General features: G+C 38.9%; 1 protein-coding gene and 1 non-coding gene across 7 annotated transcripts; both read left to right on the top strand.

Annotated features, from left to right (window-relative positions):
* The first annotated feature begins 3,692 nt into the window (after positions 1–3,692).
* Positions 3,693–53,651, top strand: sr (zinc finger domain-containing protein striped). Of its 6 annotated transcripts, XM_086839287.1 has the most exons (6): positions 3,693–4,397; positions 9,746–10,655; positions 10,716–10,850; positions 45,196–45,879; positions 48,647–48,781; positions 49,331–53,651. In XM_086839287.1, the coding sequence occupies exons 2-6, from the start codon at positions 10,007–10,009 to the stop codon at positions 50,722–50,724; spliced, it is 2,997 nt and encodes a 998-aa protein (XP_086695413.1). In that variant the 5' UTR covers positions 3,693–4,397; positions 9,746–10,006; the 3' UTR covers positions 50,725–53,651. The 6 variants fall into 6 exon arrangements, with proteins under 6 accessions (XP_086695413.1, XP_086695412.1, XP_020815443.2 ...); XM_086839286.1 differs by having other exon boundaries at positions 9,746–10,850; XM_020959784.2 differs by having other exon boundaries at positions 48,647–53,651.
* Positions 24,881–24,952, top strand: TRNAG-UCC (transfer RNA glycine (anticodon UCC)). Its single transcript has one exon. It is a non-coding gene; the product is annotated as a tRNA-Gly (tRNA).
* Positions 53,652–58,820: the final 5,169 nt, after the last annotated feature.

Below are 58,820 nucleotides of genomic sequence, written 5' to 3' on the forward strand. Positions count from 1 at the left end.
ACAGTCGCCTTTTTTTTGAGGTGGTAACTCAATTTATTTATTTAAATTTCGCATTTTCTTGGTGGTGCCACAGGAAGTGACTTGAACAACAAGTTGACGCCACTCCGGAGAGACACTGACAGAGACAGAGATCGGTGGTGTTGGCTATGATTTATGTGACATAGTTCCAAGATTTTTTAGGGCGTTGCACTAATTGAAATTGCAAATTTTTGGCTGCTCTGAAAAAATTGATAGAAGTTTTATGCAGCTATCTTTCGGTGTGAAACCAAACCAACAGATTTATGACGCAGGCAAAGCTGTGTCACTTTTATTAATTGAAGAATTATAAGCCTTAAATCAAAGATCCCTGGGTTATGATTGTCATGAGAGATGCTCAGCGATCGAAGGTATATACATCATATATGGTAAGCCAAAGGGTAACCCTAGACACTCAACCTGTGTGGCTCGCTCAATAAAACAATATAAATTTGAGAAAATGCCCAATAAATACGACCAGAAAACGAAAAACTATTTCTAATAAATTTTCAACCAATGAAATTTGCATAAAATGAATGGAACACGTTATCGTAAATCAACCTGAAAGCAAGCAAATCCGCCCAAAATAAAAGTGTCAACTTATATATATATCCACTTATTAGATGCATAAGTATCTGGACCCCAGATGTTGACGATATTGATGATGATGAAAACAAATGCCGCAGTGCCACACACAGACCCCAGTCCAATTGAAATGTTTTTTGGGAAATTTACGACTCGTAAAGGGAAATTTTCTAGGCTATTAAATTATCAAATCGAATCAGCAGACCACCAGCATGAATTGGTAAATGGATACCACAAATGAAAGAGTATTTCCCCATCAAAGAACATAAGGTAAAAAGTAGCAAGAAACTAGTTGGGAAATTTAGACTTCAGAGATTTTTTGTATGATCTTTTAATAATAGTAACATAAATATTAAGTTGTAATTTTTCTTTTAATCCAGAATTTACAGAAAATAAAGAAAGTAAGCTATGTAACTCAACTAAGCAAAATAATTTGGTGCTAGCATTTATCTTCCAAAAAAAGAATCTTCCTTCTTTGCCAGACTGTGGGAGCATTTACGACCAATTTTCAACGCAATTCAATTAAAAACTAAACACTTTGTAAACAGCGCCTGGTCACAGCCAACTAAATATAGCCAAAAGACATAGATAGTCAAAGGAGTTGTCCAGAGTAACCATCATCGGGTGGGCAACAGCAACTACAACAACACCGTTAAACAACATCAGTTTTTGCAGTCAATGCTAATGAATGGAACGCGTTTTGTAAATTGTCTGCCAAACGAAAGAATGAATGAATGAATGAATAAGTGACTGACTGAATGAGTGACTGACAGCCAAATGGCAGAGGAGTTGCCTTTTAATGAGCAACCCTCAGTCAACCAGTCGACAACAGAATCATTCGTGGCCAAGAGGGATTATACAATTTGCGGGGGAAATCGGGGGGAAAACGTAAGAAAGAGTCTCTCATTAATTCATTAAATGGTGTTAAAAACGGAAGCCAGCGTCAGTTTGCTGTGAAGGACTTAACATGGTCAATCAGGCGCGAATGGTGTTGAAGGCCTAAAGAAAAGAGCCATCATCATTCGATGTTGATGATGATGATGTGATTGAAATTCAAGGGATTTGAAAAGACTTTAGTGTTTAAAACTTATGATGTTGAAAGTTGACGACAGCTTAAGTCAAAATGTCACTAAATTTTAACTCAAATATATTAATAATAAGGCTAACGGGAAGCCTTGGTAAATAGTTTCTATTGTTATCAGTTAAAACTCATCTTCATACAGATCTATATTGTAGTTGGTAAATGTCCCTAAGAATATAATATAATACCATTGATGTTTTCCCCTTAAATTTAAGCCTTCATTGTTCTAATTTCTCAAATATTTTTTGCCAGAATAGCCAAGGTGTGTGTGTTTGTTAAGAGTATAAGCTAATGTTGCTATTACTTTTGTGGCTGCTTTTGCTTGTATGTCATTCTGAATGAGCAATTACAGTTAATAAGAGCACAAATGTCAAATCGTTGTGTGGGCGTTACAGCTAAGTATAATTAATTTGACTTGGGGGCTTACGTTTTGCTCAGTGTAAGGCACTTGAACTAATTGACAAGTTTCCATATTTAAACATTTTTGTGAATGAAGTCAAGCAGCTGTGGGGGAAAGGGGAGAGGTGGCTGAAATATGAATATGATTAGAAACCAATTTGTGTGTGTGTGAGTGTGTGTAAGCTTAGTGGGCGTCTTTAGCTCTCGCTCTCTGTCTCTTTCGCGGCAAGCTTGGCCGTCTCTTTCTCGAGTTTTCATTCACAATCTAACGCTGAGCTTGATCCACACCCACATTGTTTAAAGTGGAGCAAAAAGAGGGGCTGTCCCTGGGGCGCGTTCTCTCTCCGTCTCTCTTCGTCTCTGTCCCTTTTTTTTGCAGCCCACCTGCCTGCATACCTTTTACCCACCACCCCCCAGCATCGTTCCATCTCTTTCGCCCGGCACAGCTGCAGCTAAATTCTGCAATTCAATTTGCAGTCTGATGAGAGAGGGCGAGACGGAGATACGAATTTATCAATGAAGCCACCCACGTGGCAAGCTAAGACTTCGTATCTGTATGTGTGTGTGTGTGTAGGGTGGGTGTTTGTGTGGGTGCCTAATGCCAAAAGCTCTTTGGAGCCCCCAAGCTTTCCTTTCGGGCATCTAGCTTTTGTTGATTTTATTTTTAGCCTTCCGGACGACAGCTTTTCCAGCAAAGAGCTTCCAGGATTGATGGCTAAACTTTTATGGCACCCGATTCCAGGAAAACCCTCGCAGCTCTAGCTGCATTTGTAAACTTTCCTCAGGTGCATCCTAATGACGTAAATCCAATTAAAATTTCCCTGCAGGAGCTAAATTAAGAGGCATTTTAAGGATTGCTGGAAACTCCTTGAGAATTGCCACCAAGGCTAAGATCAGCTGTGGCCAGCTGAAAAACAAATGTGTGGGCTTTGGGGCACACTTCAGATCATTTACTTGGACATGCTCATTTACACCTAAAGAAAATAGTTTTAAGTTACTTTAAAATATATATTTATCATGCTATAGAATAAGTAATATATATTTTTATAGGATTAGGAGTGGACTAGCTTTAAGCTTAATTAAATCCTTATAACAAAGAGCAATTTAAAGGATATTTTCTATATATATTCATATCAAAGATAGTAACAGCTGATCCTGAATATAAATCTAGAACGTCTTCCAAAATACTTTACAATTTTTGCAGTGTAATGAAACGACTTGAAAGTAATCCAAAGGTGTTACTGCCTTATGCTGGCCATAGAAGCTCAGCGAGAGAGAAAAGCACTTTGGGGCGTTGCGGGGGTTGTGTGTGTGCTTTGGTGTGCCGAGGTGTGTGTGTGTGTGTGTGTGCGACAGGGACGGCTGTCTTATCTCGACTGCATGTACAGTTGTGCCCACACAGAGCCAACACCAACACCGTGAGCCAAGACCGAGAGATCGGGACCGGGACGAGGCATCTCAACTGGGCGACAGATCTCTAAGTAAGGCGATGATCGGCCCACGATTTTGGCTCGCACACACACTTTAAAAATTTCACAGATACAGATACAGATGCAGAGATACGGATACAGTGAGGCCAAAAGCAAGCGCAGCCGTGGCAGTAAAGCGAAGCAAACAGTTTTTTATACCGCCGACAGTCGGACGACGAGTCGAATCGCAAAAAAACGCAACCGGAAGGAAATTATCGTCTAATAAGTTACACAGAACCGAATCCCAAAAACCCGCGTCCCCAGGGCAGATATAGCCACCGATTTACGCGCCCTGTGCATGAGATCGTTAAGCGAATTAAGCCGAAAGATCTTGGCCTGGCCCAATATCTTGGCCAGCCCATCAAATAGCGTGTTTCAAATCAAAATTGCATAATCTGCAGGCCGGTAACTGGTTTTTGTGCTCGCCAAGATCGCCGATTACCCGGTGGATATCGTTCGCGTAATCGCAGTAGCCCGGTCGCTTCCTTTGACTTGGCCACGTTCTTATCGCTCCTTGGCCATCTCAGGCTGCAGTCGCAGTTGCAGTTGCAGTTGGCAGTAGTCAGCCGTTGCCAAGTCGCGCGTGCTTTCGCCTTTTGGCCCGCCTCGTAATTAATTACAAACGCAGTCGCAGTCGCAGTCGGAGTTGCGGTCTCTCCTCTTCATTTTCGCCGGCAAACTCCTGAGGAAAATTCTAGCTCCAGCTCCAACTTTATTTCTGCTCCTGCCTATTTACGCGCCAAATCTTGATTCTTTGGTCTAACTCTATGGACTAGAGCGCTTGCGTGCTCCGTTGTCGCCGACTCTTTTCTCTAATTCGACGACATCTGATTGCCTTTTTATGGCTGGTAAGTAGCTTGGCCCAGGCCTAGGCATCGCAATCGGAACAAGTATATTAATGGCTTCAGCTTGGCAGCAGGAGCTAGACTCTTGGTTCTTGGTTATGGCACCTAATGGCCTTTAATTGAGGTTAAATTTCTGCCTTTCTCATATATTTATATGGCGGGGAAATTGGACCAGGCTTTGTGGCTTTATTTATACCGGCAATGTTTGCTTTTAATAAATACCACAAATATCCATAAAGTTTAATTATTTTATACTTAAATTCATATACCAAATTATTATAGTATTACTTATGTCTATAAAATTAATGAAAATAAAATAATTTGTTAGTTTGTTTAAGTGTTACTCTATTTTGAATGTTCTGAATCCAGCTTATGGTTATTGTTGGCTGAGTTAATAATGATTTTCAAGCTCAAACTTATATAAATTGCTAAATATATTATAAAATTCAGTAAATATAAAGCTTTTTTAACTTTAAAATGTAACATCAAAGTAAAGGTAAATAATTTATGTGATTAAATTTCAACCGCAATCAATTTTTGAACTTTTTAAAAGTCAAAATTGGGTAACCTTTAAAGAAAGAAATTCATTGAAAACTCCCAAAACTCCAGGAATTCTTTACCAAGAATAAACTTCAAGGATGTTGGTAGTTCGCTTCCATCTCAAGATTAATCAATTACCAATGAAAGGCCCACACATAGGTGAAAATCCACACCCCCTCGTGGTGTGCATACAACAGATCAATTAGCGCTGCCACATTAAAAGGTTAAAAGTCGTGCACACATTTTTCTGCGAATGCGAATTAATGCTGCCATGAACACACACACACAGACACACATGGTGTGTTGTGGGTCGTGTGTCGTATGGTGTGCGAGGTGTGAGAACTCCTGCTGCTAAAGGTCAACCGGCAATCGGAAACCGCAAATTACCTGCAACAAGTTGAGCTGAAACCGGCTAATTAAACACTGCGACAGTAGTTTTGCAAACTTAACGGTTCCAGTTAAAGCTCCGAGAGGAATTGAGCGCTTGGAATGGAGTCTGTGGCAGCTGACATTTGAGCGAACCCGAAAAAAAGTCTAAACGGGAGCAGAAGCAAATGCCAAAGTTCAATCGGACAATAGCACCAGCAACAGCTTAATTTCTTTCCCATTGTCAAAAGTCCAAGAAGTCGTCCTGTTCACTCATGAATGAAATTCGAGAAGCATGACGTCACGGGAAGCTTTTTTCATTGATAAGCTCTATTCACTTTCCACTCATTCATTTAATTTTCGAATATGCCGCCATTTTTACGCTGCCTTCGTTGACTCTTAACATCATCGGCGACAGCGACAGGGGCATCGTGAAGCAACAGGAGCAAAAGCAACAGGACATCCCACACATACATATACGCACACGTGCCACCGGAGTCGGGGAAAAGGGCAAAGTACCAGAGTCATGCCACCCCCCCCCCCCAAGATAAATGGAAAGTTCGAGTAGCTACCAGCTATCCTTAGAACAGTGTGTTTAATAATTGGAAAATGGGAATATATGCTGTACATTTTAAGGCAGTTACTTCTTGAATAAATGAATTTACATTAATTTATCACAAAAAATTCATTTAAAAGGGTTTTATGAATTGAAAATACAAATATTGCTGCTTCTTTATTCACATTTTATAGCTTAAACTCATTCAGTACGCGATTTTATAGAATTGAGTCTGTAAAAAGCCTTCAATCTGTTTAAAGGGAAATCAACATGGCGTATACGTAATATATATTAATCATATAATTTATATTTTTCATGACTTAAATATTAAAATATTTAAATAAAATAATATTAAAACTGTAAGATAATATAAAAGTACTTTTTATCTAATAAAAATAATTTGAAAATTAAGAAATATAGCAACACGGCGTATACGTAATATATTTTTATAATGTTATTTAAATTTTTCATGACTTAAATATTAAAATATTTAAATAAAATAATATTAAATCTGAAAGATAATATTGAGTACTTTTTATCTAATAATAATAATTTCAAAATTAAGAAATATAGCAACACGGCGTATACGTAATATATTTTGATGATGTTATTTACATTTTTCATGACTTAAATATTGAAATATTTAAATTAAATAATATTAAATATGAAGGATAATTAAGGGTACTTTTTATCTAATAATAATAATTTCAAAATCAATAAATATTGCAACACGGCGTATACGTAATATATTTTTATGATGGTATTTACATTTATCATGACTTAAATATTGATATATTTAAATAAAATCATATTAAATCTGAACGATAATTAAGGATACTTTTTTATAAATAATAATTTCAAAATTAAGAAATATAGCAACACGGCAAATACGTAATATATTTTTATGATGGTATTTACATTTATCATGACTTAAATATTGAAATATTTAAATAAAATCATATTAAATCTGAAGGATAATTAAGGATACTTTTTGATAAATAATAATTTCGAAATTAAGAAATATAGCTTAAACTCTATAAACTAAATATAAGTGAACTGTGGTAATTTTTGAAGGAAATATGTGGAAATTTAAAGGTAGTGATGCCTTTTTTATTGTTTACTTGATTTGATTTAATATTTCGAACCCACTGTGCTAAGTTTGCTTTTTGACTATGTTGCTCCCCCACCAATCTCCCCTCTCTCCACCGCCTTTTCCCAGTCAATGGTATCTGACAATGTGGGCGTTTAATCGCATCTTTTAGCAGCATCCTAGTCCCGCATTTCTTACACGCCCCCGCTGGTAAATTGTTTCCACTAGAAAATTGAAGTACAAGTGGAGAACATTTTCTAGATAGAGGCAGGGCAATCAACAGGTCCAGCTTGAATAACCTTAATGTGTTGCTCCTTGATGCCTTGTGGCAGCATCTCCCCAGCCACCGAAATTGAGCACCTGTTTTTCCACCTGCCACTAGCTGTCCCTTCATTATTGTTATTATTGTGCCCTTTTGTTTTATTTGTCAAAAGGGAGGGCGAGATGGGGCGGAATAGGGCATTCGTAACATTTAGCTTCCATTTTCGTAGCTACCTTTTTGATTGATGCTCGCGACCTCTAACCTTTAAATGTCATCGCAGGGACGAAGCTTCCTGTGTGCAACTCTAATTGCCATTTTCCCCAAAATGCTGTTGCCATTGTGGAGCTAGTGTAGGCGTTTTAGCATTTTGCATGTTTTGTGTTTTGTTGCCTTTTTGAAGTTCAGTGTTTTTGGCCCTTGGAGTGTTTGGATTTCGTGGAATTCCATAACTTTTTGGGTAAATGTCAGTTGTGATAAGTGATAGGTTGCTAACGAAATATTTAATTTTTTTTTTTTTTTTTTGAATAAACAGGTGAACTTCCATAAAGAGAAAAGCTATTTCATCTGATGAATTGTCTGGTAAACACTTAACACAAAGGGGACATAAGGACTTTAAGATATGAAACCTTTAGTAATTTCTTGTAGCTTGAACATATTTTATATTCCTTAATTTTAATACATTACTCAGTGTTCTATTTGAAGAAATAATTTCATTTAATAACAATAATAATCCTGTTCACAATAGTTAAATAATAACTTGATAAAATCCATAACAATATATAATTCACTTTAAGGATGTTCGACTGCCTTACGTACCACTCGGCGTATGAGTAATTAGCATTGTTGTTTAAAGCATCCCACTCAGATAGGAAAATAAATAAATTTAATATTTACAGTGGATCACTTTTATTGGTATTTTAATCGAAGTTAATTGAAGTACAAGGTCTGGTACAACTAGGCGTATGATTAATTAGTCATAAATTACTCATACGCCCCGTGATGACGCCAATGGTGGCGAAAAGTGAAAGCGAAAGGCTTATCAAAGCTGATAAGGAAAAATTGTTCAAACACTTGCAATAATGCACAACAATTACGTAGATTTTTGGCAAGTTCAGTGGCAATTTTCCGCTTCTCTTGGTAGTCGCGTTTTCCTTATTTTCCCCGCGCTCTGTGATGCTCAGGCCCTCTCACACTCGCTCTCTCATGCCACCCACAATTGTTGACATTTGCTCTGTTTTAACATTTGCTCGGAATCGGAAATGCGGGCTCCAGCTCTCGGAAAAGTCCACCCACACGATGAGAATAAGAAGGAAAGCTTTAAGTCAAGGGAAACGACTACGAGGTACCCGGTATTCAGTGAACTGGGATTTGTTTTGTATTCAAATTAGTTACACAATTTTCTTGAAATTTGATCAGCTAAAAATCATTTAAAATAGACAAATGTATTTGTAGCAGAACTTACAATTTATAAAATACATCTATATAAAATAATAAATTGACATATTATATGTTATTACTGACCTTTTCAAACACTTTTCCTTCTCAAAAGCCCCATTTTCCCTGCAATTACAGGGTACAAAAAATTAGGAGAAAATATGAGAGAGAGAGAAAAAGAGAGTGTGTGTGTGCGAGAAAATGTGTGTGGGCCAGGGCCGAGAGACAGATGCTTTAGTACAAATAGGAATCAAAGTTACACGCAGACAGAGACACAGCGTTCGGGCGGCAAATAGATGATGGCCAAAAGCTAAATACAATTTTCAGGCATTTTCCGATGTTTCCGACGCCGCTGCCATCGACGCCGACGCACAAGTTAACAGCGCAGCCGATTTGCCGCTGTTTTCATGAGTGTTTCTTTTTTTTTACCGATGGCCCGAGTTTTCCCATTTTCATTTTCAATTTTCACCGTTTGCGCCAGTAGCGCTCTGACGGCTCAGCAGCTCGTCTCGCAAAACTTTTGGCAAAATATTATTGAAAAACATTGCCCAAAAAAACCAAATCGCGCGCGTCCAACAGAAATTAATCAAATTCAAAATCATTTTTAAAAATCAAATATATTTATTCAAATAAATTATAAACCTAAAATAAAAAATTGTGAATAATGATCGAGGGATATTTTCGCCAGTGTTAGGTGCCAAAAAATATCAATAACCAAAAAATCATATATATAAAAAGTGCCGACGGCAAATTTTATTATTTCAATATATTGAAGTCAATATAAATGTGTATTTTTGATGGTCAATTTAAGGAAATTAAGAAATGATTAAAGCTCTGAGTGTCTTAATGTGATTTTATTGTCTGAGTGTTTATCTACTGTTGTGTTTTTCGAACTCTAAATATTTTATATAAATGTTTTTGGTGTCCTATATACACAAATATATATTTAAAAAAAAAATAAGGTGAATATTAAGGTGAAAGTTAAATACTAACATCAAACTTGAAAAAAATAAATCTATTAAAAAGAAGGTAAAGCCTACTTTAAGGTTAAATTAACTAAATGTTTCCTATATTAATAAAATTATTTTCTATTTTCATTTCAGCTTTCAATCAAATACAAATACAATCAAAGTGAATTCGGCAAGACTGATTTGATCCTTTAGGAAATACAAATTGAAAATAGTGAAAAACCAATCAAACCGCAAACAGAGTACAAAAATGTCTCAATTCCATTCAAGATTAAACGAAAAGTGATCGCGCAGCAAAACCAATGGAGTCTCGGTCAATTCGTGTGTGTTTTAATTTTTTGTTTTCAAATAGTTTTGTTTCATTTCCAAACAATCGATCGACGATCAACCACAAAAATGTTGCTGACAATGCGTCGTCAAAATGAACTGATTGTAGGCAGCCAGCAGCATCCATCAACTAATTCCACACCGCCAGCAGGAGCAGCATCTGTTACAGGAGCCACTGCATCGGTGACTCCACCACAGGCAACTCTAGGATTACCAGGACAAAGTCTCAGCTTAGTACCCACCTCGTCGGCGGCAGGAACACCGCAGGATTCGCTCAACACTCCAACCACTCCCCTCCTAAGCCTCAGTCGCAATCCGTTGCAATTCGCACCACCGCCGGCACCACCCATTGCCGTGCCCAGCGCAGCCACTTCAGGACCAGCTTTTGGCTTTTACCAGAGCTCCAGTGTTGCACCACTTCATCATTCCGTGGCGGCCACCACAGCTGAGAGCGGCGGAGCAGCCACCTCGACAGAGTTGGATGAGTACGTGGACATTCTTCAGGTGCAGCAGCTTCTCTTAGACTCATCCGCAGCTGCAGCAGCGGCGGCAAATAATCCTGCAACAACCGAGCAGCAGCAACAGCAGCAACAGCACCAGCAGCAGCAACAGCATCAAACATTGCAGCAGCAGCAACAATCACAGCAAATCGTTGCCAAGCCGCGACCGCGAATTAACCTGCAAAAGGCCACGGAATATGCCGCTCAATTAGCTCAGGGTAAGGATTTGAGAGTCCCTTTTAAGTCACCACCGATCAGCCAGTATTTAAACCCCTCAGCCGAGTCCTCATCGCCTGGCTCGCGTCGTGTCCTCCTCGATTATCCAAATCCGTATTTGTACGGCAATCACTATCATCATCATACGCCGCCCAGCGAGGACCTTGTTGCCCTTTGGTTTGGCAGCAATGGGACAGGTGAGTTAGATTATTATTTATAACTGATTTTTAAGAGTTTTTGATTTGACAAACTTTAGTCCCAAGTTAAGTTATTTTCTTGCAAACTCAAGTGTTTTAAATGGCATAAAATTAGCCAATCAATAACCGAAAAGCAGCTCATTTTCCCAGGGTATCGTGACATTTTGGTTAGACTGTCGCCAGTTTTGGTGCCCCATGTGTGTGTCCCCCTCCCCCCACATTACATAACTCACAGTCTATGTTGCAAATATGTCCATAATGCAGTTACTCAAAAACTATCTTGCCAGCTATAAATTGCCAAAATTAATCTGTGAATGAGCTGACAGCGAAACTCCGTCGCCCCTCTCACTCTCTAATGGCTCAATAAATAAAATGGAAATAAAATGAGATTTTTCGTGCACTTTAATGCCGCTCGATGGCAAATTTTCGCTGGCGCCTTGGCGCCCGTCGTCTACTTGAGTTTCTTGCTCGGTGATCGGGCCAGGCCAGGCCAGGCCAGTCGCTCTTTTGAAATGCTGCCAAAAGCCTGAAATTGAAATTTCAACTGCAAATGATGCAGTTCGTCGTCCGGCACTCGATGTTGCCACTGCTGCTGCTGCTCTGGCTGCCCTGGCCCTTTCAACAGGTGGCACTCCAAGATGCCGCCATCGCACGTCTCATCGATTACTCGCCTCGGATTGGACGTGAGTGTGTGTCTTGGTGTTTTGGCTTTCGATTTTGACGTTTTTGGGATTTCGCTCTTGGGCTCTTGGGCCAAAATAAAGTCAGCACGCCAAGACCACCCAAAGTGTGTCAATGTTGGCGCTGCAACGCTGGGAAGCGCGCCACGATGCGTACAAATTAAATTATATGTCTTGTGGCTTCGATCGAGGCCTAACGGCGCTATTTCCGCTTCGGATTCAATTAAAATTTTTCGGGCTGGGAGGTGGTGAAATGTCATCAATGAAGGGAAAGGGAAAGCAATTTTTACTAAGGATATGTAAAAGTTTTAAGGGAACTTTGATCATATATTTGTAACTCATTAAAATGTATTTCCGACTCTAGAATAATCAGGGAAGATGATATATCAGTCTGCTTTTATGTGATTCACTTGCTAAATGCAAAAAATATTGAAACATTTTTATTTGTGCTTAAATATTTATACAAAGATCGCATAAGAAAATATTGTAGATCAGTTAACTATATCTTTTAACTGCCTTAAAAATTCTAACTACTCCTTTTATATGTTTCTAATTCAAAGAAATTTGGTCTGCAAGTTAAAAAACTATATTTATTTTCCAAGAATTAAATAAAAATGGTACAAGTGATCATTATATTATAATATTATAATTATATTATACATTTATTATAATTATTATTATTCATTTTTCATTATTCTTTATCATTATAATTATCATTTTGTATCCCATATTTAACCCACAAAAAAGTTCTTCAAAGCAAACTCTGTCACAATTCCGGCCTCATGGGTTTCCAATGTCAATTTATGGAAAATTAAAGACAAGCCCATTGCAGTGCTCGTATTTCCCAGATAGAGACACGCCACACAAATTGTCTTAATTAATTAATATCATAAATATGCGACGGCGCTTAATTGCTGAAAGGCAAAAAAGCAAAAGGCACAGAAGCAACACAACAACAGAAAAAAGCGAAAGAAAAACAAATCTCTCATGGCAACTAATTAGCCAGGAAATGACCCCGGCTGACCGAGAGGCAGTCAGTCAACGATCAGTGCTCAATGTTCAGCTTCCAAAGGCACTCAGTTGCACACAGCTGACTGACCCTAATCGACAGGAAGCTGACTCAATCTGGGAGTGAATCGCAGCAGCCCAGGGCCAAATGCAGCAGCTGCTGCTGCTGCTGCTGTTGCACTTCACTCGCAATCAATATTCATAAATCTTTTGGCAAGGGTTAACCAATTAATAACGTGACCCGTTTACTTTATTTCACTTCGGTTTTTCGCCTCCTTTTGTCAAATCAACCTGGGTGATCGTTCCACGTTTCGTTTTCCAATGAAAATCGCAGCCAGAGAGACTCGCACACAAAGCCTTTCAGCATTTGTCAACAAGAGGCGACGTTGACACCGCCGACAACAAACACGATCGAATGAAAGCCAAAAAGCCAAGAAAACTGCAAGAAAATTAAGGCAACCATCCGGGCTCAGTGCACACATAGGAGACAGTGGGATAAATTCAGGTTTTATTATCAAAATATTATGATCTTTTAAGAAATACTAGAAGCCTTAAACTATGTGGAAACTTTGCACAAAATCGGGTAAAATAAAATGATTGTATTTATACCGTATCTAATTTAGATCCTATGCTTTATAATCGAATGATCCATCAATTTATGAAGTATTGCATATAAAAACATAAATTTAACATGGCGAAGTTGATGGTCAAAAGGGCTTAAGGACATATTGAGAAACATTTCCAAGTGATTGTTAAGAGACCATCGCTAAATCCCCTAATGTGAGTTTCCTAAAATAAATGGGTATGCTTTATGGATTAGAAATTTCTGTTTGGTGCCTGTTATTGCCTCTAAATGAGGCATCCCACTCGTATCTCTTTAGGTACCAGGTATTATAGTCTTTACCAATGAATTTTGGATCGATAAACCCCACTATAGTACCCACTGTGCTGCGGCTGGGCAACCTTTGTTACCCTGCGCCGGAACGGAAATCGCTGACATGGACCACACCACAGCAGTCAAAGTCGGGGCGAAGCCAAGCAAACCGAGAAATGGCAAAGAACCGAACCGAAGCGAGGCAAGAAAACCAAGCCGGGCAACACATACAATCTCCAGAAGCTTTGGCACTCAGCGAGGCTTGCCTAATGTTTAATTAAGGTGATTGCTGTGCGGTCACCTGGCGATGTTTGCTGCTGTTTGCTTGGCGAACGACAACAACACCTCACGATCACCAAATTGGTTTGTAAGGATAAGCGTTACCAGAGGAGAGCTAGGGGATCTTGAGTCGAAGAGGGTTTAGTGAGTGAAAGAGACCTGTGTCAAATGCTTGGGCCAAAGGACATCTCCAAAAGAAACGGGCAGCACCAGCAGCAATGGCCTTAATGAAGATTAATTGCAATCAGTGAGCCACTTGAGCCGCGATTAATTGCAGGAACCAGTGGACATGGAAATGGAACCGAACTTCCTCCTAGACTGCTGCTGCTGATGATGATGATGATGATGATGCCTTTCGGAGTGGTTCACAAGTTCACGACTGCAACGACGGCAACTTAATTGCCATTTACATGGAAGGAGGAAGGAAGGCCTGGGAGATTGTGTGTGATTGCTCCCGGCCATTCTCTGTTGGTGGCACAATGCAACTGATGGATGGATTGCATTCGTCCCTCTGAAGTTACCCAGCCATTTGCATATTAGGCTGCTAACTTTGGCCAAACACAATCAACTTGAACGGTTCCAAATCGAATCGTTGCGTTAAGTCCACCATTAGCATAATTTGTGTGGGCCGGAAAAGTGTGCCACAAATGGCTTTGTCGTATAGGTCAACTTGATTACTATTATTATTATTATTTGTTTTTGCATTGTCACCTGACGGTCTGCGGTCTGCGATCGCCGATCTGGATGTTGGCGCCAAGTCTGCGCCGTTGGCCAAATCAAATCAAATCGATTTGGAACTCTAAAACGTATAAATATCAAAGCCACAGCATGTGGGCTGATTTTTGGTCAGCTTTTGGTTTCTGCGGTTTGCATTCGACTTGAGTTATAATTTGTGTAAGCTTTTTGACACAACTTTCAAGTAGGAATATATACATATATTGCCATCATGGGTCTAAAAATAAAAACTTAACTCAGAAGCCGATGGTCCGAAACATAACGTGGGATTAATTGGTTTTTAAATAAGGCCTAAACAGCTTAAGGAGACAGTTCTGTAAATCAAATGCAACATTTCAATTAGGGAACTTTTTTTATTTAAATTGCTTACCTTTACTTGTTAGACATATGCAATATTTCGATTGGTTAGCCCCATAAAAACTAGCATAGAAAAGCTTTCAGAATTTAAATTAATGCATTTTTGGATTAGCTATGATATTTAAAAAACTTTGATTTACCCAAAATCCTAAACATATAAAAATATAGTTTAATATACCTAGAATACAGATAGTAAGGGTTTCGTTAGACGTATACGATGGCTGAAAAGATAAAAATTATATATATTCCAATTTGCAATTGTTCTTTTTTTTATATATAATCCAGCTTTGCTCATTAAGGATGCTCATCAACATCGACCAAATTTAGCCTCATTGAAGGCAGACCCATGATAAATGGATCGAAAGCCTGAAACATCTAGATAAATTTAAATTATTTGAAATGGGAATACTATAAGCAATATAATTCTGTTTAATTTTCTTTAAGAATGACAAAATCAGGTGCACAGAATAACTCATTTATTTACCAAAATCATACTTATTTCCGCTTTTAATGGAAAATCCCCCTTGAAAGATCTTAATCTCAGATCTTAATCCATCTCTATCGACAAAGTGGTCTTCGTGATCTTGATAGAATATCCGCCCACGCCTTTGGGGGTCAACCTGTTGGCGCCATTTGGTGGAACTCACTATGACTGCCCACGCACTTGATACAGAAATATATTAAAGAAAAAACCCCTCTCTTAGTCAAAAACCACAATCTTTTAAATAAAACAAAATCAAAAGAGTGCTAGTTAAAAGACAACCAAGCGCTGAACAGAGTTCAGTTGAATTTCGTTGGATTTTCGTAGAAAAACAGCAAAACGCGTTTTTCATTTGCATAAAAAATTGCCTGTGCCCGGCAATCGAACATACGGCAGTGAGACGGATAGAATATATATAGTTTGGTAACCGAGACCGGGACCAAGCCCCAGAGTTGATTTCATTCATTCATGAGGCACAAGCTCCATTCATAAGCCGAGCATTTCTAGTTTAAGGTAAGCCACACTGGACACCTACGATCCAATCCAGCAAGCAGAAAAATGAAAACAACAAAACTGCAAAATGCAAACTGCAAAACTGCAACTGCACATTATTTATAACATTTTGCCGTTTTGGGGTCACATGTTGGCGTGTGTTGCAAATTAAATTTGCAAATTATAGGCTGTCGCTGGGGGTTTCCGGTTAACGACCAAACTCAGTCCTCTCTCTCTCTCTCTATCCCGCTCATCTCGTGATCTTGCCTCTGCGATGGGATGCTTCAAATGTGTTGCAGCACAAATAAACTCCAGCTTCAAGCTCCCAGTTCCCAGTTCCCAGTTCCCAACTCCAACTCCAACTGGGGGCCACCGAAAAAGATCTTGAGCTCAGCTGCACTCCATCACGCTCTTTTATTCGGCGCGGGGGTCCTCATGACAACCTCAATGGATATTCACACACAGCTGGGACCCCAAATATGGCGCATTCAGTACACAAAATGGTCTCGTCCCGTACCGTCTCTCACCTGAGCCGTGCTTTTTGGCCACACTTTTTGAACTGTCATGCCCCGGACCAGCGGTCTGGCTAGCAAGTTTCCAGGCCATCTGACATTTTGAAGCGAAATGTCAGTCACAGCTCAACATCCCGCCATCCGTCTGGCCTTTTTTCCAGCGGCTTCAGTCTAGAGCGCTTGAGCCGCTGATGGTGGTGATGATGGTGCTGGTGGTGGTGATTTCAGTTAGCGGTTAGCGGCCATTACCACCGTGGGCTTGCCCAAGATGGCTTAAACCAAAATACACACACGAGGAAAGTGTCAGTGTTGGGAAAACGGGCGAAGTTTAGATGCCCTTGAACTTTGGTATTTGGTAAAAAGGATCAAGGATCTTCAAGATAGCAATAAATAAAGATAAAAAACTTTATCAATTGACAATACCTTAAGGCTTTCCTATTTTAATAAATTGTTTGGAAAATAAAGTAGAATATTTACTATAAGACCTTACTAATTTATTAGCAAGTTTGAATAGTGATTGATTCAGTGTTCTTTGAAAAAAGGAAAACGTAAGTCACTCTCAGTTCAGAGGAATTCTTCCCTTTCATTTTATTTTATGTATTTTTATTATATAATTATTATAAACTAGTATAAGAAATATATCAATATTCTTCATATAATTTGCGAGTAACATTTACTTAAATCAATATTAATTAAATGTATATTATTATTTTATTAAATCATTATTGTTAAATTAAATCTTTATTATTAAATCTTTAAAAGCACTCAAACAATTTGAATCTAAAAGTTGTCTTGGCATTAATTCTTAATGGAATTTTATAAATAGCTTTCTATGGTCAAGGTGACAATAAATTTCAATATTATTGAAGCTTCTTAAAAGTGATCTCATTCAATAAATTAATGCTGAGCGGTCATTAGGCTTTCAAAAGCGATTCTTCTTATTAATGTTATTAAATTTGTATACAGGTAAGGCTCAAAATTCTGTATATAATTCTGTATATAATTCTTATTGATTTTCATTTAATTTATTAAATATAACTTTGTTATTCCCTTAAAATCTGTTAAGTATGTCATCACATAATTTTCTTTGTGTCCTTGTTGGTACCAAAATAATATAATTTATAAATCGTTAAAAGGTTACCCCCCCTTTGAATATTTAATTATAATTCCATGGACTGTTCCATGGTCTCTCCACGTACATAACACAATAAAAAATAAAATATCCCCGCTTGAAGCATCCAACATAGATAATTATCTTTGTATATAAATCAATTGTAAGCAAAAGCTTTCAAAAATTCCACTCTCCTTCATTGAGATCTTGGCTGGCCTGTCCGTCATACCCTTACCGCAGATCAAGGGTACTCCACTCATAAACAGGGGCAGCCATAATCATCATCATCCATCATCAGCATCATCATCATCATCAGCAAACAGCATCACAGAGATCACAGATCACACAAGATTTCCAACTAAATATGGTAGCCAAATAATTTACATCAACTCTTGTGCTCTTTATTGTTCTGTTTGCTGTTGTCGCTATATCTTTTATAGTTTGTGGCAGCTGATGTTTTTTTCTGTTTTCGTTTTTGTTTTTGTTGCAGTTTGCGTGATTTGAAGTTTTATGTTATTGCTCTTCTAGTTGTTTCTTGGATTTTGGTGGGCGTAGCGCGCGCCTTTCTGCCCACTCGGAGATTGCCTTTTTTAGTGCCGCTTTTTGTTTGGTGGTTATTTTGGATTTTGTTTTTGTTTTTCTGTATTTTATACACACAGTATTTTATTTGTTGTTTCGAATTCAAGAAATTCGATTGGTGGTGGTCAATGTAGCCAAGTTTCAAGTGCGTCCTCCCCCCCGAATAATCAAGGGGCTTCTGTTTGCTCTCGCCACTTGACACATTTCCAATGGAGGGGAAGCCAGCAGACAAATCAAAAAATAGCTTTTCCCCCGGTCCATTTTCAGAGCCCCACGAAAACTCACAAATTACGCGCATATTTTCTAATGAGCTCAACCATGCCACAGATCGCCACGGTTCGAAAGTATTTGGCTCGCACTCGGAACGCCCAAAAATATTCAGAAAAGAAAATTGGTAAAGGAAAATCAAGAAAATAGAACCTCTGCAAGATTTATGCGTCTCCATCCTCTGACCAGCACCTCCTCCTCCTCATCCTTACTTCCATCCCGAGATCCCGAGCAATTGGTGCCAACTGATGGCTTGGACATACACATATCGTTAGCACAAAAGACCGAAAACTGTCCGCTGGCACTTTCGTTCGTGGTTCCATGTCAAAATGCTGAAAGATGCGACAATTTGTGGCATGGGGCGTAAAGTGGACAGGAGGGCTAATTAGTGGGAGGGTGGGACAAAATGGGACATCACTCAGTCGTTTTTCTGTCAATGGGTTAAACGGGTTGGTTTAGTTGTGCGGAAATTCGATGAAAACTTTTGTGCGAAGCTATCAAAAAACATTTATCAAGCAATCAGTAAAAGAGTTTTTTAAGAGGTCTTAAATATTGCATATGGATGTTAAAGTCCAGGGATTAAATAAGTACTTTTATAGTCTTTACTTGTGAATAACTTATAGTATTTAAGTTAGGGGAAAAATATAGTTTTAACCTGTAGCTACATGAACAATCGAAATCATTGAAATTTGAATATTATTAATGCGTGTTCCATATAAACTTTTGAACTTACATTCATTCAAGCTTAAACCATTTTGGTAACATTAAGTATATAATTCATATACTTTAATCTATGGGTAAATAGATATTTTCTAAATATTTTTATAAGGTATGCCCTTCTCATCTATTTACATACATATCCATAAATCTTTTTTCATTTTTGTTATATCTCTTTAGTATATTTCAAATTTACAATATATAATTTTAATGGTGGATACTGAAGAGTGAACTTAATTTTACCATAATTCACTTACAATTTGACGTAAAGAAAATAGAAAATGGTTTCGTCAGCTTTAAAGTTCATTTTAGGTGATGTTTATTATGTTATTTAGCGTGAAAAATACATAAAATTCAAACAGTTAGCATTCTAAAAATCTTAATACAAAGTAACAAATTAAATTTAAGACACTCCCAAATAGAAAACCCACTTTTTCCCATGATAAATGTTCAAACAAATTCAATCCTAAGTTCATATCTTTCTCCTGTATGCTACCTACTTTAGTAAAGCCAACCAAAACGATTACAAAACGTACTAACTCAGCCAACGGGCCCCCGCAAAGCAGATATACTAATATAAAATAAATAAAAATAAAACAAGTCAAAGCCCAAAAGACAAAAAATAAGTAACTTCGCTGGCAGCAAGTTTTTCCGAAAGCGACACGCGTTGACTTTGGGCCACTGCAGCGACTTTGAGTTCGAGTTCGACTTTGGGTTTGGAAGTCGGATCTCCGTAAGTCTGTCTCTCTGTCTCTCCGTCTGTCTGTCGCTGGTGGAAGCTGTTGCTACTTCCTCGGAACTCTCGCTCGCACACCCTGACAGAACAACAACAATAATAACAACAACAACAACAACAGCAGGCAACGAAGGCGACATTGCATTTGAACAGTGGAACAAATTTGCAGCTGATTTATGTAAATCGCCGACGAGTTTTATTTAACTTTGTTGTTGTTTGTTGTTGTTTTCGCTGGTTCCCAATCAGCGTATTGAATGCTCCCGCTGTCCCGCTCCCTCTCCCGCTTCCGCTCTTGCCACTAAACCGCCCACCACTCCCTAATCCTCTGCTGCACTACTTGCACATGTGGCTTTCTTCTCCTTTTTGGATTTGACTGCTTTCGATGCCGTTATTTGGCCCGCGAGTTCGCTGGTGGCGTGTGTGTGTGTATCCAAAAGATACAAAACTGCAATTCATTCAGCGAAAATTTTTGGTCGTTATGAATGGAGCAACCCACGCGTCGATACTAAAGTGGCTCTTGTTGTAGTTGCCGCTGCTGTTGTGGCTTTTGTTGTTATTTCTGCTGCAGTTGCTGCAACTGCTGCTGCTGCTGCTGCGACTGCGCCTTTATTAATGAGATATAGACTTAACATAATAAAGGATTATTCCAAATGAAATAGTTACTTATTTACTTGGATTTACTGTAACGGAAATCAAAGGGATTTGACATTAAACCGGAAGTGAAGTGAATGTCAGGAAATCGAAATCGATCATGAAGTCGAATTTGTTATCGATTATTCTTATTCCAAAAGTGCATTCATTATTTTCTGTACTAAACACTAATTTAACATTCGCTTTTATAATGTTAAAATTAACCGCTTTTAGTTTAATATATATATATATATTGTATTCTGTATTTAATTTCATCAGAATCCCACACTCTAAGTTTTAAATCGAATTTATGAGTATTTAGATACATAATCAGTTCCCTTTACAGTTCAGTAAAGACACTTGCAACATCTTACTTAAACATTTTAACTATTATTATCAATTTGAAATTGTTTATAATTTATATAATTAACCAAATAACCATATACTTGGCCCACCTCCCTCATAAACCCCCTTAAGTAGGAGGCCAGAATCGATCAATGTGGCCCAAAGCTGTCAGGCATCGTGACAAGCGGTAAAAACCAAAGCACAGGCTTAGCTCTGGGGTTAGAGCCAGGCCGCGTTATGGTTTGTTTTTCCTTTATTTTTCTGTTAGCTCTTGGCCAATATTCAAATGCAATTTATGTCATCGCCGTTTGCATTTATGCATTTATGACGTCAGCCTGGCCATGGGATGTGGTTAGTACTGGTTGTTTTTACAACCAAAGTCGCTGTTACTGTTATTGCAGCTGTGGCAAGTCGTAAAATTGTAATGGCCGCAGAGAAAAAGTCAAATCCGCATGGCGGAGGAGTGGGAGTGGGAAATAAGCCATTTGTGGATAAGATTTTGCGAACCATAATGAATAGTGCAAAAGTGCAAATTAATTACGGAAAAACCATAAGCCGAGATTTTACTGGTTTTTGAGATACTTTAACGAACGGGATGCACCTCAAGTTATATGGGAATTTTCTCACATATTTAAGAAACCAAAGTCACACTGCTTTTTCTTTTTAAAGTCATAAAGAAATGGTTCTTAGCCAACATAAAATAAAAGAACTTGGACAATAGTAGCCGTTGACAAACGCCTGAAATATGATAGTTCCGATCGAAACGGTGCTCTTAGCGATTAGACCATCTCCTACCCACTGAGCTTTTGAACAAACATTTCATTGATGGCAGCATGGGAGATTTTCTTTCCAAAATGTGTTCATTGAATGCATCTCGAATGCATGTTGAAGCATTTGACAGTTAATTTGTTTGCATTGACAAAAGCTCTGGGAGGGGGAGAGAAAGGCAGTAAAGTTTTCGGCATTTTCCGGTTCCCCGGAACTCGGATCTTCGATCTTGCATCTTCGGACTGAGATGCTAATGCGGTTCCGGTGTGCGTGGCTAATGGCCAAGAGGCAGCAGCGTCTTGCCATCAACATCTTAGCCATGGCCATCAATTTGCATTTGCTGCCCACATTTACGACTCGCGTGCCCTTTTGGCACCTGGGGTTTGGCCCCAAAGTTTTTCTGTCGTTTCATTCATGATTTCATCATCGAACAACACGACGTGGGCGCAGTTTACTACGATGCGTTCATTCATAAAAAAAAGCAAGCTCTTCATTATCAACGCGTGCCCAGCCCTGTGTATCTCTTTCACTTCTTGGCCAGTTGGTAACCCAATACATGCTTTTATTTGGTTAGGCTTGAATATTTTTTTCGGGGAAGGCAGGATGGGGTTTTGTTTTCCACACACCATGGCTTGCCTCTGGCTGCCATGCTTGCCTCGCTTAATTTTAGCAACATTTAACCCAGATTTTCTGTTGCCCCGCCGCTGATTCCTCGTTCGCTTAATTTTTTGTTTGCTAATGAAGTGTCAACAACAAATTGAATGTTTAACATTTGTTGCATGTCGCCAAAGGGGGAACACAAACAACAACAGCGGTCACAATTATAGTTGAACATGTGTCTGTGTCTTTGTTTAATGTTTTAAATAAATAATATGTGCGTGTGCAATTCGGAAAATGCCAAAATGGGGAGTTTTATCAATACAATACATGACTTTTAAATACTCTTTTTAATCTGATTTTTTTATAATTTCTATTTTTAATGGGTAACAAATTAATTTCACCAGATATGACTAAATTCATGTTGATCAAGAATAAAAGAATGCAGAGATACATCTGATTATAGACCACGGCATGATCAATGTTAAGACTTACCCCAGTAGAAGATACACGGTCGCCGTTTCTCCTCATTACTTCCTTCCATTAAGCTTTTCATGGTATCATCGAACTATTCTTCTTCGTGGTCATCCAGATGTATTCCATTAATTTTTGGGGCCGGACGGCTATCACTATCACTGTCACTATAGATCTAAACACTAGGAAAGCCGCGAACAGAATGAGGTCAGCAGGACTGCAGCGGCTGTATTTATAGTCTCCGAGTAAAGAGAACAGAGAAAGCGTGAGAGAGAGAGAGAGCGAGAGCGAGAGACAAAGAGGTACAGAGATACTCCAGCAGTAAACAGATATCTCTAGAGATACACAGAGAGAGGTAGGGATACCGAAAAAGGTAGAGATCGAGAGGGAGAAAGAGAGCGAGAGGGAGAGAGACACATAGAGGGAACTCCTTTATTCTCTGAGATCAAGGTATTTTTAAAGACAAACTTAAAATGCTAAATTTATTCTCCTGGAAATGCAGATATAATTACCGGGTATAATCTGAACTTGCTTTAATCAATTGGTAAACAACTTTTTAGAGTTAATTTTGGTTTAATATATTTATATATATATATATCCCCATTCCGATAGCCTATAAACATTTACCAGAATGCCTGTTTATTCTATATCTACACGAAAATCTTCCTTATCTTGTGCAAATTTATTTATTATGCAATTCCAAGGAGTTTCAGCTTAAACGAATAAGCATTCAAATCCACCAATCGAAGAGCATTAATATATAATTTATGCCAACACGTAGCCGCACGTAGGCACAAGCGAAGTGGCAAACATGCCCTGGCCCAAGGCGCAAAGCCAATTCATTCATTTGGTGTGCGGCAATGTTTGTTGTTTCTGCAACTCTTGTTGTTGTTGTTGTTGTTGGTGTTGTTGTTGGTGTTGCTGTTGGTGTTGTTTTTGGTGTTGCTGTTGCAATCATCGAACATCGCTTGCCAAGTGTGTCGGCGCTGGCTGAGCAGCTACTGCAAAGAAAAATCAACAACAACAACCAAAACTAAAGTTAACATCAACAACAAACACCGAGAGGAACGATCAATTTGCATACAACGGCGGCCGTTTTGTGAATGAAAATAATTTTGTTGTTGCTGTATGTATTTTTTCTGGTTTCGTTTTGGCCAAGTAACAACAACAAATTAAAGCAACAAATGCAATAAATTGTTAAATTTTATTATTCTGCGCCGCAGATACAGGGTGCCACGGACTCCGACCTACGCACACACAGTGGACACAGTGGCAACCCACACGACACAAAACACAGCAAAAGCTACAGCGACAAGTATCTGCTAGATACGCAAGACAAACTATGAGCGACGATCAGCACAGGGAGAAAATGAGCATGAGCTTCACAAAGAAATCTCTTCAAAGTCTTATGTTATATTTTAAACGACTTTAAAGTTTGCGAATTTAAATCAATTTTAACTCTTGGTTTAAAGTCTGAAAATGTTTGAATTAAAAGAAATGAAGTAAGCAAACAAATAAATAATAAAACAAGTTTGTTTTTATATAAATTAATCTTCATAGAATAAAATCAAACTATTTATAGATTTAATTTTTAGATTGTCGATGAGTATATCTATCAATAAAATCATAAAACCTTCTTGATTTCAAAACACATCTCAAAATTCTCTCTGTGTTCTTGTTGTGGCTAATTTGATTTCTGCATTGGCAAACGCTTTACTGAATCAAAAGCTGCCGATTGTTATTCCTGCGGTTTTGGACGCCAACACACTAAGATACAACCTCAGATACAGATACAGATACAGATAGATATTGGTGAGGAGATACAACTTCGGTTTGGGTTGGCTTGTTGTTCATTGATGACTTTTTTTGGTCGACGCTCGCACGTTGATTCATTCATTTAATTTTCTATTTTCTGTTTCTGTTTCTGTTTCTGTTTCGCTCTTTCCACCATTTACTTTTCATATTAATTGCTGGCGATGCCAAGACGTAAATGTGATAATAAATTATTACAGCAAAAGACATTTACTGGGTGGGCGTCCATTACAAACAACAGTCGGAGACAGACAATCGAGTCAAGTCGAAGTCTCGATGTTGCTTGTAGCCGCTTGTTTGGCTTTTATCCACTTTCAATGCGTTTTAATTATATATTCATAAGAAATATAGTTATACAATCTGTGTTTCCTGTTGTGAAAAGAACCAATTAAAAAAATGTTGAAAAAGAAATTAATCAGCATATTGGCAAGGTTAGCAACCCTATGAATAGGATACACATAAATCATATTTCTTGATATTTATTAGATTAATAATGTGCTTATTTCAGAGTTGCTGCAATAGTTTTTTAGTCAGTGCTTAACTTATGGAAAGAGATTAAGTGTCGTAGATTATGTGGCGTCGGTGGTGTAATGGTTAGCATAGTTGCCTTCCAAGCAGTTGACCCGGGTTCGATTCCCGGCCGACGCACAACTATATTTTTTTTTTAAATATTTTTCTATTTTTACAAAAGCAAATTCATTTAAAAATTCTTCACAGAGTACCCTAAACATATTCCTTTGTTGTCTAATTTCTCACGATTGTCTTTAAACAAAAGGTAAGGAAATGTTGTGACTAAATCACCCATTAATATGCTCAATATAAGTGTCAAATAGAATTGCCCAAACTGACCACTAGCAAACCTCCCCCAAAAAAAACTGATCAGCCGAGAATGCACATAATTTCCTCAAAACGCTCATCAAGTTGGAACCAAATCCCATGCACTTAACGCATCAGTTGCCCTCGCCAAGAAGAGAAACAAAATGATGACAAGCAAAATGAGAATTTATATGGGAAGCCATAAAGAAGGCGACGCATAAATAACAAGGCGTTCCAACTGAAGCATGGAACCTGGCAATGGCAACCGGCAACCGGCAGCCAGAAGATCCCATAAGATCCGGTAGAGAGGCTGGGCTGTCGCACGCGCAACTAATTAAATTAAAGGCGATCGGTTCGGCCCAGGCCAGGTCCGGATCGGTTCTGGTGTCTTTTTGGGTCCGTTATGTTCATGGTGGTGCAAAGTACTTTGTGTGTGAAATTTATGTGCAATAATTTAAAGAAAAACAGCGGGCGGCGGCGGCCAAAATGTTCCCACACCCCCACCTAGACGCAAAAATTGATCGCGCCTAAGCAAAGTGTGCATATTAAGTGCACCCACTTTCCAAGCCAAATTGGCGAACGCCTCCGTTCTGTATCGGTTACGTTTTTAGCTGCCTTCTTTTTTTTTAATGGAGCAAGTTCAGTTGAGTGACCCAATGCTGTGGGCACTCCATACAGTTTATTTTTTTATATTTTGTGTAGGACCATGTGGCACGCGACTCGACCAGATCGCAGATCACGTGGGGATACGATACTCCTCCTCCACCACCTCCACTTCCACACGAAAGCGAAAATTCTGCGTGCGAACTTGGCATCGAAATGTGTGCACAGAAAGAAAATCATTGTTTTTGAGTGGGTTATTTAGTTTAAAGAATTACAAGTTTAAGTAGAGTATTTTGTTATAATAGAGTTAGCTTTTCAAAGAAAAAGAACTCATTGAAAGAACGAAAATGGTTAAGTTGGAAGTATTCTAAATTCAGTAGAAACATCATTTTAAAAATCTAATCACATTAAAAATACAATCTTTGTGATATCTAACATTCATTTTATCTTCATTTTGTATATATTAAATAGATGATAACTAAACCCTTCTTAAATATATAATCACTAGTTTTTAAGTCTCAAAACCTGAACGCTTTCCTAAACGAAGATGAACTCTTTTGTTGAAAGAGTGCAAAAAACCTCTTAAAAAATCCAAGAAATTTTAAATTAAGAGGTATAACTACCACTACATCAATACCCAATATTTTCATAGTTAAATAAGTTTTTTTCCCTGTGTATATAACGTATGGATGACGTCGTAATGTCTGGGTCGCAAAAATGTTTGTGGCCGGTTTTCGCATATTTGTTTTCTTTTTTTTGTGTTGTGCGGGGGTTGCTTTGTGTGGTGGTGGTGGTCGTGTTGGTGGCGTCTGTGTGCTTTTCTCACATCCACCCACCTGAAGTGAACACCACCGATCTGCCAAATGTCGGTCAGTCATGAGAATCCATATATCCGAATGCGATGAGTTCAAGGGCAAAAAGTGAACCTTTTGGCACACGCCGCCACACGACTGATGCGAAAACCAACGGAGGCGTCTCTCTGGCACGCTTCGATCTGGAACGCCTCTTCGCCATTTTGGCCCACGTTCTGCTCCGGCAAACTTGCACTTTTTGTCCACTCCAGATGCGTATGTCATTGTCGTCTGGTCGTGTGCCGACTCGAATAAATCAACATGTTGCTGCCTATCTTAGGCATCCGGTTCGCCCAGGCTCAATGCATATTTCTACACAATATTTCGTATTATTTTGTTTTTGTTGATTTGTTTTTGCTTCATTTTTGTCGCGCATTATGCAAACGGCGACTCAATCAAGGCATTTTATTAAGCATTTTCAGGGGTTTTAATTTGCACTGGTTGAGCCGCAGAGTTGGCTCGCATTGTTGGCTTGAGTTTTTTTTTTTCTTCTTTCGGCCATGTCAGTGTGAGGCTGCAGCCACAAACATGGCAGTCAACAAATTTACGACATAATAATTTACATTTATCTGCTGCAACGAGGCAGTCACACTGCCACAGTCAGCAATAACAACAACAACTGGATCGTAATATAAGTGCGTGTGTGTATTAATAACAAGAAAGGAAAAGTTGGCCCAGACATGGTCGAAGCGATAATGTCCTTGTTCAGAAAGGAAAGTATAAAAATTATACAAAAAACTGTATTATTTTGATTAGAAATGCTACCTTTAGCAGGACATTTAATCCAGCAACCAAGTGCTAATAAAACTAATCAAGAATTTCATTTTAAATCATTTAAAAACATTAAGAAAAGTCACTCTTAAACAGTAATTTAAACCTTCTTTTACCCATTAAATTTGACAGTATATATTCATATGAAATAGTTTTGGAATCATAAAATTCCTTGGTTTATTAAGTTTCCAATTATTCCAAAGAACCCTGTCACTCGTTCACTGGTGTGCCTAAAGTTAGGGTATCAAAAAAGCCAGCGCCATGTTGTTTAATAAGTTACCTTCTTGCGATATGTCGTCGTGAGACGCAGACGTCGCCTCTTTATCAGTTTATTACTTGGCAAACTTTTCATTTTAATATCATTCGCATTTGCGCAATGCATTTTGTTTCTTTTTTTTCTCTCTTCCTTTTTTTATTTATTTTTTTTTAGTATCTCAGTTGAGCGACTTTTAATTTCGTACGCCTTCTTGGCCCAGGGAATCGGGTTGGTTGAGCGACTGCAACTGCGAAAAGATGATAAATGTTGACCGGTTTTGGGGACATCAACCGGTCATCAAAAGGAATAAAGCTTCAAGGAGGCCCTAGATATCGGCTGGTGCACTTTGAACCTAGCGCCACGTGTGTGTGCAAATAGTTTTCTCGGTTCAAAGTCAAGGAGCAAGTCACGAGCTCTTTTTTTACTCTCTTTCTCTCTGGGGAAAGTTCGAAAATCGATAGAGCTAAAAATTGCCGGTATTGTTTCCCCTGCGAAAGACACACAACTCTCTTTTTCTCAACTTTTGCTTGCGTAAAGTATTTTGTGGGCCCGGTTGGATTTTTATGAATGAATGCGACAATTTATAGCATACTTAACAGGGCGCCTGCGTTGCCTTTTTTAATGGATGCCTGTGTGTGTGTGTGCGTGTGCGCCTGTCGGTGTGTTTGCGGAAGTTCGCTATGACGAAAGCAAATGCCCAACGTTGTCCTTGACTGTGGAAAGTTTTCCAACAACAGGTGGAATTTTAAAGATGTGTCCGTGTTAGTGTTTGTGTGTGTGTTTTGTTTTTCGCCCTTTCCCCGTGGCTTCATTTTCACTTTCACACAATTCCGTTTGACGTAGTTGAAAAGCGCGAATAAAGTTACGAGACTCGTAAATTTTCATTAGAGCTTCGTACAGTTGACACAGAGCGTTAAAAATAGTTACAGTAATTAAGGAGCAGCCAGGAAGGAGAGTTCTTTTGAGGGATTATATGGATTTTGGTTTAAAACTGTACAAAGTTGAAGAAATCCTTTAATTTTGGTTGATTTTTTTGAAGAGGATATCTGTAAAAAGCTTGAATTATCTAATATAGTTTGTTAGCAGATTTCTTATTCTTTAATCAACACTTAACTTTGCCATTCACAAACTTTAGTTTTAACAACAGAAAACCGCAAATCCAGAGACAAAATGCAAAAGAAGCAAATTTGCAACCCGTTTCCAGGGTGAAATGTTTTGGTTAAAAATAGTCAGTCTCAGAAGTCTGACGTGGCTAACGATGATTAAGCCAGCCATGAAATTATTAACTTGTTTTTTTGCGACTCTCGACACAAATGTTACCATAAAAGGTGCGCATCGAGAGGGAGAGAGAGAAGCGAAAACCGCAATTAAGCACAAATCACAAAGTTTGCCCAAAATTGGTTAAGACCAGTCAAAGGGAACCAAACAAAATAACCCAAAACAGTCGAAAACAACAAAATAAAAAGCAACAGCAAAATGATGGCTTAAAAGAAAAAGAAACAGACACAAAATTTGTGGTGCCTACTTTTGACCAAATTTGGCAGAGCCTCTTTTTATGAATTGTATAATATGCTCATACATTGTCTGAGCATTAAAATCATTTTGTTACTTGACCTGTTTTTCGACTGTGGCTTAAAGAGTGCCAAAATAAAATTACATTTTTAAGTGTCTGACATTTCATTAAAGAGTTTTTTTTCGGCTTTTTTCTGTAGTCTTGAGTCTGTTGTTTTCGTTTTGTTGAAAACTCTTGAATGGAACGACCGGCATGAAGTGAGATCTTGAGACGCATTTATAAAGTCTGTCCGCGGTGTGCTATGTTAGGTGCATCCAACAATTCGCTGTTAATTAAGAACAACACTCGCAATGATTCATTCTGATGCGTGTTAAGTCTTTTCCACTTCGTGTTCAGCATTAATTTGCCGTGAGATTATCAACATTGGACCAGAAGCAAAACAGATTAGTGTCCAAAATCATATCTAAATCTCAAGGAGACCACTTTGAAGTTAAAATGTGTTGGAAATGTGAATGCTCTCCCAGGTTTCTTTAGTTTTAAATGAAACTTATGAAAATGAACTTCATTTAACAACTATAATTAACTATAAATCTTCTTATTTATTATAATTAAACATACATTTTCTATTTTATTATAAGTAATGTCTTATATTTGTTATCCTATGATGTGTATGTATTATTTCAAAAACAACGTAACATTTTATCTAAAAATATGTTATAATTGTGAGTATATTTCTTTAATATACCATCGAGTGTGGAAATTATATTATTATTCCATCAAGAAGTGAAGTGAAGTACTTGTATTTGTAAGCAATAAACAATGTTTTATTACATAAAGAGTTCATCGAAAAATATTTAAAATATAATATGAGAGTAAGAACTACAAGATTTTGTGATAAATTAAGGCTTTTAAATTGTATTTAAATTATATATATATTATAACAAAACATTAATAGAGAAAAAAGGAAGACTGAAAATAGATCTTAAATGTGTTAAAATAATGAAGAAATTACTGGATTGATTATAGGCAATAAAAACCCATTATATCCCTTAGATCTATTTTTGCAATAATTAAAATACCCTCCCATAAGAGTATGATAAAACCAATTTGAAAATGCAAGTTGTCAGTCACCAAAAAGAAATTTCATGTACTCTTCAGAGGAAGGAGAAAATATAATGCAGGGGAGAATGGAACTATTTGAAGTTATTTTCGCACAACTTGGCCTGACACTCGTCTGTGTCATTGTTGTGTGTGTGTTTTTGTTGTGCCAAAGCGTGCCTGTAAAGTGTTTGCATGCCACAGAAAAATAAAATCCAAAAAAACCACAAAAAAATCAAGCAAGAGAGAGAGAGAGTGTGTATAAAGCAACTAGGCGTATTTTGATTATGATAAACTGGCGAATTATGTTGTCACTTTGCATTTTTCTTATAGAATGAAATTATATTTTATAAGCGCTGCACAAGTCAAGAGAGTTGTTCGCTGCCATAAGACTTGGAAAATATTTACATGTCATGGCATTTGAAGGGATTTATGTGGCCCCAATGGAGGAGACCTGCCTGACTTGTAGACGACGACAACACGTCCACATCCACATCCAGTCGGGACTTTCCGGCATGAAAAATGATGAAAAGCGAACAGAAAAAGCCAAAAACAGAAAATACTTAAGAATTGTATTGGCCAGAAGAGCAGGAGGAGCATCACCTATCCAAAAGAATATATTATATCTTTGCACATTTCCATTCCGATTTTCCGCCCAATTTGTTTGGCTTTGCCGAGTGTGGGGAAGATCTATAGATCTATAGAACTATATAGTACCTATTCCCGGCTAAATATATACCCACGCCAACTATTTATATCGCTCCACGTAACGAATATTAGCTGCTGATTATTATTGAACAACAAGCAGAAATGCTTTCAGCTAATTATTTGCCGACGTCAAGTTCACGAGAATTTTGAATACAAACTATGACGTCGTCAGAGTCTAAACAAAATCCAAAATTGTGGGGGATGCGAAGTAAACATGGCCTATCTATATGTCGGATTTTTCTTGGGGGGCTAAATATAGGCTTGCAATTTCTGGTTCGTCATGGAGGAAAGTAGCTCTATAAATACAAAAATGTTTCGGAGAAGAAAGGAGGAAAGAAGGAAATGGGACACTAAATCAATAAAACCCAGCGAAGTGACACACTTCAGTTTGAATCAAAAATTCCACTCGACAACACTGCGAACATTAAAAATTACAAGATATATCAGAGGAATGTGAGAGAGAGATATATCTATATAAATACAAAATTAATGGCAATCTGGCAGCGCAAACACGACAAAATTTGTTCTTGCCTCTAGACCATCCGTGTGCCTTGGCCCATTGTCACAGAGCCAGATAGTTTTGTGTCATTAGCCCAAGATGCGAGGAACCTCCCTCCCATTCCATATGGCCGCGATGGTGGAGCCGAAATGAGAACTGAAAATTAATGATGCAACTGCGAAGTGTGTCACGGATGCCGACGAAAAACCCAAAAGATATTTCCTCACAGATATGTATTTCCTTCTAGCTAAGAATCTGCTCATTAGCAGAGCTGACAATATTGGAAATTGGTTCACATTTGGCTCGAACGGTTGCCCGGTTGCCAGGCCCCCTTTGTGCTTTTAATCAAAACGGATATATATTTTCCGATATCGCTAGCTCTATAATGTACGCTGCCTTGACTATATTTAGCCGTGTGACATCTATATATACATGTATATTATGCTGATTGACGCACAATGCTCTTCGAGAGCGGGTTCCTGTGACGCTGCCCGACTTATCTCTATATAGTTACAAATACGCAATCGTATCTCCTATCTGTAATCTATTATCGGTTATCTGTTATCCATAGTCTATGACGTTCAATGGGTATTGATAAGGCACCAAAAAAATATATTCGAAAATTGGGCGGAAAATGCTTTTTGGGGTCATCAGAGGCATGCGAAAGGAGAGTGCTTTCAGACAATGATAATGCAGAAACTAAGGAAAATATATATTAAACATAATATATATAATATATATAATATATATAATATATATAATATATATAATATAAAAGAAGTATAGTGATGAGAACTTCAAGTTTGAATGGTAAATGCTGGTAATTTGCAGTACGAGTTTGCTGAGAAACAATCCGTGAATGATATTTCATATTTCCTACAACAGTTCAAGTGAAAATAATGATGTAAATATATAAACTATAAATAAATATGTACCTAAGACTTAAATAATACTAAGGCTTAGTCTAAGAGTGATTTAAAAAGGATAATACACAATTGTTTTCAATATTCTCCTTAAACATCTTCCATCTAAAATCATCAAGACCTAAAAAGAAAAGCATCTAGACAGCATCCCAAAACCAAATCACTCTTACCAAGAAAAAATATCTACACTATAAAGTCACTAGGCTAAATGGAAAACAATGAAAATCAATCATAAAAAAGCCCAAAAACTGTGGATCACTCCGGCATATGGAGCCGTAAAAAGTTGCGCATTTGTCACAATTCTAAAATTAAATCACCCGAATGAATATCTTTCCCTCTTCGCAGAACAACAAATCGTAATATAAACTATCAACGGCATTTAGTGGGATTAACTTTTTGTGGCCGCGACACAGTGTCATAAATATCCAAAGGCGAAAAAAAAAATACAGAGCATTGCCCATGCACGCCCCATAAATAAAGTCATTAAAATGGAATTTAACGAATTTTCAACAAGAACCAACAAAATGCAGGCACACAATCCATCACAGATAGGGGAAAAGTCCGAAAATTGCAATAGAATCTATTTTTCGCCAATCATTGTTGGCTATTTTTGGTACTCACCCAGCGCCCAGCATCCATTAGAACCATTTGAACGTCATTAGGAGGAAAGTACTGTGTGTGTTTGTGCCTAAAATTACCTTGACCGAGCGAAGAAAATAACAAGATCTATAAATAAATAGAAGATCTACGTGAGCATCTAAAGCGGGCAAAGCTGATTAAGCGCCACAGAATTTATGAACTTGACGTGGAAAATTTATATTGTAATTATTTTGCTATTTGCACGGCGAGCTTTTCGCGTCATCGCGTCTCCTCTCAGATCATCGATTGGGGATTTTGCCATTTTAATCTTTTCTCAGTTAATTGTTTACTGACGTATCCAGCGGATCCGCCAAATGAGAGATAGAGTCCCGGCTGGACCCCCTGCTGACTTTGGCCAATTTAGGTCTTGTTTTCTGGCCACGGCACACGAATATCTCTCTCATTTTCTCTCTAAAGATATATTTTCCGCCAGCTGATTGGGCTTTTCAGCCAATTTTCCCCCCCACTAGCTGCTGTCAATCTCTTCTGCGTCTTTGCCATGGCAAAAATAATAATAATAAAAAAGAAAAGATGAACGAACGAATTTTGATTTGTTTTGGTTTCGGTTTTTGGCTTGTTTCTTCTGTATTTTTATTTTGTTTGATTCGTCTAAATATGTGCATGGGGCAAGCGCTGTTAAAATTAGTTTCGAGTGAGGCACGCGTTTTATATTTAGATGATTGCCATGTTTTTTTTGGTGTGCGGTGAAAGATCCAAACGGAAGATCGGCACAAATAGAGCATGAGTACTTATCAAACACATTCGTGCAATCTATTTCTGATGCCATATTATTTGACCCACTTTCACCACCCGAAACTCGATGGAGCACCAGCTTATTCCTAATTGGGACTGCTCTGACTTATTATTTATGAATATTTATATATATGTGTATTCGTGCTCGTGCCAAAACTCATAGAGTTTTGCAATTAGACAAAGGCATTTGGACAGTGGGCCGAGCAATTGTCAGACTTTAGGATTTTCGCTTTCCAAAAATTGAAACTGACAATCGGACATATACCAGAGAAAGTCTTAACAATATCATTCATAAATATATGCTTTAAAATTCGGAAAATTAATGTTAAGATTTCAGTCTTGAAAATGCACTTTGGACTCTTTAAAAATCTTATATCATTGGGTTAATAAAATTATCAAATCTAAGAAAGTTTAGGTACCGATTTCTGCTCTTACTTTTTAAAGTTTTATCAGTAAACGGTATAACAAATATATATTTATTTTTCATTTAATTATAATCGAATTTATACGGAGTAGAAAAGACTGCTGATTATCATATAAATGATGTTCAAATCGCAGACTTTAAAGTCAGAACTATTTCGATTCCAAAAACACTAAGCAGTTGCTTTTGTTAAATGCTTTCTCAATATTCAACCTGTTAAACTTTAAATCTTAGACTAGATAAAATATTTATGAGCTTTTAATAATTTTACTCAATATAATTTACAGTTTTCTTCCTTTCTTTTTCAGTAAAATGATATATTACAAATTTATATAAAAAATTGCAAAGTTATGGTAGTTTGATTTATACTTTTTTGGATACAAAAAGTATTTATTGACCTTTAATCAAAATTTTGATATAAAATCTTCTCCTAAACTTTTATTCACCATTTGCTAAATTTGTGGATCATAAATTCTCACTCTCTAATCAAGTTAAGATATTCAAAAGTAACAATCCCCGCCATATATTTAATTCCACTAATTATCTTACTAATTTACCAAGTTTTATGCACTTGTTTTGAAATACTGACAACTAATAAAAAAAATATATAATAAAAATAAACAGAAATCCAATTTAATTCTCACCTCATTTTTCGCCGACCTTTCTCAGCGCAGAGAGAAGTTGAGGGGGAAAATGAAGAAAAATGGCGCTAAATCCGTATTTTTCTGTGTGATTCCGCTCAGGTCTGTCGTGTCCCCCAGTTCTCCGCCCACTCCATGTCTCTTGCTCTATTTCAGCCAATGGAATATTTTTTTTCGGCTTTTCCAAATGTTTAAATTTCCAATTTGTGTCTCTGAACAACAATATTTCCCCCCTTTTTCGCTGTTGACTGCAGCAATTTACGGCAACATGCCAAGATCATAAAGCATATTATGATGCTCATAAATTAAATGAAATAAAATATAAAAGAAATCAAAAAAATTGTATTTATGAATTTTACAGAGAATATAACACAACGACGGTGGGACAGTAAATAAAATTGCTTTGGATTTTTTGTTTTATGTCCTGACAATTTTCAAGCGGTGAAACTTAAGAGCTATCAAAACGATCGCTCCGGAGATAAATCCCCAACCAAAAAAAAATATATATATTATAGTCTATGTAAAATGTATATAAATTTATTCACACCTCAACTCCAAAATGCTGATGGCGACGCCCACTTGGCCAAACGCTTTATGGCTCTCACCTGTGGCCAAAAGCCAAAATGAAGTTGGCTTGCGTAATGCGCAGCGGCAAACGACTTTTTGACGACAATCAAGTGCGTTTGCTTTTCAAATTGAAATGAAAACGCTTACAAAGCGCCCATTGGCAGCTGAACAATTTCTGTTCCGAGGGTAAGCCAAACCACCAATAACAAGTGAATAGAAAGACGGAAAACAGCGGTCGAAGCTCAAGTGTATCTCACAGATACATACGTGAGGCATCGAGTGCAAGCGGGATGGACGGAGCGAACGAGTTGCATTTGCCAGTCAATACGCTTTTAATTACAACCTACGCGCGGCTGTAACTCAAAAGTTGCCCTAACAAAACTTTTCACCATTTACGGCAAATCGCGGACCTTGGCTAAAAGGCAGACAGACAAGCCTGGCTTGGTTGGCATTGATGCCAATGTCTGTTTGTTTGCCTGTCGTGTATCTGTATCTGTATCTGTATCTCTACTACAGATCCACGCCAAGTGAATGTATCTGTGCTGGGCGCGTGCCATGTGTCATCTGGCTTGCGACTCGCGACTTTGCGACTATCTAACGCCTCTGCCTCATCAAGAGGCAGCGTCTCCCCAGTTGACCCACGCACTCTCAGCCACGTTCTCAATGAGATAACACGGCTGAGGAAACCCACACGATACACAGAACTCGCACACACATCCAAAGAATTGGCATATAGACAGATATAGATATCAATACAATGTCGGGTATTTGGATAGGTAAGGCATAATGGTGAAGGCAGTGCAAAAGATTGTCAAAGTTTATTGGTTATTTTAATGTCTATAAGTTGATGTTCAATTTAGATTTTTTTGGAGTTTTCAGTAAATGAGAAAAAACGATGTTTTTTTATTTATAAAATGTAATCAAACAAATGCCTTGTGTTTTAAAGTTGAAGTACAATTTGTTTCAAGTTAATTAATCAATCGATTGTGAAACTTTTCATTGTCAAAAAGGACATTAAAAAGGATGAGGCAACAGAGGTAATCTCTAAGAATACAAAAATATTGTAAGAAGTACCAGAGAGTAGGAACAGATCACATGCCTCTTTTAAATATTATTAAATATTTTCCTGAAACATTTCAAAATATATATATATCAAACATTTAAAACTAAAAGCAACTTCACACACAGCTACTTTTGCTATAGGATATAAATTAAGATTGGTAACAACCCCACCAATTTATTTTATTTTCGATTTAACTCACGTTATATTGGGCCTTTATCTTGTATTCTCAACTTTAAGCGCCAAAATATAACGTTAATTAGTTTGTTAGAGCCACAAAAAAAGCCTCAACCATTTATTTCTTTTATTTTTTTGTGATTTGCATGTTTATTAGAGAACTAAACTGTGTGTTGGGTGCGCTGTCAGTGCTACCAAATTGAGGAAAAGGTGCAGCAGCAGCAGCAATTCAAGTGATTGAGCCCAGCTTCCAGTCATCACCTGACATCTTAGCCATCCGAAGGGGGGGACACGCCCCCTCTGTGAAAATCACAGCCATGTCCATCTTTGGATGAGCGGCAATCAAACAGGCAGTCAGCAGCAGCAGCAGCAGCAGCAAATAATTTACAATGGCCACAAATGTGTATTTTTAGATTTGTGCAAACTATTTTCGTGGGTGTTTTGTCAGGGGCTGGGCCAAAGCACCTCTCGCCTTTACTTTCCGCTCATTTTCCCTCTGGGGAAACAACACGTCACTAGAAATTGATGGTGAAAAATTTTAGAAACTGTGTGAATAGATTTCGCTATATTTAGCGTAATGAGTTTTCATTTTTCCCCCGCTACTGCTACTACATGAAAATCTCTCTCTGTGGCGTACGTTGGCCCACTACAGGTGGCTGGCTCGTGCACCTGTCCCTTTCCATCGTCATGGTTCGCGGTTTATCCCTCCCCCTTGACCCTCGGATCGGTCAGCATCATGTGAAGGTTAAAAATAATCGGGAGCATTTGCGATTTGTATTTATTTTGTTTGGCAAAAAACTTTCACAAATGAGGCAAAGTTCTATTTTTGGGATGGGGTGGCCATATATATATCTGTATCTGTATCTGAATCTGTATCTGTATCTGTATCTGAATCTGTATCTGAATCTGTATCCGTATCCGTATCCCTTGTGTATCTGACGATTATCTGACGTACTCTGTTGTTGTCTGTTGCGTTGAACTTTTTGCCGGCAAAAAAGAAAAACTGAAAACGAAGAGAGGAAAACACCTTCCCCAGGTGTTTATTTTTAGGTCATGGCGTGTGCTCCAAATCAACCCAAAAGGGGCGTCTGCGCCAGGACGTGACTCTGACTAATATCACCTGATTATCAAGACCTTAGAGGTTGACCGCACACTTACCACATTTTTTTTTTTTTTGTTTTTCTCATCCCACAAAATGCAGTCGAAACTTGCGCACTTTTCTGGCAACGTTTCAATACGATTTTCGCACTATTTCTAGCTGCAATTTTGTTTATGTTTCGCAGTAAAAACAATGCGGAATGAATGCCTCTGCCAGTTGCACAGCAGACAACAGACGTTGCAACCTTGTCCTTAGCACATGAAAAAAAACACGCTTGTTTCGTTTACAATGTGAACGAATGATAAACATATGAGCCGAAAATTCCATTCCAGGCTGTCAATGCAAAATTCGGCGAATGGACAGATAGAAAACCGAACCGGAGAGAAACTCGGAACCAAGGAAATATATAAACTTTTATGCGAATTTTACAGCAATTTATTTAAGCGAAATGAAACATTAAATAATTATGGTAGTGGTAATTAAATAATAATGCGTTTAAGTAACAGATATAAAAATGGGAATGCATGCAGGCGTTATATTTTTAACATTTTAAGATGCTTTTAAAGTATATAGATTGAACAACGTATAAAAAGTAAGAAATGCATATATAAATAATCTAACTTAAGGAAAATTGAAAAGGTTTTGTAATAGTTATGTATATCAGGAAAGTCAATAAGCAGAACTTAAGCTTATGGTTTTATAATTAAATGAAACCGGAAATGCAGACAGTTTATCAAAAAAGAAACTAACTTTGAGAAGCCAAATTTTATATACGGTTTAAGTTTGCAAATGAATTATTGTATCGAATCGAAAATCGATTAAAACTAAGCTTAAAATTTTATCATTTTTTGAATCAATATTTGTCAGTATTTTTATGTGACAAAATGTTCGACAAATAAATCATACAAAAAATCATGTTAGGTATTATTATCTTAATAAATCTCCATACTCGATTAAGAAATGTAAAAAATTAAAAATTTTATAGATTTTTGTTAAATTTAACAATGTAACCCCTTATTAAATTTTGAACAAAAATTCAAAAAAAAAATTTTAGTGTTGCCGGAAAATGGCTAGATCGATTCCCCTGATGATGCTGGTCAAGAATATATATGATTTATAGGGTCGGAAACGACTTCTTCACGCTACAGTCTTGCGACTACAAATATAAAACCCTGAAAATGTATAAAAAACATTCTAGATGAAGTCAAATATTTTCCAAAATAAGTTTAGGTAATAAAAATTCCAACTTTTCCTTATTAGGCCTCCACACTGACCTTCGCCATAGACCTTAAATTCTGCCAGGCCCAACTCTTCTTCAACAAAAACTCAATAAAAGTGTCTCAAATGCCGGCATCAGAAACACTCTGAAGTATCTCGGAACCGACACACTTGCCAAAACATTTTGCCCACCAACGAAATATTTCCCAAACAATTTCCACCCTGACCTTTGCCGCATATACATATACCGGAAAATGGGGCATTCAGGGGGAGATGGCACAGACTTGGCCCCGAAAAACTGTCCATAAATGGTCAAGTGAATCATTTGTTTAGAAATCGGTAACGTCTTCGGTACATTTCTGGCGGCTGCCTCATGCAAAACAATTGGTATCTCGGTGTGTTTACGTCGATGCGAAAAATTGCCACGGCTCTGCCCCGGCTAATGGGCCGCAATTTTCGCGCAAACCAATGACGTATTTCGGGAAATCATAACATTTGCCAGCCGCTAAAACTCTCACACAGGCACACGAATCGATATAGTATAGTTGTAGACGAAAGGGGGGGACACAGGGGGCACCGGGTACCTGTTGTATTATTTTTACCTCCACTAGCGAGCGAGCGAGCGAGAGAGCAGTCAAAGTCGAAATCGAAAAGCGGAGAGTGGATAGTCAAGAGCGGATATCAAAGAGAGCGAGCGACTCGAAATTCACCACAGCTGAAAGGCCTGGCAAACTGTTGATTGGCTGGAGTGCGCGTGCGCAATGAAAATGGCTGCAGTGTAGGGAGGCAACCAGACCTACGATTGGATCGACACCGGGCGCAAACCGGCCGGCTACGTGATATGTAACACTGTGTGTGTGTGCCAGACGGTGACGTCGGCAAGTTAGCGATTTCCCCACCAAGAGACAGAGAGAGAGAGCGCCACTCTTTCGATATCGACGGTGGGGCGCGTGCCGTTCTTTACTGTATATGTGTGTGTGTGTGTGTGAGCGAGTCGAACGGGGAGCCCAGCGATGTTGAGTTTCATTCATAAAAACCGAAAGAGGGCGCATCTCGTGCCTCAGTTGTGTTCGAACAAGCAAACGCGACGGTTGGAAAATTTGGAAATTAAAAAGAAGCCCCCCCAGCAGCAGCAGTAGTAGCTAAGCCAGCATAATCAGATATCAGAAGTCAAAAGAGACACACACAATATTGTATAGATATTTGACGCGGAATATACTCGTATATATTTGGAAAATCCCCAAGCAAAAAAAAAAAAGAAAATAACAACAAATCGTTTGTGCAGTGACCATCAGTGCCAATGAAATAAAAGTTTTCAAACAGAAAATAAAACAAGCGCCCGGTTGGTGAAAATTCTTGAAAATCCAAAACTAAAACTAAAGTAAAAGTGAAAGGATATTGCCACACAAAGGGGCATGAATGAAAGCCCCCTGCAGCCGCCGTATAAGATGATTACACGAGCAGTGCTTTATTGATTTTCTAGCTCGCAGTGAGAACCAAAAACTTTCGCGAAAATTGACAGTGAAAATTCCATAGCATAACTGAGCTGAGCTAAGGGAAAAGCCGACAAGGCGGAGAGAAAGGCCAAAGGAAAATCCCTTTGAATTCTTCTGCAAGTGCCATTGCGATCCAGGTGGGTGTTTCCTCTCGGAAGAAAATATATAAAGGAATCTATTTTTTGGTGACAGATGTTCCATCTACTCAATCATTTTATTTAAAAGAATTAAATAAAATGATAAATGTTTAGTGTGATTTCTTGTTGAATTATTGGGCAACAAATTTGAATTTATATGAATGCTAGAAGAGCATAAATATTATTATTGATTTATGTGTGTGCTGAATTTAAAGGAAAATATAGTGTGATATACTTCTTATTTGAATGTTTGTGATTTAGATTGGTTGTTTTTAAGCAAGTTTACTTTCTTAAAGTGTTAGTTAGACTTCTTTGAGTAAATTGTACAATGTTTATGTTAAAATTTTATAGTAGATGATTTTTTATTTTAAATTAATTTCTTTGAAATATATTAGAAACAATTCGAAATCTTAAGACTAGAGGCCCAATATAAATATTTGAAATTATATTTAGAAAGAAAACATTGTGCTATATTTGATTATTATTTTTATAAAGATTTTATGCTCTTTGTTATTTAATTTATTAGCAGGAAACATTTGTTGTTTCTTAAACTCATCTAGCTATATATTTAGTTCCCCCTTTCCCTGTTCCGTGATTTTTCCCTACTCTTAGCCAGGCGCCTGCCTTAGTTTATATTCCTCGATTTAGTTGAGAGATATAAAAATTCATTTAACGCATAATAAAAATTTCTGCACGTTATTTAGATAGCACCTGGGAGCAGACAGCCAAGCGGCGGAAATTTACGACTGCAACTATGTATTCGCGAATTAATGCATCTCTGAGTACAAGTTTATCCACTGCTTCTGGCAATTTTTGCAAAATTTTGTAATTAAATTATTGTCATACACTTGGCGCTCAATTGAAATAGCAATCTAATGTTTACAATTTGATGGCAAATTTTTGGTCCGTCTGCATTCCCCAAACTAACATATCCACGGCATTTCCCCACCCGCCTTTTCCACGCCTCCCGCCCCCCCGTCACCCAGCACTAATGCATTTCCCACTGGCAGCATGCATTTTGGATGCAAACACCGCGGAATGGAAATGGAAAAGCAATTAGCAAAGTGATTTACATGCAACCTCCCATGACCAAGTTAAAGGAAAATCCAAATGTTAAATCATTTTTCAATTTTTGTAAAGCATTTTCGTCAAATTTTCGTTGCTTTTCGTGGGGTATTTAGAAAATTAATTAAGAGAGATCGAAACCAAAGGTGCCGACGGCGGTGAAGCTGCTGATGGGTCACAGAGTTCACTTAACACTTTCCGCACTTGCCAAATGGCACTTTGACATCGTCCCCCTCCCATCAGCCTCTATTTTACACAGAGAAAAATATGTAAATCCTTTTAATTTGTTTCTTTGTGAAAGATTAATAAACTTAATTTAGTTTAAGGAAATTATTAGGTAGAAAGTTAGCTTTACTTAATCTGTATAAATTCATAACTTACAGAATTCCTTTGCAGCTTGTCAGACGGTATAAAATATTTATCTTACACTCAAATTAATTGTCAAATTAAAAGTATAAATATTGTATTGATTTATTGTTACCTCAAATATCTTAATATTCTAGTAAATTTTAGTCCAAAATGTTTAACGTGTAACACTTTAAGTGGCCAAAAAGCTTGAAGCTGCCGTCGGGAGTTGTGCCTTTTTTTGCTGCCAAGTCAAACAAGAAAATTTTCATTTAAGTGCCCACTAAAATGATTTCGAACAAAAAAGTCTTTATAAAAATATACATATTCGGTGACTGAGTGTGTGTGTGTGTTTGTGTGTAAATGTTGTTGTTGTCTGGCCCGCGGCTGTTTATTTTCATTAATTGTTCTCATGAGGGGAAAACAACCAGAGCTGTTGGCATGAAAAGTGTGACAAAGTGTTACGCATGCAAAAGACGGCGGCAAAAGATACATTTTCATGCTGATGCCAGTGTTGTTGTTGTTGTTGTTGGTGTTGTTGGTGTTTGTTGGTGTTGTCCATGTTAACTTGTTGGACACCGCATGATGGCCCAGTGAGGCGCGGGATGAGGATGGCTCTGCTCCCGCTGTGTGAATGATGGACTTCGTTGCCGCCCGGCCATTCCATCATCGTTTCGTTTTTTGGCTCCGTGTCGCATGCAACTTGCATGTCTTCTATCTATGTATCTGCAAGATACTTTTACTCCTCAAAGATACACACACACCTCTGACTAATGATCGCTTACCCTTCTCCTTTAAACGTTTCTCCAATTTCTTTTCATATTAAATAGCAAAAAAGCAAAGAGGTATTATTGGTATTATAAGTGACTTGCTGGGATTTTATTTATATATATTTGTTTTCTATTTGCCGCCCGTGAAGGTTGGGAATGCAAATCTGTTGGATATATGAGAGTACCCCGGATAGCATTGCACAAGCCAAAGATCCCAAGACAACAAACTTGTAGTTTATTTTTGGAGCCGTTAAGTAGCCAAAGGTCGCTTCACGCGTCTCAACATTTAATCCTCAATGAGGTCTTCAGTGCCGCTGCTGCTGCCGCTGCTGCTGATGCCAATGAAAACATTTATGGCTAAAACTCTGGGGTCTGGGTCAAGACGGAGACCCCGCCAACCCGCTCTTCATTTGCCAAAGCAAACAAATTGGCGCCCATCTATCGAATTGTTAACACTCTCTGACTGGAAATAAGAAGGAGTAGAACCCATAGAGTCGCTATGGAAATGGCAACGGCAACCGGTTCGCGCAAAACTTAATTAAAATAATATCAACATAACAATTTTTTCATGCTTGGCGTTCCTCTACCTTGCCTCTTCCTCATCGAGCCGTTAAATGTATCTCTCGGATATCCATCTCCCTCTGGCTCGCACCACCACTGCCAATATTCATTCATGGCAGCACGGAGATCTTGACGTGTGTGTGCTGTCTGTCCTACTAGTACACTAAAAACAAAATCAAGAAAAATGCTATGCAAAAATATGCAGAGTGAAAGAAGTCAGGGGATCCGGGCCGTAGACAAGATTTACAATATACATAAACGCAGGCAGACAGACAGAAAGACAGCGAGTTGGTGGGACAGTGGCCATGGCCTAAGGTGAACGCCGGGAAATTCCCAGCTTGATTTTCTTGGTAGCTTAAAGCCGCCATCAAGTTTTTGGCTGTAATCGTCTTAGCCAGTTGCCACTGTAGATAACACACAGCCACAGCATCTATAGCTCGTTGTTGTTGTTGGTTTTTCTTTTTTTTTTATTTAAGGGAGTGTCAATTGTTAGCCAAGTTATTAAGAACCAGGGGGGAAGACAAAGACCGGGCCAAGACCAAGAAGTCCAAAGAGATGGAAGTGGAAGTGGAGATTCGATGCGATGCTCTCCAACCAGTTTTATGAGACTTTTGAGAGGTCCGGACTCTGATCGAAAAGTATTGGATTTGTATTTCGGCCGCCCGCGGATGATTCATGTGGCAAGTCGCGCATTCAGGGGGAAACAACAGCGAAAGAGATACAAATCTTTGATCGACTGTAAAAATTATTGACTCGAGCGCATAATTTTATGAATGAACAAAAACACAAAAGGCACACACAAGCCCAGCACGCGCTGCCTCAACACACAGTGTATCTGTATCTGTAGCTGTAGCTGTAGCTGTAGCTGTAGCTGTAACTGTATCTGTATCTGTATCCGTATCTACGAGCCATGTATCTGAATCTGTGGCCTACAGCTTTGAATGTAATTTCACTCGCTGCCCATCTCGAGTGCACTTCGCCATGGAAATTATGCGTGAAATCAAATGTAAATAAAAAAGCAAAAGTGCCAAAAGCGGGATGCTTTTTGTGCCCTGTCCCGGGTCTTCTCATCGCTGGCTGTATCTGTCGGATACGCCGTGGCACGGTAGTTATTTTGGCGCATAGCTGCCTGTCAACACAAGTGCACTTGTAATGCAAATCAACGCGGTCAAGTCTTCGCCAACCGAAAAAAAAAATACAAAAAAAATAAGAAAATAAAACAACATACTCGAGAGGTTGGATGACGCCACACCGGGCAACGGATTTAAGAGAGTGACGGGGGAGACGGAGGACCCAAACCCAGTGCCGCAACTCGTTGCAGATGGCAATCGCAATTTCGGTTAGTTTATCTGTGATAAACAAGCGAACAACGAAACTACAAAATAAATAATAAGCCAAGTTTATGTGGCATTTGTTTAGAAAAATTTGCGGCTCTAATTGAGAGAGACTTGCATAAGTTTTGCAATGGCAACGCATTGCGTAAGGTCACCACAGGCTGATTGACCCACTTCCCGCCCAAAACCTGGGTCACTCTTCAGCCGGAGTGATCATCCATGGGAAAGCCGGCTGTTCTACTTCTCAGGGCTCCAAGCTAAGTGCTTAATCGATCTTAATTTAATTGCTGGCGACCGTGGGCGCAGGAGGCGAAAGTGTCTGCGACAGTCGATGGCAGAAATTAAATTGTTAAGTAATTTCCCCACTTGATGACCCGACTTACTCACTCACTCCGGTGACTGGTTATGCAATCGAACAGCTGTCATGGCAAATCAATTGAGAAAGAGTCGAGCTTGGATTGAGCTTCAGTTTTGCGATTTTTCCAGTATAGTAACTCTAAGATCTAAATAATATATCAAAAATTTAAAGCAAATCCTTAGTAATATTTATCTTTTCTCCCTCTTTTATAGGCGGCGTAGCCCCTGGAACTCCATCAGCGGCCATGATCATGGAAGGGCTTGAAACCCTGGTGGCGCCCACGCATCACGCATTCCTGCTCACCGAGACGGCCGCGGCCGCTCACTTCAATGTCCTGAGCTTCGACACCTGTCTGTTTAAGACCAGTACGGCGGCCCAGAGCAGCGGCAGTCCGTCATCGGCGGCGGCCACCTATCTGAGTCCCGCCCAATTCGGTGGCAATCCCAGTGGAGCCGGCCCTAGCCACAGCGGTGGTTCCCTCAACTCCACATCCGGCTCCTCCTCGTCCACTTCCTCATCGCTGTTGCATTACACCAGCGCCTCAGCAGCAGCTGCTGCTGCAGCAGCCGCATCAGCCGCTGTTGCTGCTGCGAATAATTCGGTGCTGCGTGCCCGCAATCAGACAGCCACGCCCACACAGGGCGGCAGTCCGGGACACGTGGCGGTGCAACCAAGTGCCACCGCCAGCAGTGGACGCAGCTCAGCCTCGCATCTTAGCCTTTTGAACACAAGTGGCCAACATAGTCCCACCACGGCCTCGGTTGTGGAGCAGGTGGAGGCCCACAAGCAGATGATCGAGGCGCTGCCGGGCGATCTCAATACGCCGGTGACCACGTCCAGTGATATACCCTCGTTCTTTGGTCCCACAACAGTGGTGGAACCGCCACCCATTACTGGTGAGTACAAGTCTTAGACAGAAAAATTAAAATATATTTTAGAGAGCCTTAAAAGCTATAAGTTATAAATGATCTTTGATATAAATTAGAAAACTTTTGATCCATACAAATAAGTGAGAAAGAAAGGACTTAAATAAGGGAGGAATTAAAAGGATACTAGAAGGATTTAAAATATAACTAGGACAGGATTTGTAATAAAACCAATCCCTCTGATATCACATACTTTTCTATGACACTTTTTTTATGTTACACTTAAAATTTTTACTAAGAAAGACTTTCGAGATACTTTTAATACTACATTCCCCCAAAAATCCTACCAAAAATCACTTAAAATATTCGCAAATCTATACTTTTACTTTGGCTTGATATTTTCACATTATAATACAGAACATAAATCGTGTAGACAAAAGCCTCAAAAAAGCATTTATAGAGTTTTGCTTTTGGTTGAAACTCGGAACGTACCGTGAGTTTTCCTTTATCTGCTGCTAATGGATGCAGCTTGCAGCTGCCACATGCCGCAGTGGCACTGCAGTCGCACAGTTTGCAGTGGTCCGCCTGGAGTCTGCAACTAATCCGTTGTCAGTCTTAAGTCTCAACATAAATCAGCCTCAGTGAAGTCCAAAGGAAATTGTCGCTGTGCTAGGCGGCTGGCCATATCTTGACTTACTTCTCCGTGCCACTCGAACATATCTTGGCTTTTGTCTTTTGGCTGTATGTACATGCAGACTTCAGCCTCAACCTTTTCTCCTGGGCTTGCCCTGAATAACAACAAGTTCAAAATCAAAAATAAACATTCGAAAAAACGTTGAAGTACCAATTTTGTGAGGTACGTTTTTTTTTCATTTTCTTGTTGATTTTTTATTTGCACGTCTTCTGATTTGTGGCCTTTTGGTTTTCATTTTTGATTTCTTTTTCCTCGACGATCTCTCGTGTCTTAATAATTTCGTTGTTATTATTAAGTTATGGGGCATTTTAAGAGGTCTCCAGTCGCAGCAAAAGTTTCTTTGCCTCGGCCACATAAATATAAATTAATAAAATGCTGACATCCCAATGGCTATATCACGGTATAGACTTTATGAAATTTATGTCGCAAATTTTGTGGCATTTTTTTCATTTTTTTTATTTATTTATCTTACGTTTGCGCTCACTTTTCATTAATGTCAAATAAAATTGAATTTTGCAATACTCACGCCGGACGGGCAGCGTGTTCTCATATTTCCAAGACACAAGACTGCATAATAAAAATAATAAATAAAAAAGCAACAAACGACGCTTAATTAATCTAGAAGCTAGAATAGCAACAGCAAACGGCGCATGTATTAAACATTTCCGTTCAGTGTCAATGTTTCGAGCGCAATTTTCTCACTCTGCCCCAAGATACGCGGATACCCCGAGAGCAATATCGGACTTGTGGATATAGCAAGAGTAGTACACATACAACCGGGCATATATCTGTAGACATATGGAACGGAGCTGCATTTCTAATTGAATTAAGGCAAAGCAAATAAAGTATACTAGATTTTCTGCTGCTGCTGCTATCAAAAACAATTGAGTTTAATTGCTCCCTTTCTCTCTCCTCCCGTTGCCCCAAAGGAATGATAGCTCGGAGATCCATTGGAAATGCATAAAGAGCAGATACTTAAGAGATGGCCAAGATTCATGGTGCGTCTAAAATATGCTTTGGATATAAAGTTCTAGTCAGAAGCCAAAGAAATGTCACTCATAAATTCTGGCCACAACCCACGCAGATTGTCGTCTGGCCAAAATGCAAAGAGGAAAAAGCACAGAAATCATGGACATGGGCAATTTTCAAATGAAAATCCATTAAAACAATTTGCATGACAATGATGGAGCGGCTTTTAATCGCCAAACTTGGCAAGCTCTCTCGGCCATGTCTCACTCAAAGTCCGGGCTAAAAAGAGGCGAGAGTGTAGACAAAGGCTCCATATTGGCCAGACTAGAATGCGTCTCCTTTTGGCCCGTCCGGCCTGTCACAAATTAAACATAATTTGTTGTCCTCTTTCCTATTTGTTGTTCAGATTGTTGCTTTTTTGGGGAACATACATAATTTGCCCTGACAGCATTAATGGGGCTTGCAACTACATACATAATTGCATGGTGGCAAGGGGTCCAGAACAATAGAGTTGCTATCGCGAAAATTTCTGTGAATTCATGCACGCTTGCCCTCAGCTGGAACCAGATTGATGTCGCAGCACATTAGGCGCACTGCAACTCAATCAATATCCAGGCTAAAGCTCAAGTCCAAGCGGCATTAATGACGGCGACGGCGACGGCAATCGTGAGCAGCTAAAAAAAATAAAGGGGGGAAAAAGAGCAGAGCTCCAAGAGATTCCGATTGCCTCCGTAATTAGTCTTCTCGCCGACACTTTTGCCTGTCGGCCCCCCAACTGCTGCCACTGGCTTCTGCACTTCTGGACTTCTCCGCTTCCCGTTGGGCACGATGAGCGATGAGCGATGATACGACCTCCCGTGTCGTTCGATTTCCGCGAAATCAAAGCGCCCAGAAAGCCCAGCTGCAGTGGCCCAATGCCAATGCCGTTCAAGCGAACTGTGATTGATATCGCAGCCAGCCGCAATGGCAGGAGCAGGAGGAGCAGTAGCAGGAGAAGTAAGCAGATCTTCAGAATCCAACGGCAAAGAAATACTATTCTATATAACCCATAATATTAAGATTAAACTATTAGGGTAAATACCTCACCAAAACACCAAAATTAATGAAAGAAATGTTCTTTCTTATATTTTTCAGGATCTATTGAATCCGAGGACCTGTCGCTGGAACCCCAAGTGGTATCCGTCGCCAGTCCGGTGTTGTCACATTGCAGTCCATTGAAAGAGGAGCGTAGTACACCGCCAGCTTTGACCATTGTCAAGGAAGAATCAAGTAATAATAGTTGTAATATGTACCCACAACACAACAACAACACAACATCATCATCAACAAATACAACAACAACCAAACAGACAACAAGTGAAAGCCACAACAACACAGAGGGCGTTGGCTCACCCGGAAACAACAACAACAGCACACAATCACACCAACAACAACAGCTGCATCACAGCAGCAACAACAGCAATACGAATTGCCACCACAACAGTCATCAGCAGCAACAACAACAACAGCCCCACATGAGCTCCCCGCAACACCAGCATCAATACCAACAACAACAACACCAAATATTACACCAACAACAGCAACAATTGCCACATCACCACCATCATCATCATCATCACCACCATCACAGTCACAGTCAACTACAACATCAACAACAACAATTACAACAACAACAACAACAGGACCCACACCAACAACAGCCGCTTCACCAACAACAGCAGCTGCAGCATCAACAACACCAACTACACTACCAACAACATGCCATCCAACACCAACAGGCTAGCAAAATCTCATATCGTGGCATTTTCACCACCACAGGCAACGCCATGAACGCAGCAGCAGCAGCCGCAGCAGCTGCCCAGCAGCAGCAGCAACAACAGCAACTTCCCTCCCCGCAATTGGGTGTCTTGCCCGGTCCCATGTCGCCGCCCTCGAACAGTTTGGGCAACAGCTGGGGTCTGCCCAGTCCGGACAAGACCATGTTCCAGCCGCCCCTCTTCAGTTTGCCCGCTCACTATGCCACCATGCAACAACAGCAGCAGCAACAGCAGCAGCAGCAACAACAGCAGCAACAACAGCAGCAGCAACAGCAATCTGCGGGTGCCGCCCCCTCGCCATATGACGACGGACGAGCGGCAGCAGCGGCGGCGGCCCAACACGCTGAACTCCTAGGTCTGACCATGGACTGCACTCCTCTGTTACTCAAGCAACCGCCACCAACCTATGCCGGTGCCTCCGGATTCGAGGGACTGGGCCAACTGCACAGCAGCCACGAACAGTTGCAGCAACACCAGCAGCAGTATGTGCGTTCGCAGCCCAAATACCAATGGCTGGACTCTCCGGCGGACTACGCTCAGCAGCAGCAACAGGTGCAGCAGCAACAGCAGGCCCAACAACAACAGCAGCAGCAGACCTTGGTGCTCCCGGGACCCACTTCATCGGCGAGTTCCAGCAATGCAGCCCTGGGAGTGCTAATACCCAAGCAGGAGAGCTACCCGGACATGCAACCCGGCTCCAATGGCACAGGTTATTCGGCCGGATCGGGAGGCAGCTCATCGGCAGCCGCTGCCGCAGCCGCAGCAGCTGCTGCAGCCGTGCAATTGGCCGAATACAGTCCGTCGACTAGCAAGGGACATGAAATCCTATCGCAGGTCTACCAGCAGAGCAGCGTGCCCTTGAAACTGGTGCCAGTGAAGCCACGCAAGTACCCCAACCGCCCCAGCAAGACGCCAGTGCACGAGCGACCCTACGCCTGTCCAGTGGAGAACTGCGATCGCCGGTTCTCCCGCTCCGACGAGCTCACCCGCCACATACGTATCCACACGGGCCAGAAGCCTTTCCAGTGCCGCATCTGCATGCGCAGCTTCAGCAGGAGCGACCACCTGACCACCCACATTCGCACCCACACCGGGGAGAAGCCCTTCAGTTGCGACATCTGCGGCCGGAAGTTTGCTCGCTCTGATGAGAAGAAGCGGCACGCCAAGGTGCATCTGAAGCAGCGCATCAAGAAAGAGAAGGTGCGAGGCGAGCAGCAGCAGCAGCAGCAGCAACAACAGCAGCAACAACAGCAGCAGCAACAGCAGCAACAACAGCAACTGCAGCAGGAGCAACATCATCTGAGCCTACAGCAGCATCCACAGTATCAGCATCCCCATCATCACCTCCTGCAGGCCGCCGACCTGGCCATAGTCACCTCGAGTGCGAGCATGTAGAGACTAGAGAACTCAGCATCCGGCGTTGGCAAGGCCAGGATTCATCCGCCCAAGGTGAACCTGGCCTTGGCTTTGGATCTCGACGAGAACGCCCTTCCCTTCGAGCTGACCTCCGACTATGGAACCCTATCGCCGCTCACCAGTCCCGTGCAGTTCAATTACGTGTGGGTCGGCCAGGACTCCAGTCAGCCCTTCTTCTACATGGACGACGGCTCCTCAGAGAACTGAAGTGGGAACTGAGGGAAGGGAGAGCCATGGGGATCAATCGCTGATGCTGAATAATCATTAATGTATACTGAGTTGTAGTCGTAATACCGGGGTTGTGCTACCAGCAAAATCTATGCAAGACATTAAATCGTAATGAGGTTACAATATGCTACAGTTAGCCTAGATAATATATATATCACACATCCAGTAATGGCCAGGATAAGAATCAAGCAAAGCAAAACAAAGTTACTAACCATACAAAGCCTAACTAAAGTAAATTGATGATGATTACTAATAATATTTGATATATAATTGAAATGGGAAAATATTTAACTTATGTCTCTAATAATGTGATCTCATGTGTAATAATTATTAATTTTAATTTCTTTACATAACTACATGAATAACCAGAAATAATTTAAAAAATTATAATACTTTCGCCTTTGCCTAGCTAATGTTCATTTTTTAAAAATGCTAACACACACACCACCACACACAAGCAAACAAACACATACAAACACTAATTTATTGCATTTTAAAATAATTATATATACATTATAATTATTAACTTATTATCTTAAAGGTTTAGCTTTAGGTTTTAACATTCAGAAACGTAATTGAACACACACAAAAATCTTAGCATATCATTTTTTCCTCTAAGCATTATAAATTGCATAAGTTTAAAACAAAAATTACTTTTAAATCGAATAATGGAATTTCGTGTGCTAAATATTATATTGAATGAAGAGAGAAGCGAACTTGTTTAACAAAAAAGAAAAACAGACACTTAAATTTGAAAAATGCCCCTTGTACTTCCTTAACTGATTCGAAATCAATATGGCAAATGAAAAATTTAATTTTATCTTTATTATATATGATATTTAAAATATGTATGTTCAGTCTACTGTAGAAATTGATTTCTTCTTAGTTTCTAGAATTTTAAGTTTAATTATTATATTTTTATATTATTAGTTTATTTTACTTCTCGAAATATATAACAATTTTTCAAAAAACATACTTTACTGCTTATTATTTATTATTATTTCTATTATTATTTGTTAAATAAGTCGTTTTGAGATAAAGGAATGGTTTCGGCTTGCAGCCTTTGGCAATAAAAAGGCTCCTATAGAGAGTACAGTGCGTTTCGTAAGTGTTAGACAATAGAACCATAAACTTACAGTGCAAGAAAAGCTTTCAAACCTTTTACGAATCCTTCACACGAATTTTATACATGGCTGTATACATTTTCGTATGGCTATGAATCACCACTACACCCTATATACAAATAAGAATAAATAGGAATATAAGGTCATGATTTTGATTTTGATGTTCAGCTTATTCTGAATGAGTCTGGCGCCTCACAAATTATAGCCTAACGAACTTGAAACGAAGTAGAAAGTGTTGACAGAAACACGGAAAACACAAAAAAAAACCTAACTAACCGCAACTCTTGTGCCACTTGACAAATATATTTGATGAAGTATACAACAAATTTATGTAGAAAGCAACGACAGCTGAAAATTCGAAAGTAACGAATGGTTTGAGGATGTTTTAAATTCGAATCTATTTTAAATAGCAAAATAATGGTGAAAATATATTTTGCATAGCTGCTAAATCGGACAAAAATTTAGGACTAGGAGGGATTATGGTAAAATCCCATAAATAGTTGATAAGGTAATGGGCAGTGCCAACAATTGAAAACGAGAAAAACACAGCACACTTCTTAGGGGTATAATAGGAAAAACCCCAATCTATATATTTGTATTTAGAGTTTGGCATTATGTCCAGAGATTAAGTCACAAGGTATCCAGAAACGACAAGTGAATGTGTGAAAATTATGTGCCATCAAGAAAATAATGAAGCTTATAAAAATTTGCAGACAGAGTAATTATATATTTAAAGAAAAGGGATTTTTAAATTTTAAACGTTGTGATTCGTATTGTTCGTTTGATGCATGCTTCAGTGTTACAAATTATTAATAATATTATTATTCAGTCGACAAAATAACAGGGGAGAAGCCTAAGCAGAATATATCCGTAGGTGTACATAAATGTGTTTATAACTCGAGTTATGCTTATGGACAGTTTTTCTTCCATATATACATATATGGAATTATATGAGTGTAAAGTTCACTTGAATAAATGTATTTTATTGATGCATTCTTAGCTAGACAACAATTATTCGTAGCTAAGCAAAAATGATACCTAAGGCCCATACATTCAATGCTCAAATGGTGCAAAAGCTTGCAAAAGTATTTTTTGTAGATGTCGCATTGCCGTTCAAATATAATTTGTTTGTGCGTTGAATACATACATACGTAGGAAAATAAGTGTTTCTTAATGTTTCTTGTGTGCACATTATCCACTCGAATAACCTCCTAAGATATATGTATTAAGAGGCTCTCAATTCTTTAACTCTAATTTCAAAGACTGTCTTTGTGTTTAGATCGCTAAGTCTGTCGAATCGGTTCTATCATCCAAAGAGGGGAGCTTTCGGCCCTCCCAACTATATCAGTTGTTTGCTATAAATTTAAAACTAACTAACATATATATATCCCTAACTCTAAGTTGATATTTTATGTCAGAGTAAATTAATAATATTCAAATTATGTATATATTATACAGATAAATCAAAACAGAAAAAAAAGAGATGCAAATTTGGCAAATTTGGCGATAACACTTTTTGAACAAATTAAAAACAAAATTTAAAATTGAACTAAAGAATTGTGTTTTTTTCTACTCCAACTTGGACTCCCTGCGAATTGGCTTCGGTTGTGGTCATATAAATTAGTTAGGCATTCGTTTCAATAAGCCATATCGTGGCCATATATAGCGAAATGCAGCCCCAATAAAAAGCGCAATAAAATTGAAAATAATAGCCAAAGCGGAGCGGCATCCGACGACACGGACGATATATGCCAGCACTCAAAACTAATGAAATGTTCCAAACTCCAAAGCGATTGCAGCCACCAGCTAAAGCTAGTGCCAGCAGCATCACCAGGAAAGTCGACTGACCAGAAAGAAACGCTCTCCATCAGCTCCAGGTTCTGTCTCAGGTCTCTCTGTGTCCCTGTCCCCCTATACCCCTGTCCCTCACCTGGCTTCTCCACCGCTCACCTGTTGGCCAACTGGGCTGCCAGCAGCGACAGGCGCATGTCGGGCCTAAAATTCTTCAGTTTCCCTGCTCACCAAAAGACGAGCAGCCAATGTCCGGGGACTTGGCAAAAGTTATGAGCGCAATTCTATCGTAAAAATGCAAAAAGGAAAGGAAAAATAATGGTAAATCTTGGGAAATACTAAATACTCTTACAAAATTAAAGAAAATCTGAAGCCCATGGAGATCTATAGATTATTAAAGCTATTGTTTTATGCCTTATTGAGTTCTTTTTGAAGAGTCAAAACAGAAATCTGCAGAATACTTAAGTATTAGTAAAGGCTTAAATTAACTTTTTAAAATATACACAATAAATTAAAAGAAATAAGATAGTATAATATTTACAACTTTGATATTTTTAAGCCTATTTCTCTTCTATGCCATATTGATTCAGGAAATAAATTTTTTAAAATTTATTAATTAGCAAGCTAAGAAATTTAGAATTTTAAGCCATTTATATTTTGGTATTGTAGAAGAAGTTTAAGCAAGAGTATCAAATAACAACAAGTTTGATTTGTTAATTAAGTTAACAAGCATTGTTTTTGCTTCAACACTTTTAAAGATTTGAATTTATTCAGGTTTGATTTTAGAAAGCAATTTAAGCTTTTGCAAATATGATTATTATAATGCTTAATCATAAATTAATTAACAACTTGTTCTTTAGCCACTAAATATGTATTTATTATTTATTTAATAGTTTGAACTACATTTTTCTTTAACTTCATTTTATTTCTGGTATTTAAATTAAACCCAAAGAAAATAGTTTCTTAAATAATATCTAATAATAACGACTGAGAGCATTAGTATTTATCATAAGTAAATTATAGATTTAAAATGTTTCTTCCCCAGTTAAAGTTCAGATCCAAACATTTTCCTGGGTTTCTCCTCATCTTTATCAATATATTTAAAAGCCCCTCTTTTTGAATAGAGTAAAGAAATGCAAAATGCTTTCACGGCTGCGGCTACCAAGTCTTTCGGCCTCTCCACTGCCACGGTTAAGGTTCTGCCTTGACCGAAACTAGAAATTCTTGTCTGCGCAGCAATCATCATCGAACGAGAGCAGCAGCAGCATCATCATGAGCAGGAGGAGGAGATGAGATGAGATGGGATGGAGGAGCTCGAACTGGAGCTGGAGCTAGGAGAGGTTCGCCTTGTGATTTGTGTGCTTGCGGTACAATTTGAGCCGCGAGCTGTGGCTACCAATGGCCAGTTGTTACCCGTTCCCAGTTCAGCTTATGACAGGCGCAAACAAAATTATTCGGAATCTGGCCAACCGGCCAGAGAGCAGTATATAATCCCAATGCCGAACCCAATCCCGATCCCCATTCCCAAACCCCTGGAGAATCCTCCAAGCTGAGTCAGGTGATGAACTGTCGGCAGTCTGGGGAGGCACATGTGTAGTTGTCGTCTTAAGTGCGCCTATTTGACATGTTTAGGTGTTTAGATGGCATCCCAGATATGCAACCAAATTGATTTCGATTTGATAAGCTGCCACATTTCATCTTAGCCATTCGGTAGCTTCAATATATGGACACCAATATGGCTTATCTCTAGCTGGCCAAGATACCGGCTGAAAAGAAGACGACAATATTGTGAGAGTCATGCGATTGCCGGTGGAGGTGGAGGTTGAGGTGTCAGTGGTAGTGGAAGTGGAATTGGACCAGCTATCACCCAGCGAGGTGTCGCTGAACAGTCACTCAGTTACTGGATCAACAACAGCACATATCACAAAACCGGACTTTAGACCACAAATAAAGGACCGGAGGAAGAATGTCATGCAGGCAATCTCCATACCGCCTCAGCTTAATATCTTTGCTTAACTGCTAATGAGTTGCCGTTAGTGATTTATTTCGTAAATAAATAGAATTGCCAGCAGTTAAGCCAAGTTCAAACTTTGCATGCGGCATGCAACACACGTTCTCCATGGACACGAGCTCCTGTGACACAGTGATCCGTTCCAGACGAATGTTGTTTAACTTGCCACAGCAGACGCAGTATTTGGATTCCTTGGCAAAGACATTAGGTAAGGAAATGTAGAAGAAAACCTTATTTTTCTGGAGTTTTTGAATCACTTTTAACATAACTTTAACTTAAACTAAGATACAGAACAGCTTAGTATAGTTTCTAACAAGGAGAATTCCCAGACTTCTTGATCATAGGGAGTGCCGGTTCAAAGATATGCCAACTTGAGGTTACAGACCCTCAGTAGTGGTCAGTAGCCTAGGGCTATTAATAAACCCCACCATATCGCACTGTCTGCGACATTTGACTAATTGAAAAGCCCTGATATATTATGGTCAGATCAGCGAAAGTTGGCGAGTGCCGGGGCAATACCCTTGGTCAACTTGGGACATTGAGGAAGACTGCATCTGGGCCTAATCAAAACTAATTCATCATGGTTGCTGCCGATGCATTAGCAGCATCTCCCTCCCATAAGGGACACAAGGCACTGGGGCCATCTGCCCCAGGTAGCCGTCTTTTGCCTGGCCGAAAGTAGTCCCCGGTTTGCGTATCTATGGCCACATATTTCATCGTCGTCGTTGTCATCGGTCGTTGTCTCTACCGCCGACTCCAGGGACTCGGAAAGCTTGCACGTTGCAAACACACAGAAGCTTTCTTGGCCATAAAGAAACTAGATCAATTTAATTTGTTTTCGGGTTTTCTTTTTCTGCTCTCTCAGCTCTCCTCCAGCTTGCTGTGCCTGAGAGCTCGACCGGGTTCGAACCACTTTGGAGACACTTTGCGGAAGCGTGCCACTTTGTCACATAGCATTGTGCCGCGGGCGTTTTGCATTCGGCCAAAGGCGCCGCTAGACACTCGATGCTGGACGAGTGGTCCAGTGGACATGGGACGGTGGGTTCCCTCTGAAGAGATGTCCAATATCGAAGAGGTAAAATTGATATTTAAAAAAATATAACCAAAGCTAAAATGATATTTAAATATATTTTAACATATTTCCATTGGAAATCACTACATATCATATAAACAATTTTTTATAAATTTTAAACTATTGGGAATAACCCAAAGAGAAATAGAAAAAAAGAATGATATCCCACAAACATTCAGCTTTATTTATTGCAGATATTGCTTCTATAATTCTCAAGTTCGAATTCAGCGACGAACTAAATTAACCCTAAAGAGGTTTTATGACTGGAAACTGTTCACAAGTTTGGCACCTTAAAAATATTATAAAATTCCAAACCACTATCATATTTATTTTTAACAGAATATACATTACCAAAAATTAAATAAACTTAATGAAACTCTTCCCATAACCAGCTAAAAAATATCTTAACTAACAGCACTGCACTCCTGTCCGAAGCATCTCCCAAGATCGTTGGAATGCCTAATTAATGCATTGGCCAGGCCTTCGAGACCCGCCTGCCTTATCAGTGTTTGTAATTAGCGCATTTGCATTAAAAATAGCAATAATTTTCCATAAAAGAAATGCCCACCATTGGTATACAAATATATTAGTGCATTCCCCCATTTCCACTGTATCCACCTTTTGGCAGGCTTGTGAGATGCTTGCTCCTTGGGGTAATTATTGCAAAGTGACAGGAAGTGGCCCAGAATTAAAATCGAAGCATTAAATAGATAGCTGACATATCGCCAGTCGCGTCGCCGACATCAATTAAATTTGTCTATCGCTTTATATGGCTCCTCAACTCCCTCGCCATCTCTCACCGGCAATTAAGAATACCTGCCTTTTGATTTACCAGAGTTAGAGATGAGCTAGCTATAGAAAATGGACTATCTAACGATATTTGAAAGGAGAATTAAATAAAAAAATTGCAGAACTGGTTTTATACCATTAATATATTAAACTTGTTCATAAATTATAAAGGCATTAAGTTAAATACGAACAAATATATATTAAAATAGTAAATCAAAGGTAACTATTTAAACTTACATTTAAAACATAAAGCTCTTAACATTTTTATGTATTATAAATCAGATCTGAAGAGAATATAATATAATAGACTCAGCTTTATTTAATCAACATAAATCTAAGTCTGTACTATATTCCTAATCAAACACAGATCGTGCTATCATAATACAAATGCAACCCTTTAAAAATAAATAAAAAATAAATTTTAAGTTGTTTAGGTGACTTTAAAATGTATTATTATTTTACTTTTCTCTAACTATTATATTTATGACCAACTCCAACGACCGTCTAAGACATTTCCGATTGATTGTCACATGAAAATCGGTTTTGCCATATCTTTATATTCCAATTAATCTTAAAGCTAGCTCTCCGGCAATTATGCTCACTAATTAATGGTTTTTTAAACAAACTTGGCAACGCGTTCTGCTCACGTTTGAGCCAATTACCCAAGCCCCAGCCACGCCCCCACCGCCCCTGGAGTGGCCAGTGCAAGGCGTGCATTTATTGATTCACAATTAATGTTGATTATCGTGATTGCACAGAGACCAAACTCCCCAACCGATCGAAATGACACGCCCCAAAATTTACAGATATTTCACCCCACATATCTTGGAAGATCAGGCGCTCATCTCCAATCCTCTCTCTCTCAATCTCTTAAAAAAAGAACCGATGATGAGTCTTTACGTTGCGATTTATATTTCTTTTCGGCCTGGCCGATCACAAATTCAGTAGCCGTTTCGACTGCCTAATGATGGCCCCCATCGCCGGGGCCGATGAATTATTACGCTAACCACAAGCCATGTTAGCACAACTGGTCCAGAAGTCTATTATTATTTATGCGAAA

The sequence above is a fragment of the Drosophila serrata genome, unplaced genomic scaffold (assembly GCF_035046125.1).
Source record: "Drosophila serrata isolate PLE 108 unplaced genomic scaffold, ASM3504612v1 contig_364, whole genome shotgun sequence".
Classification (NCBI taxonomy): domain Eukaryota; kingdom Metazoa; phylum Arthropoda; class Insecta; order Diptera; family Drosophilidae; genus Drosophila; species Drosophila serrata.

Coding starts and splice junctions, on each gene's coding strand:
- sr (XM_086839285.1), top strand. CDS start 10,007: ATGTTGCTGACAATGCGTCGTCAAAATGAACTGATTGTAGGCAGCCAG. Junction 10,851..45,195: donor GTTTGGCAGCAATGGGACAG/GTGAGTTAGATT, acceptor CCTCTTTTATAG/GCGGCGTAGCCCCTGGAACT. Junction 45,880..48,646: donor GGAACCGCCACCCATTACTG/GTGAGTACAAGT, acceptor TATATTTTTCAG/GATCTATTGAATCCGAGGAC.